General features: G+C 38.2%; 1 protein-coding gene across 1 annotated transcript; it reads right to left on the minus strand.

Moving 5' to 3' along the window:
- Window positions 1-10,274: 10,274 nt before the first annotated feature.
- On the minus strand, window positions 10,275-34,583 carry CAND1 (cullin associated and neddylation dissociated 1). The gene is made up of 15 exons (XM_041411290.1): window positions 34,369-34,583; window positions 29,992-30,135; window positions 22,986-23,140; window positions 21,104-21,227; window positions 20,429-20,685; window positions 20,239-20,344; window positions 19,600-19,745; window positions 18,258-18,550; window positions 17,462-17,603; window positions 15,347-16,840; window positions 14,477-14,572; window positions 12,614-12,783; window positions 12,357-12,521; window positions 12,032-12,139; window positions 10,275-10,961 (listed from the first exon to the last, which is right to left on the minus strand). Exons 1-15 carry the CDS (start codon window positions 34,434-34,436, stop codon window positions 10,737-10,739), a joined length of 3,693 nt encoding a protein of 1,230 aa, XP_041267224.1. The 5' UTR covers window positions 34,437-34,583; the 3' UTR covers window positions 10,275-10,736.
- Between the last annotated feature and the right edge of the window lie 37,506 nt (window positions 34,584-72,089).

Genomic DNA, 72,089 nt, shown 5'->3' on the forward strand with positions numbered 1-72,089 from the left:
GACAGCTTTCTTTCTGCCTCTGCTGCTGCCTGGAGCAGAAAGCAAGCTTCCATCTCCAGCCATTTCTGCTCAGTTACTGCAGTATGGACAGATCATTCAAAACACTCATCACCTGCTTTCCAGTGTTCAGCACCAAGTACAGACATTTATAAGATTTATCAAATTTTTGGGGCTTTTTATTTATTTTTTTTATCCACATATTTGTATTTGTATATTTCAAATAAAATAATTAATGTTTTGATTTTTGTAGAATCCTGTCCCTAAGGGCATCTGATAGAGCAGCATTATTTCAGTACTTGCAGCATGAAGTGCTGCCCAAACCACCTCAAAAGAATTTTTGAGCTGCTGAATCTTCTGTTGGGCTTGCACAGACATCTCCAGGGACAACTTCTGTGCAGTTACCTTCCCCAGCTTTTCTTACAATTACGGTACAAGCTGTGGTTCATTAGCATCACATACACTTGGTTCTAGACTACTAGTTTTCCTCCCTTTGGTCAAGTTTTCCAGAACTGAAACCCCAGTTCTGGAGCATCAAAAAATATTACCACTGGAATTGGGGTCTTGTTGCATATTTTGTTTAGTGTACGGTCAGATTGTAAAACAGTATCTTAAAATTTAATTTAAAAAAAAAAAGAATTAAAAAAAAAAAAAAGTTTTCAGTTGCCAGGGTAACTTAGATTAGAAATACAAATTAAAATCCTCTCTTGTTTAAACTCCAGACCTGCAAAGTAAGCCAGTGTGCTGTTGCCCAAACACCCAAATTTCACCACTTAAGAAGTGAATGCACTCATTCAGGGGAAGGCAATCACTGCGGACACATCCATCTGCTCACCAGAATCCAAACCTAGTTTTGTGAGGTCTCTCATGTTAAGAGCCACCATTCCATCACAGCTGACTGCTGAAAGCCTGCAAGAAGGAAAATCATTAGCAAGGTAGAAAGAAAATACGGAACCATGCTACAAAATCTGCTTTTTCAGCCATGTAACTCAGCTGGGGGGGCCAGGGATTTACTGCACTCCTTGATGCAGTAGCCAGCCATCCAGACTGGACCACCAGCAAACATCTGGCTACAGGAGCATTGCCTGGTGGCCACCCACCTGCACAAACTTTGACAAAATGTACACTACAGAAGTGAACCTCAGAAATAGCTTGCAAAGGATTGAAATAGAACTTTGAAGCAAGCCAGTCTTAACAGAAAGCTTCAGTAGCTTGTCAAGAAAAATAAAATTCACTAGATCCATTTCAAATCCATTCTTCAAATACCTGGAATTTCTTATCTGAAGAAATCTCGCTGGTTCCCCCCATCCCCCCACCCCAATTTAGTTTGGTGTTTGTTAATGAGGTTACAGCGCCATCTCCTGGAAGAATACTACTGGCAGCAGCTGCTCCTGAAATTTTCCATTTCCCTCTGCCCACAGAACCAGCTCACGCAGTAGATTCTGCCAGGGCAGCAACCTGACGCAACTGGATAGGCAAAACAAAAAAAACTACTGACCTTTTTTTTCTTAGTAGATACACTGCAATAATGAGCACTGGGAATGAATGGAGAGGTTGATTTTAGCTTATACTCCACTTTCAAGAGGCAACACAAGATTTATTTTCATACAATCAGCACTGGGAGAGCACCAGCCTGCCCAAACAGATCTGGCCATTCATTGGTTCAAATAAAAATGAAAGGGTTTCTGGCCCAAGAGGTCCATATACCTTTTGGTCAGAGGGTATAAAACCCAAGGTCCAAAAGGCTAATAACACCCCATGATGAAATCAAAATATCTCCAACAAATCTTTTTTTAGATGTGTTTCACTGCTTTACAAAAACACTGAGAAACTATTAGATTAGCACTAAAACTACTTTCACATTAAAAGGGCCATTGTCAGAGTTAATTTTAGCCTTTTAAAAAAATAAAATATAATTAAATGGTTTAACACTTCACATTGGAAAAATACCAAAGAGTTGTCCTTTTAATCAGATTATTGATGAAACTTCTACAAATGCAATGCTGATCATCCAGGGGGAACAGTAACTTCAAAAAATTAAAACACCAAAAGATGGAAAACCCAGGAAGACTCACCCATTTTCAGATATATGTGCACACATATGCACAGATACTTAGTGGAGATTTTAAAGTGTTAGAGAGCCACTTGAACAAACAGAAAACATTATTTAAGAATTACTAGCCAGCAGGTATTTTAATCTTGCAGCTATATGTGATATTAATAGCCTTAGGCACTTTGCTATATTTATGGATCATTCTGAAAACTTTGTTATGAGGCATAAAGCATATACTTTATCAGCCTGGGATTATTACTGGCATTATCAAGAAGAAATAACAGTTGTTTCCAGGACAGAAGAAACAAACCAAAAAAAAAAAAAAAAAATTAGTTACTTAAAACACTTTTCTTTCATTGAAAGGCTTCAGGGCTTGATATTTAAAGCTTTTTATGAAAAATGAAAAAATAAAAAATTATAGTGATTTTTATGATCTAAGCAATGTAATAGAAATCTTAGGCATTGTGGCTCCCTACAGAAAAATCCCAGTGCACTTAAATTTTATTCAAAAACCCTGGTGAAAAGGGTAACTTGGGGCTACAAGAACACCCTATACACAACACATCATCTTGCTTTTGAGCACAAGAATAACCTACAGCACCGTGCTGTATGCACCAGCATAGGACAGTGTATTTACTGGTACAGGCAGGCAGAAACAGCTAGATCTTCCTTTGGCAAAGGCCACTGATGAGCTGTGCAGACAGACTTCACAGCAAACAGCCTCTTCTTCAGCCACACGATCAAGGAGGTCTAAGAACAGATTTCTCAAAGAAGCTTCTGATGTTGTTCTCAGATACTTTACTTTTAATAAACCTATTTCCACTACTTTGTCAAAGAAATAGCTGGTCTTCAAAATGGAGTGTGTTACATATGACATCTTTGTAGTCAAACATACTATTCTGCATGCAGACCTCAGACATTTCCTAGGGCTTCTGTGTTTCTCTAACATCTGCTCGTGTCAGAAATGAATGTTTTTATTGCTATAGGCTGAAATCTGAACAAAACTACAGAAAAGTATTCAAGATTTAAACAAGGCAAGCAAGACTGGGTTTTGTAGTGACATGAAGCAACAAACATTGACAATAAGAGACAATCTGTTTACAATCCTAAAGTGCATGTGTTGGAACATTTCTCTTGTAAACAAACAGTACAGAAGCTCAGAAGCAACATTGTGACATTTAAGGCTAACTCTGCAAATAAATACTTAAATCTTGTATTATAGTTTTTGCCTTTTCAAAGCACTATCCAAAGAGATTGCTCCTTGGTGTATTCCAAGTATTGCTGTACTTTACAACACTGGCAGGTCACTTTCCTCTGGAGGAGAGAAAAAGTCTCCTCCAAAGCTAACTGAAACAAGTCCCAAGTAAGTCTGCAAATAAGTGTATTTTTTGTTTTCAAAAAAAACAGCATAAGCATTCTTGATTTGAAATAATATATATTCACTAGACTATGTTAAAACTCAAATAAAGGAGATGAGCATAGACTAAATGCTCTCCCACATTGTCTTCAGCACTTCTGAAGGTGGGAGGTGGGAAGAAAATCTGACTTGATTCCTGCAGATCTTTCCACTGATCCTGGGAACTATGCATTGTAGTCATTTGCTTTACTTATTAGATGCCATAGCAGCATTTAAGGTTCCTCCTTGGAAATAGATTTACTGGAATTATTAGAAATACTAAATCATAGTTTCAGCTACTAATTGCTGCCAGAGGAATTTTTTAAAATAATAATGAGGTGAATTCTCCAGAAGATCCATGAAGCTAATTTTTAGGACAAACCTTCTCTTCAAATGTAATTGTGCACTTACTAATTACAATTAAAAATATGTGTAAAAAGTAGAGTATTGAATCCTTGCAGCCAACTGGACAGACCTGTAAATGAGCATTACTCTGCTACCTCAAGTAAAACAAAGCTTCCGTACTTCCACTTAAGGACCCATTGAAATATGAACTGAATGATGACATAACTTTTTCTTCACCACATCATCCCCATGTCACAACAGCATATTCTGCTCAGCATTCACACTACACACAGCTGTGGACCCTCACTGCACCTGGGCTTGGAAGCACACTGTGAAATAAGCTCCCAAGTTCCCTTCTTTCTGCAGTACAGAATGTACCTTTCCTAGATGATGTAGCTAAAAGCAAATGAAATGACATCCATACTGCAACAGCAACCCTTGGGGGTTCTTTCCAACAGGTCTGATCCTCTTCTGTGAGTTTCAAGGAGACACTTATTCTCTCAGCTGGGAGGTCTGATCTCGCAGACATGCGGGATATTACCAGGTCTATTTGGCCAGTCATATTAGAATTTGTTTGTTCATGGTTTGTTCCTGCACTTCAGGACAGCAAGCAAAGAATACTTCGACCAAAGAATGCTCATTAAACTCTGCAGTGCTCTTCTTGACCTTCATCTATAGAAGTACCTGAACCTGCCAGTGGACCTTTTATTTTTCCACCCTTCCACGTGCTGACATACAACAAGAAAATCCCAGCCTGTTGCCAAACTGTTTCTGAATTCTTTCCAATCCCTGTGACAAAGACAACTTGGGTAACATGTCAAATATTGTGCTGATAACTAAGCCACGCAGTCTTGCAGCAATAAATGCCTAGTGACACCAGTATTAAGAAAAATAGACCAACAAATATGAAACATTTGCCAAACAGCACTAGAATGCAGATTCACCTTTGTATGGGTTAGCCTGCCTTTGTCCTCATTTTAGTTTCCTGAACCAGCCATGTGCAACCACCTAACAGACCTGAAGTAAGTAATTCATACACAATCAGAAATTTTTACTGTTTCAGAAAATGTTTTGTCTTTACATGGCCCTTGATGAATCAAACTGTTTCAACTTTAATACATGCATTCAAACCATTCAAAACATTTTTCTCCATGTATAAATAACCTCTCAATTTTTCTTGTAGAACCACAGAATGACTGGATACACAAGGCTGAAAGTCACTCAGATGAATTCATATTCAGAAATTAAATACCAACACCACTACAAAATAACACAATTGTGGGGTTTTTTTCTCTTATTTTCAGAAGTTTGGAGTGAAGAACTGCAAAAATGATTTGTCATCTCCCTGGAAAATGACCTACAGCAAAGGTAAGGTCACTGTAAGAACAGAGTATAATCTTCCATGTCAAACAACTTTTTAATCTTTATATTGGCTACCTGGAGATACACATATTCTACCTTTTTATTAGAGTTGAACTTAACCCACTTTATATGCCCAAACTGGTACCAAAAGCAGCAGTTTAGTACTCCATTTTGGCTGCCCCCTGCAAAGGTATTAAAATAAACCACTGCTGTCCATCTGCATCTTTTGTTCCTCACTTCAATTTTGATGATGAGATGGTTTTTGCAAACGAGTCACATTTCAAACCAGAGTCATGGATTTTCAGCCTACAGCATTAGGAGAAACAATAACTCTGTAGAACTCAGTAACTTTAGTATATTCCTCTTTTAAAAGACTCAATTTGATCATTTCCACATTTGGAAAAAAATATGGTAATGTAGTTAAAGACTTTGAAAAGGAGTTGATGATGGGAAATCCAAATTTTTTTCCCCTTCTGTCAATTGTGGCTGACACTTCAAAGTTGCCAGCTGTGAAGATAAAAGAAACTACCATACATTCCATCAGTAAGCAGAACTCAGCTGTTACAATTCAAAACACCTTACCAGCAAGTTGGGCTAGAATAGAATGCTAGCATTCGGCACAGTGTGAGCATTCTGAAACAGTGGGGCAGGAGAAAAACTTCCATGAAGCCACATTCCACGGAATTCTGTGGAACACACAATTTTGTTTTGTCCCTAGATAATGTTAGGTATTTTCACTGCAGAGGGGAATGCTTGGGCTACGAACTCCCTCAAAAACAGCATTCAGTTACATGTAAGCAGGGCATCTCTGCATGAAATGCCTCTGGAAAATGGATACTGCATACAATAAATGAAAACATTCTCTTGCACAATGGAAATAGCGTTGATACAGGAGACAAGCCTGGGCCTTCTAGCAAATAACCTTAGTAAAGGACTGAAGAAAAAAAGTCTTCCAGAAGACTCAATATTACAACAAGAATCCCCAGGAAGGATGGCATACAAAGTAACAGTAATCAGATGTTTAGGAGTCCAGTATTTGTTCAGTTGAAGAGAAGAAAGGCTGAATGCTGCATGGAAACTACAGTCATATAGAACTGGGGCTTTTTAATCGATTAGTAAAAGAGCAGTGGAAAAAAGTAAACGGCATGTTTCTTCCATAGGAATATCTTTACTGCACTGAACCAAGTGACACAGCTTACTTCCTAAAGTCTTCAACAGCTTTATTCAACTTACTCATAATTGTCAAGTGGGAGAAATCCACCTAAGACGGGAAATAATTTCTGCACAATAAAAAAATAAAAATATGACAAAACCAAAGATAAACTCCTTCAGAATACAAGTATTTTCAAAATTTCTACACAGTTTCAACAAAATACTCTTCTTAATAAGAAGAAACTACTCCTTTACATTCTGGGATCACAGGCCACTACTTGCCAGTTACATTTTTTCTTTCCCTTCTGTATTTCCCATTCTTCAAAAATATCAAAGGCAGAACACAGAGAAAATTATTTTAAATTAAAATAATCTCACTTTGGTTTTGTCTTTTTCTCAGCATGACAGTTTAGTTAGCATCTTCCAACCAGTGTCCATATTTTCTCAGAAACATGCTTTTATTTCTTCTGTGGTATGGATGTTCTTTCTGAAGGAAGTATTCTCCTCGTTTAAGATTATGTGGGATTATTAAAGCCTCATGTGGTGGAAACAAATCTAAAGAAGTCTAACGCCATACCAACACAAAATTGCCTGATTCTCACAAAAGGCTCATTTCCAGAAAGCTTCTGTTTCACCAACATTGCTCATGGAAGCTTAATTTACTTCATTACTCTTAAGAACTCCCTCTCCAAACTCAGATACAATGAAAAATTATATGGATACAGATGAAGAAGGTAGATTTAATGTGAGTTATAACCATAGCCAAGAGCTCTTCCAGGGCAAGGAGCAACACTTGCTGCCAGAATTTCTACCTGCTCACGTTCAGTAGTGCAGCACTCAAATCTTCCCATCTCATAGCAAGGAGGAATCAAAGAGGGGAATAAAAAAAAAAGTACTAAACTGACTACTATTTTTCATTTTTTTCAGAATTAATTTTAAGAACAGCAATAACAAAATAGACACTTTATCTGAAGTTTAGAGCAAAAGGGAAATAAAACCCAGAGGCTGCAGGTTTAACTGTTTGGCAGAAACAAATATTATTTTAGTCAGAACGATCAGGACTCACAAAATAAAAACAACCCACACACAACACATCCAAGGCCACATGTTACTTCGCTTTTAAAAGTGGAGGTAATGGAGGAGAAGTACCAGTAAGTGCGAGAACAGTTGCTAAATCCCTACTACTAAGTCCACCAGTGCAGGGTGAACTTGTTCCAAGCCTCATTTCTGAGAATATCTGTTAAGGCAAATACTACAGGAGCAGATATGGATTTTTAACTACTATCTTCAAGTTGATGAAATTTAAATATAATCCTTCATTTGAAGGAAGCAATGCTGTTTACATGGCTATGTGCTGCTTTGTACACCTCATAAAATATATTTGGAAGTAGTACAGCTCTCTTTATTTTGTCAACTGCTGTATTAGATGTCATACTTGGAAGGAAAATGATATAAAAAATAAATGTACATGATTGAAGCGCAGCGTTCTTGAAGTATTCGTAGGTTTCAATTTATAATTTTAGAAAAAAACTCTCTTGTGAGGATGGTGAGTTCTTTCACTGAAAAACAGAGCATGAAGTATTTTTGAGATACAAAAACATTTTAACCCAAGAATCTACAATGTGAGGACTGGCCAACCATTTTTATATTATGCAAAAGCTTGTTAATTGGTCTCAACTGTCTGTGTGCAAAGTGATGAAAAATACTAGAGAAAGTTCTAATTTTACCAAACATCCTAAGAGCAGCCTTTGAGAATGCTGGTTTTGTGAGAGAAATTTCCTATTTCAGTTTCAAATACTTTGCATTTAAAAAACAGCTACAGGTATTCCTGACACTTCTTTAAGAGAATTACACAAACGTAATTGATCTAAAAGTATAAACACACCAGATTTATACAAGTACTTGGATGTACAGAGGGAAAACCAAAGAAAACTATCAATCTAGCGATCCAGTGAAATTGAGTGGAATTTCAACACCTAACATGGTTAGATTTTGCAACATGGATAAATTATCTCAGTAATTCTGGTGCAGTTACAATCTTTATGAGTTAGTCTTCCCACATCACCAAAATAACTAACTGCTATGTGGAGACAACCACAGTCAGAATTTCTGCAATTTACAGGGAAGACTTAGTTCTTATGTTCCCACTGCTTTGTCAGTGGTCAAAGTGAAGATTACTCTTCTGCAAGAAAGCATTCACAATACAATAGAGCTCAACCTTCTCTTCTGTCCTTAAGCTTGTTCCACTGTCAAGTACTGTAAAACAAAGTGAAGATGATCTGCCTCCACCACATCAGCTGTGTGTTATGGTAGCACATAAGAACACAGAGATTTCTCAACTACAAATATTCTGTTCACTTACCATTGTCACCTATTCCCTCTTCCTATGTTAGCCTCATGGTTCATGTTTATCACACCATTCTCACATCTAACTTTTAATCTATAAAACATTTTAATATACTTGGAAAACTTAACGCAAAAAGTTCAAAGATTAGTCTGAAAACTAATTAGTACAACAGATTCTTAATTAGGAGACCAGTATATTGCTGCAATTGAAGTAGATGATTTATACAGTAAGATAACATACACCCAATTCACAGTGATTTTTCTACTGTATGGTTTCTCTGTAGTCATTCCAATCCTTTTCATGACATTTAGATATGTTGGTATGTTTAATCTCATTTATTTCTACTTCTAGAAGACAATTGTTACATTAGTATGAAGACTTTGGAGACAGAGAAAGCTACATTTTCAAAAATTTCTACAGCATTAGAATTGTTACTATTGAATGAGTTCATAGACTTCTTTGTTCAGGTCCTTCTATTAAAATAAAATGTACCAATATCTCCTTTGCTTTTCCCAAGCTGCAAGCATGTAAGGTGAAGATTTTGCCCCCAAGCCCCAATGCTCACAGGAAACTGTCTCTGAGGTCATAAAAATGAATGCTTTTTCAGTCCCGTAGCAGCTTATGCCACGTACCCACGTAACAGGTTTCCAAAATATCAAACTAGCTAAAAAAGACCAGTTAACTAAAAAAATTCAAATTCGTATCTGACTTCAGAAAAAAAAAAAAAAAGACAACTAAGCAGTTGCATTAAACAAGTAATGAGGCAGTGGTCCCTGATAATTTTGTTATTAAATTCCCAAATCCAGTTCATTGTGGGACTGCCAGCTATCCACTTCTGGTCCATTTCTAAATTACCTCATCGTATCCACAGAAGAACATTTTCTTCTGTTTGCTCTCTATCTCTACCCAGCCTTTTGGCCTCCCCTCTTTTCTCTCTCACCAGAATACTGTATGGCACTTGCAGCATTGCAGTCTACTGGTGGTGACATGTTCCAGAACAAAATGATGGTCTGGCAACACTTGCCTAGGTAACACCACATATTAGTGCCTTAATAAAAGCTGTCAGATGAAGACTAGGAGATAGAATCCACTGAAGAAACTTCCTTCATACTTTTATAATAAAAGCAAAGTTGAATGCCGAGTTCAGGAACCACTGAGCAGCTCTTGTTCTCTCTGCTCATTTTACCTCCATCTTGCTTCCTTCTGATCTTACAGTTTGCCAACCTTAATTCCAGTGGATTCAGTCTTTGGGAATGAAAACTGCAGAAATTGTCATGTTTACTGTAAGAATATCTGCAGGGTCGTATTACTGGCATTTAAAAAAGCCAGGTTAAGACAACAAACCTTCATTCATCCCTTCCTGTATGAATGGCCTGTATGTCAAAATACCTGAAAACTGCACTGATACAGTAGAACTTATTTTAACTTGCATTACGAATAAACTGCACATGCTGTTTTACAGACAATATATATTTGTAAACTTGCTCATGCAAAATTAGTGTGCACAACAGGGATATTGGTTTTCTAATCCCCACATCTGTAAAAATGACATTTATGTCTGCTCTTTTTGAACTGTGCCCAAACTCTCATTTTAATATAATAAATCTTACACATAATTCATCTGCCAGCCAAATCAATTTATGAAGCTAAAACAAAAAAGAATAAAAAGTTATACAAAAAACATGGTGCACCTGGACACTTGATTCCCACCTCCCCCCATTTTGTTTACAAGTAGAAAGAATGACTAAAAGAAAAAAAATCATGGTCACAAAATTTCGACATTTTAATCCTAAACATTACAGGGCAAATGGATGTTGGAATTTATTTCCATACACCATGAGTCAACTTTTTAATTCCCAAATGTGGCCAAATCCACTAAAACAAGAGTGGTTAAACTCTGGACTATGGAAATACATTTCTGGAATAAATGCTAGAAAAGCAATTATGGGAAAAGCCAACTGTCTCCATAAAGGTAAATAAAGTGGGACAATGTGTAGATTAGATACTTTTTCTGTTTCTTACTCATAACCTGTCAATTCAGTGCATCATATGGTTCAACATAATGGTCCCCATTAGACAAACATCTAACTAGTGTCCATTGATTCCAAGTTAGTGGATGATGAATCTTTTTGGATACTTTCGAAGATGGCTGCCAGCTCAGGGTTAGAGCTTATCTGTGACTGAAATTCACTCATTAATGGACTCTTCTCTGCTTCTGGAATGGTTAGAAGTGCTGCTACAGCTCTCATAGCAGATCGTTTTAGTTCATCTTGCTTTTCAAACTCCTGTTTCACTGAGTTTGCCTTTACCTATGGAAAAAATGAAAATATGTTTGAAACTTTACTCAACCCTCCCTCTATACCAATCTTAAAAAATGTACCTTGAAAAAAACATATTTCCTCTCAAAATGATCTGTGCTCTTAAACAAACCAACCAAACGGAAAACACCCCCAAACATCTTTTTAGCAAAATTTTTACCAGCAGTTTAAAAACAGACTGAAGCTTCAACACGCCAAGGTAAGCAGAAAAAAGCTGTAAGCTGCCAAGTCAATCACCAAATCAAAGCAACTATAGCAGCCAGCCTTTAAGCTAGTAAGGTCAATAAATGACTTTAAACTGCTATTATCACAGTACTCCCAGCTTCCAGAGGACAGAACTTCTTAAAGAAGATGATCTTCATTAGAATAACTGCTTAACCTTCTGTTGTTATTCTCAAAGATATTTCAGTGCTACAAACACAAATTATAATTAAAGGCAGTCAATTTTCATGATGTGAAATACAGCAGACTAGATAATAGAAAAGCAAGGTAAATCAAGCAATAAATGACTGTCAGAGCATGCAGGTGAATTAAGACCAAGCAGGAATGGAAGGAGACTAACTACAAAGATCCAATAATCCTGTAATATAAATGAAGAAGAGGTGGGGTAAATGACAAAAACTCTAACAAGGCTAGACAAAAAGTCTAACAAAACAAGGACTACTTTACACTGCCTTCATCAGCCAAATGCTTGTCTGAAACAACACCACCATCAGAAGTCAGATAAACTCTCAGTATTCCAGTTTCACTATTTGTAATGAAGTGAGATTTACAAGTTGACCAAATGGCAGCTGAATTTTTAGGGAACAAAAGGAAATGCATCAAAGAAAGAGAGGATTTTTAAAAAGAAGCTTACAAATCTACCTCTCCATCTGTAATTTAAATAAATTTAACACTTGTACAAAGATCCATTCATTTCTAATCTAATTATGCTGCCTACTGCAGCTTATCAACTGTAACTCAGGAAACACTGCAGCAGTACAGAAGTATTCTTTAAACACGAGTTCATTTATATTTCTGTAAGAAAACACAAACCAATGAAGTTAAAGAAGCTGAAATACCTTAGTTGTACATGTAGCACGCAAAGGTTCAACGAGCCTGTCCAATCTCTGCAGCACCGCGCTCGGACAAAGGGTAGACAGTCTCACCAGCATTAAAAAGGTCAGCATCTAGAGTGAGGAAAAAACCCAATTCAACAACAGTTATGTCTTTCACATATATGGAAATACATTTCCCACAATGCTGTGTAACCTTTTGAACAGTCACACTTTAATGAAAATGGCAAATGTAGTGAAGTACTTAAGCATACGAAGTAATATTTTTACCATTTCAGTCTATTCACCAATTGAAATATTTTGATAAAATCACTGCTTTCACAGAGCTAACCTTAATATCATAGTGATCCTTCAGACCATCTTCAACATGGTTTAAGAATTCAAATATATCTAGTCTATCCAAACAGCTATCCAATAGAGTATACATGCACTCAAAAGCTGCTTTCCTTATGTCCAACCCATCATCAACTGTGTGCTTAAATGGTCCCATTTCCACCTGTCAGTGAACAAAAAAGAAAAAGTTAAGTAATACACATTTAAAAGATAACCTACTTACATATTTAGCATTGTTTTTCTCAGTTAACTTACTTCTCTGATTAATTCCTTTCTGACTTTTGTTTCATTGTAAAGATGAGGAAGCACAGTATCTAAGAGGTCCCTTATCAAAGATGGTTTATTGTGGGCAGCTGAATTAAAAGTCACTAGGGCTACTCTCCTGACATTGAGATCTGGGTCCTCCAGAGTTTTCAGAAAATCACCTGCAATCACATACAGAAAGAAAGCAACCTATGAGGATCTTTCACATTTGCAACTTTTAAAATAGTTTTACTTAAACTTTCAAAAATATATACTTAGTGCAGGAGTTATTTTAATGGAACAGACACCTGCTATTTCAGCATGATTACACAAATAAAGGATTATCATAATATGAAAAGTATTAATATAATTGTTATATAGTATTTCATATAATGAAACAGTAGTAGAAGAAACACCATCAAAATAAGCAGCCATCATAATGACATATAAACTATCTTTTCATGTAAATTAATTAAAATTACATTTAGCCTTTCATCTTCTCAATTTATTAAAATGCTCTCAAAATATGCACTAGAAAACCAATTTCAATTTCTCCAGTTCAGGAGTTCCAGAACTCCTCTTAAGGAAACTACCGACATAACTGATTTTTTAACCCTCAAATTGGCATCTACTGAGGATATCTAAATTACTATCAAATTGGCCTACTCAGCACATATTAATATAGCACCACCTCTCCCAGCTCCCCCCACCTTTGGGCATTTTAAAATTAGATTTTTCTATACTTCTATAACACAGCCTTTTTAAAATAAATGACTGCATGAATATATCCTCAATGTTTAGGAAGTTGTCGTAGCAACTTCCATGAGGAATGAACATTTTCTAAGGAGAAAACCAACAAGGTGTAAAAACAAAGTGACTCTTACACCCACCAAAAAGCTGGGTAACGAAACTCAAAATGACTGACATTTTTGAAGTGCTAGATTCTGACAGTTTTTTGATTGAATAATCAATTAATACTTCCAGAAACCAAAGGGGCAAGGCAGCTTCAGTGGGAGGGTGAAAAAACCTACAAGTAGAATTCTTTAATATATTACTTAAAAAAACAAAAAAGCTTAGTGACACACAGTAAACTGGCTTCATTTCCCTATAAATAAAAACCTTGCTCTTTATGAAACTTTACGCTTTTAAGCATAAATCTTTTCCCTCCTATCAGGTTAAGAAGCATAGATGATTTTTTTTACAGATCTTTAGACCTGTAATTAACCAAGGATAGAACATTCATAACATCTTAAAAAATCTACAATACTTTGTTACACGAATGAGAAAATAAAAAAAGCCACAGCATTGCAAAGGCCTTTGTCATACTGATTTTACACTGAAAGCTCTGATTACCTTATTCCTGTATAAAAATACACCCAAATTCCAAATGCTTTCAGAACACAAGCATTACAGAATCATGACAACCTATATTTACAATTCAAAACCTGGTAATACTCAGAATAACTCTCACACGCATACATGTCTTAAGTGACTGAATGTCAAATATTTGCAAGACCACACTTCTTGGTAAATATAGTACATCTTACTAAATCAAACTGATATAATTTGGCAAAAACACGGGAAATCAGCTTTTGGATCCCATCCTACTAAAAACATTAGTTTCTTGTATTGCCCATCACAAAGTCAATACACAGAATTTTTAATTACAAATTTTTTACTGCTCAGAATTAAAATAAATTAGTGTTAATAGAAATAATTGGCTACTACAGAAATATCTTGTAACTCTTCCAACAGTTATCATTAGCAGCTAATTCTAGTATCTTCAAAATATTTATTTCTGGTAACACAAAAAATTTTAAATTTAATTCTCTTGCCTGAAAACATAGAAGCTGTCAGCTTAAGAGGAGTACTTACCTATGCAGTTCTTCAAGAGTGGGTCTATGGGTTGAGGATGATCAGAAATAGTGAACTTAACAGCAGTAACCACTGAACTTCGAGCATATGAGGACCCTAATATGAAACAAAAGTGTGAACACGCAAGATTAAAAAAGAACAACAGAATCTAAATCATGCTCAATCCCACTCATTCCTCTTAGACTTCTAATACTCTTAAGAACAGCAAACAAGAAATGCTATTTATTGCTAGCAATGCAATACGTAACTCAAATAAACCTACGGACAGAACATTTTAAACAGGGAAAAATACCATAACATTGTAATAAGCATATAATGTTATCTCCTGTAGAAAATTTGTGCAATAAGACTATTAAAAACAGATTATTTATGATCATATATCGGCCTACAAAAAAATTCTTCCCTTTACAGCAGAAGCACCTGAAGAAAATACATGAACACAGTTCTTGATATGAGACTAGTTCATTAATTATGCACAAAAATCTTTCCTAATTCTTAAAAACTTCAGAATCCTTATCTGAAATTTAGGAATATAGTAATTTACACCAAAAGGTCAAAATCTTGCAACTGGTTTGTTAATTTGTCCCTTAGTCGCCCATGCTCCTTCCCCTTCAAGTTTATAGGTCTGTCTTAAACATAAAACATAACACTGTTAACAAATACAATGTCTGAAAGCAGAACACAAGTAATTCTTGTTGTGTATGACTAACAACTTCTAGTAAACGCAAAAAACCTTAACCTTCCATTGCTGGGGAGGGGAGCAAAACTTCAAGACACAGCATTTAAGCAAGAAATTTGAAAAACTAGATCCATTTATTAACAGGTATCATAAAGCCATCTGCTCCAACAGACACATGCACTACTTCTCACCTGATGCCAAGTATCCCTTGAGTCGTGGAAGCAGAGTCTCTGGGTCTATCAACGTAAGCTTGCCCAAGCATTCAGCAACAACATTCCTTGTGCCCTCTTCTGCACATTCACAGTGTTTCAAGAGTAAGGCCCAGATGTTCTCAACATATGGTTTGAGACCAATCACTGACGCAGAGCTAATTATTTCTTTCAAGGAATGCAGAAGAAGGTATTGCCTCTTAGGCTGACTGGTTATTTCTTGTAGGACAAATGGCAGATACTCGGGAAGATTGCCAACACTAATACTGCCTAAGGCGTATGATGCCGCTGACTTGACTTCTTCACTAGGAGAAGAGAACGCTTCCAGTATTACAGACTTCAGCTCGATTTGTCCACTTAAGTCAATGTGATGCCCGACTTCCCCAAGAGAAAGCAAAGCCAAAAGACGAATGGAATCTGTGGACCTTGAGTTCTTAACGTCTTGAATGAACTGACCTACAACAGCTGGTCCTTCCTTAGGGCAGGCTCGAGTAAGGGCAGCGACACATTTGGCAATGGAATAGTAAGACTGCTTGTGAGTAAGTGCTGTGCTCTGTGAGTACACTGGACCCGTTAACATGCGCAGTAAATCCATATAGCCTAAATTGTTTGTACCAGTCACAACCAAAGCTTGGAAAAATTCTAGCATGGCACTAAGTGCTCCACCCTGAAGAAGGGGTGATCTCACCAGCCCAATAAGTTCATTGAGAATGGAGCCACTAATCTTTGACAGGGAAGAAGGATATACTTTAGCCAGTGTTGTCAGAAAACTGATGGCCATCTGTGATACGTGCATGTCACTTTCGCTAATAAGAGGTGGAAGCTCATCCAGGACTGCATCAATCATGGCAGCTGTCAAGCTGTCACTGTAATTCTTAATTAAAATATCTAGCGCAGAAAGAGTGCCCAGCTTCAAAGCTCGCTGGTTCTTTCTCAAAAAAGAAGCAAGAATAGGAACTCCTTCCCCAAGGATTGGTCTCAAATCTATCTTCAAAGGAGAACCAGCAATCAATGTCATTGCCTTCACAGTAGTTAACCGAGTGATCTCATTCTTCAGTCTCTCTAGAAAGATCTGAAGTGTACTAGGCAGGTCTGTGCCTAGACTGTCACCAAGGCTACAAATTATTTGACCCATGCAAGATATTGCCCTTTCTTTCACCTCCTGATCAATGTCAGCAGCCTTTAATCTCTTGATTGTACAAGTAAACAAATCTTTGATGTAAGGAGTAGCATCAAAGGAAGAAGGCTGGTCTAAAGGACGAATAACCTTTACAAGTTGTTGGGTAACCAAAAGTGCCTCTGATGTTATCTTGTAAAATGGGTCGCCAACACAAGCTACAACTGGAGGTACCAACGCTTGAACATGAGGATGAAAGACTTGGGGAGAATGATTGCAGAGGATCACATACAAACAGGACAAAGCATCTATCTTCAGATTAGAAGAACTTGATTTGTCATTCAGTGAAAAGATTATTCCTGGAAGAAACCAAAAAAAAAGTATTTTTAGGGCAGGTATTTATAGAGTCTGCTAGAAGACTTTTAAATTTCCAAAGGAAGGCAGCTATACTGAATTAATGCGTTCTGGTTCCCCATCTTTCTGAATGCTTCCAAAGCCCTTTGATCACTTTATTCAACAAATTAGCTTTTAAGCTTCCTCCATCAAAAGACATGGGTCATTCAATGGTCTATGACATATTTTCTTAATTATAAGGAAATTCTGAATCTTTAACATTTCCAATATTACTTTTCACCATTACTTCAAATTTCAACATTTTAAGTTTTAAAAGCTAAACTACGGAAAATATTTTTCTCTGTTCAGATGGAAAAGGAGTCAATTTGATTTTGTAATTAAGAATCAAATTAACTTTTTTTTTATAAAGAAAAAACCTTTAATCTTCTCAAGATTAATGGAAATATATGACTAAAATATTTATATGGATACACATAATAGCTGATTATTTTGCCATTTTCTTTCAACAGAAGCCACACTTCAAAGCTTTTGCAAAAAGCACAATCGGGACTTCAATATTTTGATGTTTCAGAACTTCCCATACCATTTATTAGTAAGGATTTAAGTTAATGCTGTGTTTCTCATACCTGGTACAAGTACAGGAACATGCTGTGTTAGGGCTCCAGGTAACACATTTACTAGCTCAGTCAGCATGTTAAAGCAGCACTGACGAGTCTTAACACTTTTCTCCTTCATCTGTTTGTGCAAGGCTTTAACTATGTTGGGAACCTGTAATCATCACACATCTGTTAATTGATTCAATAGCTGACATTTCTTTCATTATTGATCTCTGGGGAGATATAAAGAAATATGTGCATCCTAACCCCCTGATTTCTCTACAGAACTAGAGAAGTTGTAGAAACACTGGGAAATGAAGATTCAAAATAATTGCTTTAAAAAAAAAAAGTGATTTAGCTTTGAAAGGTTAATTGCATTAATAAAACTGTAGAGAGCAACACTTGAAAAGCCACCTAAATAATTCACTTAGATGAAGTTTCTTAGCATTATTCTTTTCTGCAAATAAAATATGCTGCAGCAGATCAAGTTTTATCTTGATCATTAGTGCTTATATCTGAATACAGAACGCACAAAGTAACTTTTGCTTTGGCAATGTGGCTAAATGACATAGGACATGCAACTTTCACAGGTGAGTAAACAACTGAAATTAAATAAGCACATTTGTACAAGGCCATTTCAGTTTCTAAGACTGCTGCATTTTTTGGGCCAGTTTACCCAGCTTGATCACTGTGTTAACACTACAGGAATAAACTGTAAATCGTGTATGAAGAAAGCATGATAAAGCATATTGCATGAACTATCCTTACAAACAGGGAGCAATTTTAACATGTCTTCTCAAAGATAACAAAAATCTTTACAAATAACCTGGCTCTGAAGCATTGTCAAAGGTGTCTCTCCTTGTTCCATTGCATCAGGATCACAAAGCCAACTTTGCACAGGTCGAGTTTGTTTTAAAAGAGAAAGATACGCATGAAAAACATCTGCTTTAACGTTCTCTTCACGTTCTTTGAATCTGGCTATCAAAGCAGGAGATACAGTTTTGTAGAATTCTGGAAGCATTTCGTGTCGTGTGCTAACCACAGCATCCAGACATTTAGCAGCTGCACGCCTCACTTTCCAGCTCATGTCATCATCATCACTATATTCATCATCGCTCCCTTGAAAAAATAAATTATGTATGTTCAAGTCTAGACAAGCAAAGCATCAAGTTTTATTTTAAACAATTAAAAAGAACACACTCTTTAAACAATTAAAAACTTGGGTTTTTTGCATAAGACACACAAAGAAATAGGTTCAGAATTACATTAAAAACCATATATATAAAAAGCCTTCTAAACAGCCTAACTTGTAATTCTCAGCCATTTTTTTTCACGTTAGTCTTCCACACATATTAATTTAAACTGCAAACAGGAAAAGGAGCTCCCCATCAGATTTCCAGCCTGACTACTGATTTAAAGCATATTCTTCTTTATTCATGACAACAAAGCAACAGTGAATATTAGCCGATCAAGATTCAAAAAATTATTCTGTCTGCTTATTTCCAGAGGTAAATCAAACTATACAGCATCCCCCCAAAAAATAAAAAGAATAAAATAAGCAATATAGATTTTTCAGGTCTTAAGGCAACAACTATGCAGCTCACTCCTTCCTTAAGTAATGAGAATTTTATGCCCTCAACTCAAATTACTTGCGTGTCCAAGTTTTCACAAAGCTTCTATCTGGCAATGCTTGCCACCATATTAACAATAAAATACCTTATGCCTTTCAGTGTGAAACACTTCTATCCTACAGAAAAATACTGAGTCATTTTCAATCTATTCTGATTTTATGCATTAGGTACCAACATATTATAGTGGAAAGTAGTGAGAAGCCTCTCCTATGCTGTATATATATTTTCAATTCATTAACTTATGTTCTCACTTTATTTATATCATGCTACTCGCTTCTGCCTTTTTCCACCTTTCAGGTATTTTAAAATATTGGTCTTGTATTTTATGTTCCCTCTCAAAATTACTGATCTCCAGCCTATCCTTTTATTCCAGGAAGTGAGTTCATTAGCCATGTTTAAAAAAGGTACAAAATTTGAATGAAAGTACACATTCATTCAAATGCTGGTACTCAGGAGTATTACGACCCATACCAATTTTCCCAGATGGGTGCAGGATCAAAAGCTCATCCTCTCCCCCAAATCAAAAAGAGAACATACCTTGATCATCATCATCACCACCATCAGCATCCATAGCATTTTCATCTTCATCTTCATCATCATAATTGTAATTAGGATCATAAGTAAGATATTTAAGACAAATGTTTATAATAGTAGATACATGAGGATAAACTTCTTTAGGACACCTGTGTAATATAAAAATACAATCACTACCAAATTACTCTGAAGTACCAAAATATTCTTAAAAGATTTCATATTGCACACTGTATTTTGGAGAGAGTAGCCAAGACAACATCAAGGCATCTCTCTGAACTACAGAAATTCAAAGGGAAGGTCAGAAACGGTAATGCCACTTTATAACAGGATCTGCTAGACTGCAAGATGCAAAGGACTCAGATATGCCTTTGGATACCAATTTTTTATCACCACTATTGGACACAAATATTATTAGATTGTTTCCCACCTTTTGTTTGCACAAGTAGCAATGGCATAGTAGAAAGCTTGTACAGACATAACACACTGCTAAAGAGTTAAGTTACAAGATAGCTACAGGAACTGTTCCAGCTGAAAGCTTGCAAGTATTTTGTATGAGGGAGGCTGTCTCTTGACAGCTTACAACCAAATGACACACTATTAGATCTTAAGAAAGCCTGAAATAGGTACCTATGAATGACTTACCTTCTAACAAAAGATTCAAAGGCTTGAATGCAGTACTCTCGTAGTTCATCATCATCTACATTACAAAACTTTACAACCAAAGGAATTATTTTCTCAAGATATTCACCTATTAAGAGAAAAAAATTAGCTAAGTAATTACTCTCACAGAAAAACTTCAAAGTAAAAGATAATTTATATATATTTTTCTTACCTATTCTATGACCTGCTTGCCTACTGATAGCGGCAATACACTGTATATAGGTCCTAGTTGTTGACATGGAATCATTTTTAGACAGCTCTGTCAACAGATGTTCAATGAGGTCAACAAAAACCATATTGCCACAACTCATAACCAGGTGACCAAGAGCAATGATGGTTCTTTTCCTCACAGCAAGTCTTGGGCTGGTCAGCTGGGGGAGCAGACAGGTCAGAATTGAAGGATGGAAGTTAACAAGCAGTCCTCCTTGCCTTAAAACAGACAAAACACAAACTCAAAACCAATTGAATCTAGATAACTTTGTTCATATACTGTAAAACAATCCTTCAAATATTCCCCAAACATCACAAAGATTCCAATCAAATGTTTAAAATTTCAGGTTTTAGAACTTGTTAAAAGAAGAAATGAGTTTAAAATGTAACTTCAAAACAATGAACATTAAAGTAAGCTTAAAGCTACAGTTCTCAGAAAATTAAATAGTAATTGATCAATCAATTATCTTCAATACATTCATGTATTTTTTCTAAATTAAGTTTCATCTACATGTAATATCACCATATTATTTCATATGACTTGGAATCATTTAATTTTAACATCTGGAAAACTGAAGTTCAAGCTTTAAGTAGTATTTATGAGCATTCACCAGCATATTAAAAGAGGGATGTTTACCTGCTCAGCATATCAGCCATGATATCCAGTGCCTCCAGCTGAACAGACACATCTTCCTGCTTGGCTATAGCACTAGTGAGACGCCCTGTGATCTTTTTGCAAACATTAGCTGCTAATGCAGAACCTGAAAGTACAACAAAAACTCAGCATTTCCATAATATTTTAAAAACACAGCTTTTAACACCAGAGATGATGTCTGTCATATGGAAAGCAACCCCATCTACATAAAGAAGCTTTTTCCAACCAACAAAACAAGCTTAAACAGCCACTCTGCTAAGGTCATGTAGGCTCTGCATTAGAGCTGAAAAGATTATCTATGTACAAACATACTAAGCAGGAGGGATTCTTGTCCCAGAAAGTACACACAACAGAACACTGCTTTTGGAAGGGCAAGTGATGGAAAGTGAAAGCCACAACTCTAGAGCAATAAATGAAAACACTATAAGTAAAAATGAAGGTATATACTGTATGGTAAGGAAAAACACAGAAGTAGACAGAGCTACTTCTAATGGCAAAAAAAAAGCAAAATTATTTTGCCCAAGAAGCTACTTAAAAATTAAGTACTTGAAATACTACTGGAACATTTGAGAAAGGGAGGAAAATTTATATCCAAAGTATTTTAAAATACAAGTAAAAATGTCTTTATAACAACTTCATAGCTCACCCTTCCTCTAATTGTCTAACATTGTTTCAAGTAACTATGAAAGGAACTCCTATCATGGTTAGTACTCATCTTCACCTGCATGAAATTCTTTGAGTCACATTTTGCGAATTTCAATGTGAAATTAATACCATTCCAACCTATGGTAAATCTAGTTTATATATATATTATGGCTCATTCTTAACTACAACTAAAATTGAAATATAACAAGTGGACAGTCTAATGTGTTACCATGGAGGCTAAAAAAAAAAAGAGAACAATCTGTGTTTGAGCTGGGAGCTAGAAATAACATGTTGTTTATTTTTATATTAGGGACGTTAACTATATTGAAAGACTTGCCTACATTTTCGTTTGAGCTTTACCTCCACTCAAAAATCTTTTGTTTTATGTAAGCAAACAAAAGAGTAAAAGCTTAAAACACCTTACTTAAAATTAGTTATTTATGTAAAGCTTATGCATCTCACTGCTGCTTGACAGAAGCAAGACTTACATGTCAATTTTCAAAAAGGATATTAAAACCAGAGCTTTTTCTTTTTAAATTCAAGAGACCTCAGTCTCTAAAAATGTAATTTCCAAAACCTTTTTAATCACTCTCTAGTCTCATTCATATCCTACAATATGATATCTGAAAAGCACTAGAGTAAAAAAGTAATGCTATTAACTGATGAGCTGTTCAACATTTGTGTCTCTTCTAGAGGAAAGACTGCCTTCATTTAAACCTGCAGGTAAGACTTTCACTAATTTAAGAGGCAACTGTCAGAAACACAAGGTACTTCCCAAAACAATTCCTAGAAAGTGAGACAAGAAATCAGATGGTTAAAGAAAAATACAGGAGCTGTAGTCAATTTTAAAGCGCATTATCAACCAAAGACCAAGATGATATTTAGTTATTACTACAGCCTAGATGTGCTCCACCAGGCAATTATTAAAATAGAAGCTTTTAAAACTTGTTATACTAAAGTTCATATTCTCTGAGCTTGTTTTGCACATGAATGCAATCCTTCAGTAAAAAAAAAAAAAGTTCTTAAACAAGTAAAATTTGGCAATATAATCAGAGAAGGAGAAACTGAAAGGGTATTTGTGCCATGTTTTCACCCTAACTGAAACTAGTTCCAGTGCTAAATTTACTGAATCCTCTTCGCTAAAACCCCCAGCTTTTTAAATTTTTTTGAATTAGTAAATTATACAACTACATAAAGTATTTAGTACAAAAGGACTTACCACTGGAAGCTGGAGGAAGTTCTCCAATCACAGTTTTAAGACCAATGCTTGAAATGTCACGTAACTGTTCTTTATCTGAAAGCATGTTTGTACACAGGGTATCTACAATGGTCTCCACTTGATACTCCTTCACTTTACTCACCAGAGGTCCCAGGCTATACAAACAAGAGAAGAGCATTAAATTGGCAACAATATTATTTCAGTATTTTGCATTCAAGTCATAAACTTCAGGTTGATTTTGGTAGCAAGACAAAGCAGAATTTTAAAAACTGAAAACCCTCATCTGGTTGGACTGTTAACTTATCTACTCCATAAATCTAGTAACAAAACACTCATTTAGTACGTTTCTTATTTGGAGCTGGAAATTCATTTTGTATGGCTGCTCTGCTTCACCCTCAAAACCACAGTCCCTCTTACTTCTCAGTTCACAACAAGATTTATAACAAAAATTAACCTAGCCAGAGCCATCAGTTTACATGCCTGACCATCAGTGTCTGCGTAATTCACAGACAAGTAAACAATATTCTTAATTATGCATCTTTGTTCTATACAACATTTGGCATGGCTCTACACAGTTAAACAAACCCAAAACACATCTTCCATCCCCAAACCTCTATGTACCCCATTGCTCATACCCTTTTTTCCCCACATCCAAGGACTCACAAGGGCAAGACCTAACTATTATAAAAAAACTGCCCAGCAGAAGCAAAAAGCAGAAAGCAAGAGCAAACAGGAGGAGGACATAGACAAGCAAGCCCTTGCACTGAAGCACTATGTGTGACTTACTGCACGATAGTAACCAGAGTAATGTTCAAAGTTTTGGCATTAGGGGTCTGTCACCATGTTAGGCAAACCTGGAGCTTCTCTTTCGATGGCCACGCTCACAACGCCTTATGTGCCATGAACCCAGAACAGGGCTTGCACTTGAGGCACAACACTTAGATTAACACCCAGGAATACGCGATTCCCAAGGCAATCGCATCTAGCACTTTACATGCTTTCCTTCACAAACTATAACCTGCTTGGTTTCTTTCTCTCCTTACCCACTCATATGGGTACTTATGTGGCATAACACCTGCTGAAAACACGCGGTGGGCGGGAGCAGGGGAAGGGTGGGCGGAGAGGCAGCAAAGGCAAAACAGACACAGAAGTATCACTTGCAACTAACTCCATCTTGTTAATGCACAGAACTTGGATTAGTCAAACTAGTGCACAAACTGATCTGAAACTGATACCTTATGATCACGTCAACGCCACAAATTCAGAAAGATTGCAATTTATTCAATTTGTGGAGTATTTAGTGGAGATTTACATATAACCTTAAAATAAATACAGAAGAACAACTTTGGGGTTACATTTTCAGAAAGTACAGCATACAGATAATCTCAAGAGAACTCTTAGTTGAGATACTGACTGGTATCTAATCAAAGGCATAAAAAGAAGCCCTTTAAATACACAGAAATAAAGACATAATGGATGGTTTCTCTCTTGCTTCAGCAGCTCCTGCAGAAATGAACAGTTCTGACAGAGACCCCTTCCTTAAAAGCAGTCAGACCTCATGCCCTAACCTGACACTGCCCTTTAATTTAGGGAAAGGGCACTGTACTGGATTCTTTAGATTTGATTAAACTATCTCTACAGCCATTAAATCCCTGAGAGTAGGGAGGGGTTTAGAGGACTATATTCACAATCTAATCTGGTCATTTTACTGCTTCAATTATATTAAATTAATAATGATTAAAATAATTTCTGAACACTAATACGGGTAAAGAATTTTTGCCTCTAACTTAAAAACTCCTGATAAATCTGTACACAAACAGATCTGCTAACACAAATTATTTGTACACAAATAATCTGCTAACACAGATTATTACCAATAATTATCTCTGAGCCACAAATACATCAAGCTATCCCTGGCTGCAGTTGAAACATTTTCTCCAGTTGCTGAAAAAGCTCACGGCTTTCTTCACAACTTGATTTGACTCCAGTCAAGCTTTTCCTTCACCGTGATTCACTGACACATCTATATATAGAGTTTCCCTTCATACACACCACTGTCAGTCAGTGGCTACTCACAGCACTGTTGCATGCATCTGCTCTTGGTGCATAGTAAATTGCTTTGCAAGCAACACAAGCACAAATCAACTCAAACAGAAACTTACAGAATTCCAAGGTACAATGACTCCATAGTAGTCCAGAGAAATTAAATTCCCTGTGCGTTTCACTCAACAGACTGCAGTACACAATGTTAAAAACCCCTTGTTTTAAACCTGAACTGCTGAAAAACTACTGAATTCTTTTGATTTAAATATGCTTATTTTTCAAATGCAACCTATAAGTCATTAAAATAATCACAGTAAAGGCCAGTCAATCAGATTCATCTCAGCTAAGAATCGGAAACAGTTTTTTGCTAATGTTTTAAAAATGACCAAACCACTGGAATGATATTAACACACACCGTAAATTACAGTTTCTGGGAAGTATTAAGCCATATATTATCAGAATCAGCATCTTTAGTCCTATTTATTCAACCTATTAGTTCAGCGAAGCAGACATAACAATTGTGAAGTAAATTTTACAAAATATTATCTCAAGCTTTTCTGGCCTTCAAAATCAGTAAATATCACTCATAGACCTTATTATTAGTTGGGACAAATAAGAGAACTAATAATTACAAACCAGAAATTGAAAATAAACTATAACCTTCTTGTATCAAATCAGTTTCGACTACAAAGCTTTTGCACTTAAGCATGCATTTTACACACTTGAAGGCCATTTTGGATAGTCTTAAGTGCTCTTCGATTTTTTTCCCTTTCACTAGCCAATAATTTGCGTCTAGGTTCTCTTAAAGTAAAAGCTCATCCAGCTGCCTATGGAAATAAACAGCAACACACTGTCTCCTTTAAGTTATACACATTTGGAAATAAAGGTGTTCATAGCATAGCTCCATATTAGGAAGCTGAACACCAACATATAATCAATTACAATCTCCAACTGGCATATTTTAACAGCTATGGAATAAGCACATTTATTTACAAGGAAGAATTAAAATTCACAAATTAAAAAAAAAGAAAACACATTATTCAAATCACTAGCATAGCATGATGTGCAGTAGTGTATTACCAAAGCATATAAAATGCTTTAAAGCTGCTGAACTGGATCAGCCACACAGCAGCCAATACATGCATCATCCTGTTCACACCAATGACTCAGACTCAAGAGCGTCAGGGAGAGCTCCCTACATTGAACTACTGCCCAGAGAAGTCACTCTGATAAATGCAGAGAAACTACAGTGCCACAGGGAGGAATCACTGAAAGCGCTTTATCCCACCTTTTTTTTTTTTTCATTCAAGGTAGATTTGAGTATGTTTGGCTTCTTACTGATTTCAGGAAAGATTTCACAGTGTGAACCAATAAAAATTTCTATGTGTAGGTTTAAATGGCAGAATATCAAAGTGTTCAAAATGAGAAACATGCATCCTTAAGCTGCAACACTGAACACATTAAACATTTAATGCGCAATTTGGACCAAGAGAGCACTACAAAGGTTATCAGCAATGAGGAAAAAGCAATACCAACACAATTGTTGACAAACCACAGTGCCTGACTACACCTGATGCACATAATCTTAATCAAGCCACAGGTAGTGTAACTACTGCTGCCATAAGGTGCACAGGATATCATGCTGGACTACACTTACAGCTATAAACTAAGGATAAGCTGTAAGAACAGCCTTTTCCACACTGGCTGATGGTAAAACAGCCTATGACTATCAAGTAAACCATAAACCATTCGTTCAAAAAAAATGGGAGACAACAAAAATACATTTAATATTTTACATGCAGTTAAGACAAACAAGATAAACAACCTGTTGTTACAGACACAGGTTTCTACTATCTACATATCTACTGCCTGCAGTAAGAAGCTTAACAAATAAAACTCAGTTCCCTTCCGTAGGGTCAAAGATTACAGCAGGCCAGCTTTTACTTCAAGACTACTAACGCAGCTCATCAATCTTCATTTTTATTCAGAAATGAACTGGACAACCATTTTGCAAGGTACACCCAAATACCAATGAACCCAAAAACTGACTTCTGCTGCTTTTGCATGGTTTATCCTGCCCCAAACCAGCACAATGTAATTGAAAGGAGCAAGTACAAAATCACCAGTGTGCTTTGTGAAGATAATAACAAAAAAGTTCGTCAACATTTTAACCAATAGAGCTCCTCTTACTCAAGTGTGAAAGCGAGCAGCAGATAGGCAAAACCAGCAACACTGCTGACTTGTTGCTACACTTTCCTAAAAATAAATACTGCTTTACAGTTGCTCTGAGTTGTTTCAAATCAGACGTGTTCAGTGACCTCGAGAATCAAATCTTCAAAGAGTGACTCTTATGCAAGAGTTTTATTCAGAGAATTTCAATTGGTCTACCTGTAGAGGAAGTTCCCATAACAAGCTCCAACACTTTTCTCCCTTCCTCAAGGAAATATCTATCTCAAGCACAGACTGAAAAGTACATTGGGCTGTCTTAAATCCTCTTTCTATGAGAGAGGGAATTGATACTTTAATGGGTCATCAAGGGCCTGATGAAAGTTACTGCTAACAGTCTCTAAAGTTCACCACGGCATTTAAATTAAGAGAGATCTAAAGACAGTTTATGCTTTCCTCAGCTGGAAGTGCCAAGAAATCCTTAACAGAAATACACAAGAGCACAAAATATTTAAAATTAAAAAAGCCAAGAAAAATATGCTGTCTGAAATTAACTTCCCAATGAATCAGGCTTACACCTAGTGTTGTGGTAGATGGAAGATTTCAGATCAGCTTGAACAGTCTTAAAAACCTACAGCTTAATAGTGTTCAGCCTCTCCCATCCTTCACCCCCGCCAATGCTTCTACCAACAGGTAAACTGCAGGAGGAAAGCAATAAGCCAGAAGAAAACTAATTGCCTAAACCAGTCTGTCACAAAACCAGGTAAGAAGCAGTGTGAGAAAGAGAACAAGGAGTACAAGAACAGCAAAAAGGCAGCAGCAGCAGCATTAGGCTTGAAACTGTCATGAACTGTATTTTGAGTACAAGCTGCTTCAAGAAGAGAATACTAAAAGAGTGGTGGTTTGTTTTTTGGGTTTTTTTTTAATTCAGAGCATAGGTGCAAGTGATTAGGACACCAAAAAAAAACCAAAACAAAACAAAACAAAAAAAAAAAGAAAAAACAAAAAAAGCACAACTTGATGTGATCCAGAATGTACACATGTCCACCTTCTACACAGATGTTCATAATTCACCTGAAAACTTTTCCATTATGTTTCTTGTCCCATTAAAGTAAATTTAACACTGCTCCTTAACATTATTTGGAATTCTCAAAAACACTCCAAAGTTGAAAGAGATTTAGTTACATTAGTTAAATCCAAGAGTTTTATCAATATATCAAAGTAAATTTAAAACCTGAAGAACTGTTAATAGAACAGGATGTGCAGACACACAGGAAGTCATGTATTTTCTCATTCCCTTCCCTTTGCAATCTTTCTTTAATGATATAGTAAGCATTACTGGTACTTTAGACCCTAAATTCTAACACTGCCATTAAAAATGGTGATATGTCTCTATGTGCATTAATCTAAACTTCAGGACAACTTTAGGACGTACATTAGAAATGAGTATGCTAAAATGTAACTTTTCCATAAAATCCTACTGCACACAAAGACAATTCTAAGCCTGAGCCAAGTTTCACAACAATATGCTCTTCTGATTGAGTACAAGCAATCTGTTTCAAAAGCATGAAAACATGAGCAACAGACATTCCAGAAGTTTCAATTAAAAAGAAACCGGGTATTCTGTGTTGGTACGAAAAGGAGACAGGTAAAACACATTTTAATAACACTGCATTCCTGGTGACAGTAGGGGAAAAGTAGTGACAGCTATAGTACTAATATACTTAATATTGCTAATATCTGGCTTGAAATTTGATATTCCTACACCAATTTGTCTGTGTAAGGTTTTGGTTACCATCAGTCACAATGCTTCAGCAGCTGAAGCAAACACTGCTTCTAAGTACATAAGCAGAGGTATACACAGGCTTTTTCTGCTCTGCTTCTCCGACAGGGCAAACTACAAAGAGTAACAAGCTAAAACAAACTTGGCTAGTCACAATGTGAAACTTCTCAAGCTCTTGTATACCAAGTTTACTCCAATCCATACCTCATGTAATATAAGGAGTGTATATGCAGTATTAAAAAAAAAAAACACCTGAGCTCACAAACAAGAAACATTCTCAGGAACACTATATGCCTCCTAAAAGAGGCCCTCTTTAAAGCACACAAAAATCAGAATGGCCAAGAACAAAAAGTCTTAAGAAATGCAGCACCTCTTCAAAGGGTGCCCTGGAAAAGTCACACCATATGTAAAGCTCAATAAAGTGAGGAACAGAGGGCAGTGAAGCAACAGAAGTCTCTGAAACACAGGTAAATGCACCCTGATCCCATAAAACATTTACAGCTCCTGTAAAGCTTGTAAAACCATTAACACAGTATTCTGAATGTTAGTGAAGAGGTGAACTCCATGTTTGATAACCGAGGCCATATCTTTACCATTTCATGTTTTCATGTCTGCTTGAAAACAACTCTAATATCACAATTCTTCCCCTGCACATCATCTAAGGTCTCACCATCAAGTATCAGTGTGGCAACTACCACTGAATTATAAGCTTTGGTATCTATTTAGCAATCAAGAATTATCACCAAAGAACAAGTGTGTCACTCAAATACTTCCAGCAAGTACTGCACGTGCTATTTGGTGCCTGAAACCCCAAATATTAATGCCCAATGTCACCAAAATACAGTTTTTTTATATTACAACACTTAAGGCAGGTAGCCTACAAGAATAAGGGTTCCTTTGGGGACATCAGTTTCAAAATTATTTTGTGTAGCAGTGGTTGTTTGAGTCTTCAAGAGTGCTTTATATTGTTCAGCCATGATACAATTCTTTACATCATAGAAAAAGAGTACCTACCATTTGACAGCTAAGTTTTGCACCTCACCATTTTTATCTTCCAGTAATTTCAAAATCATCTTCACCACCTTTCTTTCACTGTCATCATCCAGCTTGATAGAATCTTTCTGTAGTTCTGTCATCAAGTCATTAGTAGCCATAAACCTGCCAAAAGATGTGAGATAATTATTGCTAAAGGGATATGGGTTATTCAAAGTGCTCGGCATTCAAGGTTCTCAGTTTCCACAATCTGTTATCAAACAAATCACTTTTAGCATTGAGTTACTGTTGTCTGTTTTGTGATGCAAGTAGCATGTATAAAACAGAAAGGAAGAAAAACTGTATTTGAAAATTATAATAACTGAGCTACATCATCACCTTTCTCTTATGAGAACAGCTACATATTTTACTTCCAGCATGTACATTATATTCCACATGATCTCCCCAAAGGAAAACTGACACTTTCACAGATTTTAAGTAGTCCTTTCATAAGCTATGCTGATGTTGGAAAAAACAAGCTTTCTTTTAAACTCTGTTAAAAAAATTGATCTCTGCTCTAAGTTCATTTTAAAACAAGTTTTAAGCAAGAAGAAAATTATAGTTTCTCAAACCTTCTCCCATAAAATTCACAAAAGCCAAACTTTAATTAATGAAGGGAGAAATGAAAGTTAAGCTTATGTTCCATGTGTTTTTCATTTTCTTGCCTTGTACAGACTAGGTTGTTTACTGCTCAGAAAACAGAGCTGATCACATTTATCCAGCCCTCAATGCAGGGTGCCACATTAAAGAACAAAATTAATTCTTGAGAGATCAAGCAAATAAAATCATCTTTCATGTAAAGTAATTTACTATTTAATAACAGTCAATATCCACCAACAGAAGAACATACTGAAAAATTACATTCCAAAAATATTCCCTTTATGCCTTCTGTTTCTTTTCCTTCTGAAGTCTGTTTCACAATCCATTTTTCTTTTGTAAGTGCCCTCTCTTCTCAGAAGCAGCAATACAGATGTATTACTCAATTACAAATCCCACGGGCTTCGGTACTGACACCAACCCCCATGCAAAACTCCAAACAAGGGTTTGTAGTTAAACAGCTAAGGGTGACATTTGGATTTCAGGCACATCAGTCTCAAGCAGACATCACTTCAGCTCAGGTCATGCTTGGAAGGTAATCTCTGCAGCTTGACATGCCAGACACTGCTTTTTATTGAAAATAAAAGCCAAGACTCTGCATAATCTTAATATGCATCACAAATGCCAGATGCCTAACCTCACATAGTGGACCTCAACTTGTCCTGTCTTTTAATAATTCCAGTCTAATGGTCTCAAGGTGTTTCCAAGGTAAGACTTCAGCCCTTTTTCACTCACTCCAACAGTCCCACTGAAGCAAGCCTGCGGTCTGACAGGAACCAGATGTGCACCAAAACAGGGTGTGGATGCAAAGTATCAGCTTTTAAGCACGGTAATGAAAAAGGCTACTTGGTAAGTAAAGGTAACAGATAGGACCTAATTTAAGGACATACATGAACACTCAAAAACTGTCTCCAAGTTACTGCTGCATTTACGTCCTTTTCTTAAAAACTGAATAGCCTCCTCTCACTTCTTTGGCCAATAGCTCCTATTTACGAGCCTTAAAGGGTCACGTCCACTCAACTTGTCAGTTCCTAAAGCAAGCAGAGCATGCACATCCTCAGTGCACCAGCAGCCTCTGCACTCAACTACACCAGGGTTCTCCTGGTAGACTGAAACATGCAAACCAACCCAAACAATACAATGGGGTGGGGAGACCAGACAGCTTTAGTATTGTATATTTAGTATACAGCAGCTGGTATTTAGAAAAGTAGTTTTAAGTCATTTCAATGTGACTTTTAGTCACAACTCCCCCTGCCTGCACATCAAACTTTACCTGGTGCAAAGCAGGCAGCATGTCAGCAGCTCCTCACAGCCTGTACTCAGAGCAGTCATTCTCCTGCTGCAGTGAGGACACTCCTTCTCCCACACTGAACTTCTCCCAGACTCTAAGCTGCCACCTTACCTGACTGCCCATCTTAGAACTTAAGCCCAAGCTTCCATGTGGACAATACAATCACAAGTATGAACATCTTCCGAGAAGTACATATTGCAGCTCTGCATCAGACAGGTCAGTTTCTCCAAAAAAATGAGCATTACTTTTTACAGTAGACTGCTTACTTGAATGGTTGTTTTACCTGATATCAACAGGATTACTACACTGTCCCTATTCAAACAGATGTGATCTAAGAACAAATGCACTTACAATTACTGAAACTAAATTCCATTCTGTCCATTATGCAAGTACACAATACATATAAAGTTTCATAAAATGTTACTCCATAACAGCCAGTTGGTAAAGGTCTATCATCACTCTTTTTTCTATGATTTGTAACATTAGATTTTAATCTATGTTAAGACTTCTTTTTTTAAATATTTGAGAATTTCAAAGTCGTTCAAAGCTACTGGAACAGAATTTCTGAAGTGCGCTCTACTAAAGGAACTACACAAGAAGTTTCAACACAGCTGGGAGGAAAAAAGTGTTTGCCACAATTGCACTGGACAGGTATAACCTACCCCTTCTATACAGTAAGTTTTTAACTCATAAAAATCAGTATTTATCACAAATCCACTGGAACTTACTGTCTTTCCCATAAGTACAAAATGGAAATTTCACTTAATCACAGAAATAAGTTAGTATGAAAACAGTAAAAATCTTGTTACATTTAGAGGAAAAAATGTATTGGTCTAGTTTCAGAACAATTTAAAGAAATCGGGCAATTTTAGTTTGTCTCTTTTTAGACTAATCAGTATTTTACTTCCAAAATTTCTAGTCTGAACTCTCCAGGTAATATAAAGCCACTAAAATTTGAACGAAATTGTCACAAAAAACCCATATCAAACTTGTGTCCAGTACTAAAACACTCTGTCAAAACCTAACAAGATTATTCAAAACCCAGCTCTATATATTATAACTTCTGTTTTCCTTTAGATTTGAATACCTTGAGACTTGTTTGTTTGGCATCTACTTTAATAACAAAGTAAGCACTGTGATGCTTCAGCAAAGCAACAAAAAACAAGTGTATTTTATGCCTTTTCCCTGTCTGTTTTGGTATGTTCTCATAGACAAGCAAAACCTTCAAACTTGAATTTCTGGTTGCACTCAATACCAAAACAATGTAATTCTTTTTAACCTAATGCTTTACCAGAGGTAAGGTGTAACTGTATTATCTCTGCTGTTTTTTAACAGTTTACTTGTATTATTTCATTTTCTGATATTTTACAATTCATCTGCTATTAATTTATTACAAAGCAAGCAAATGGTCCAATGAAAAGTAGTGCCCCTGTGACAGATCCTGAACTCAAAATTAAATCCAGTCCCAGTAACATTTAACCAGCATTTGGTACTGCCCTCTGGATGCACAGGGGCAATACCAAACTACATGAGCAGCACAAAACCCCACTGTCTAAAAGACACAGCATCTGAAAGGATGTGAGCTGAGGATCACAGAATCATTTGGGTTGGAAGGGATCACTGCAGATCATCCAGTCCAACCCTCTGCAAAGACAGGTGACACAGGAACATGTCCAGGTGGGGTGTGAAAGTCTCCAGAGAGGGAGACTCCATGACCTCCCTGGGCAGCCTGTTCCAGTGCTCTGCCACCCTCAGTGTAACAAAGCTCTTCCTCATGTTGAGATAAAACTTATTGTGGTTTAATTTATGGCCATTCCTCTGAGTCCTGTCACTGGGCAGCACTCAAAAGAGTCTGCCACCATCCTCTCGGCACCCACGTTTAAAGGAACTATATGCATTAATGAGGTCTCCTCTCTTCTCTAGAGTAAACACACCCAGCTCCCTCAGTTTCTCCTCATAAAGGGGACGCTCCAGTCCCTTAATCATTCTGGCCCTCAACTGCACCCTCTTGAGTCTGCCGTGCTGGCTACCCCTTCCTGCTTCTATCCGTAGAATCACAGGATCCATGTTTTTTGGAGTTGGGAAGCGACGAGGGAGGTCACCTCATCCGACCTCTGCTGCTCAAGGCCGGGTCAGCGACAGCTGGTTGCTCAGGGCTTCCTCCCTTCGGCTTCTGAGCATCCGCGAGCTCAGGAATTCAGACCTCCACCCTCGCCAGTCAGCAAGCCTGGCGGCCGCTCGCCTTCGCCCTGCTGCTGGAGATCTCTGCCCACGATGCGTGGAGGCCGCGGCGGTGCGGGCACCGCCGCGCCCCGTCCTTCAGGGGCAGCGAGGAGGGGGGATGCCCTCACGGGAACTTTCTTCCCGGGCTAGCAGCGGCAGATTCGCGCCCAGCCCCGCAGGCGGCCGCAGGGGCAGCGCGGGCGCGGGGCCGGCGGGGGGCGCGGAGGGGCGGCGGCGGCGGATCTCACCTGAAGTCCTTGTCGCTGGATGTCATTTTCTCCAGCAGGTTGGAGATGTGGTACGAGGCGCTCGCCATGTTGACGGACCCGGCCGGGACGCGGGGGGGAGGGAGAGGAGGACAGCAGAAGGCGGCGGCGGCGTCTTCCCGGTCTCGCCGGCTCCACTTCGCCCGCGGCTGCAGGGGCCGGGCCGGGCCGGGCCGGGCGGGCCGGGCCGCACCTCCGCCTGCTGCCGCCGGAAGGGAGGCGGGAGGGGCGGGGAGGCGCGCGCGGCCGCTCGCGCTCGGCGCCGGGTCGAAGGCCGGCGCTGTTGATTGGGTCCACGGGCGGGCGGGAGGCGCGTGCGGCCCTGTGACACCACGTGACGTCAGAGCGTACGTGGCGCAGAGCGTGCGCGGGAAGTTCAGGCGCCGCGGGAGAGTGGCGGGAAGAGGGAAGGGGGGAACCTGTGAGGCCGGCCAGGACTGCGTGTCCCAGCGTGCATCGCGCTCGCGCCCAACCGGAGCCGTTAGCGGTGCACGCCGGGACGTGTAGTTTGGAGTGCGGCGGGTGCCCCGCGCCGCGGTGGCCGCTGGGATGCGGAGCCTCGTTGTGGCGCGGCGGCGGCGGCGGCGGCGAGGGCGTTGCTGAGGGAGGGCGGCTGGGGCGGGGCTGGGGAGCGGCCCCGGCGCTGTCGGTGTGTCAGTACCGGGGGCGTTCGGCAGCGCCGGGGCCGCTTCGCCGTGCTCTGCGTGGCCATTACAAGCCCGCGACATACCCTGATGTTTCAGAGGCCTCGCCTCCTGTTCCAGGCCCCCTCAGAGATGTACAGTGGCTCTCGTCGTAGCTGAGCACGCTCAGAATGTCAGATGAGAGCTAAAAATACTGTGAAAAATAATGTGCTGTGAAAAATAATTTTCTTGGTGGATAATGGCGTGCTTCCATTGGTTGTGGTTTGCTGAAAGCAGTTTGAAAAGGTGAATGCTTTCAGAGGCCTCGGAAGCCAAAGGACCTTTCGGAGAATGGGGCTTTTTTGTGTACACCATTAGTGTTCATGTCAGTCTCATTACTTTCCTGGGCCTAATTTGTGATTTGTGTAAGCACAATAAATGATACAGAGCATTAGAACTGGGAAAATACTTGCACATTACATCTTCCTCACAGTTCTTACTAAAATAATAAAATAAAATAAATAGCCTTAATCCTCAGGTACATGTGTGTACAGCAAAAGTGTAAAGTGGCTTTTGAGCTTGTTATTAAAAATAAAAGACGAACCATAAAGAAAATTTCTTCAGGCATTCATTACTGCAGCTTGCAGGCAGCCTTGCACAGCAGCTGATGGCAAACGTGCTCTTTACTCAGATGGCACACTGTGTCACCGCCGTGGCCTGTCACCCTGCCCCATGCACAGACAGCTGTCTGGGAAGATGCTCATGCTGTTAATTTTCTGGCAGCTGTGCTATTTTCAAATAGGCCGTCCACTTCTTTGAATTTGCAATACTTAGTTTAGTGGTTACCTTTTAGAGAGGGAAATTCTTTACTTCACTTTGCTTGAATGGTTGTGTTGGATATTTAATGAAGCCAGCTGGAACAATACAGATGAAGATAGACTCAATCTTGACTTGGTTGTGACAGCTGAAAATGGTTTGTGATGATATTGTAGACACACAGGAAAACTCTGTAGCTCCTCTTCAAAGTACTGAGGCATGAAAAATTGAAGTACAAATGTGTGACATTTGCCACGCTGATTTGTATTTTGCCATGGTAAGGTTGGCACTATTCTGAAACGTCTTGGTGACTGTGACTTTTGAGCCTCTTACAACTTGTTTCTGGGACATTAGTGTCCCATAGTTGTCACATAGTGCAGGAAAAAAATGTTCTAACCTGGTCTTTATTTACATTCACAACTTTGGTACTACCTGGGGCTTGGGTGATAGCAGGGTGGGGAAAGGTCATCTGTTCCAAAAACATTCTGCCCACACGGTTACCACGATGCATTAAACTGCAGAAGCATGCTAAAACCAGGCAGACAAAAGACAACCCTTCGTGGCAGTTAGGATTGTTTTGTTGTTTGCTCTTGTAGAGTAAAGCATTGCCAGTGGTCCCTGTGAACCACTGTTGGGATTTACCTTTTTAAATACTTACCATTTTCAATTGGACACTAAACCAAGTTATTTCCCTCTTTGGGAATCCTACATGCATCTACTTATAATAAGAGATTGTACAAGAGGAAAAAAGATCAGAACAATTCTGCTCTGGGCTGCTAGACAACCTTGAACACTTCTAAAATTTTTCTTGAATCCTCTGAGATCATCCTACCCTTGCTAGTTCCCATACCACAGTCGCCTTATCCTGCCACTGCTCAAACCCAATTAATGCCAGAAACACAGGCCATCGCAGAGGAAGAAAGTATTTTTTTGTTCAAGTACATTTATTACGATTGGGATTCAGCTATAGGAGATGTAATGCTCCAAAGGAAGTTAAACACAGAGAGAAACTAATTGAGTTGAGATTTTTTCCAGCTGATAGCAAACAGCTTCACAGAAGGAGTGGTACTCCTGCTCTGTTCCCTGTAGACATGCATATTAGATGCTCTTCAGTTTATTCACAAAGATAGCTGAAAGCTTAATTAAATGCTGGAACCTGAAAGGGTTTATCTTGCTTTACACTTGCAAATACATTCCCCAAATGTTGAAGAAGAGGGAGTTAGAGATGCATTTGCAGCCCTAGAATTTGAACCCTCTCCATTTTGCAGTTTTGCTTCGGATGGGAGCTGTGAGGCCACTGATGGACAGAGGGTATCGGGAATGTGCTGCACCTCAGTCTCAATCCCAGTGTGGAAGGAGTTATACCACACGGCTCTACTCAGCTTAAAGGGAATCCTTTTGGATGACAAGTTAAAAGCTGGTTATCATTTTTTACAGCTGGTTTTGGGGGAATAAAAGGAAAATTGCTGCTCTAATTCAAAAGCTGCTCACTGCTGCAAGCAGATATTTGAACCAGAGAACCTTAGTTATGGTTTATCACTTAGATACATGGCTGACTTTGAACATATGAACTCATAATTTTCACAAAGATACCTGGAAATAGAGTTTTACAAATTTATTGACTGGTTTTATTAACAAGCCACAGATAGTTTCAAAGAAGTGATCTAGATTTAAACATGAAAGAAATAAAAAGGAATGGTATGGCAGTATTTAACTTAAGGCAAACAGTTTTTAAAACCTACACTGGAACGGTCTCATACGTAAATGTGTGTTCCAAGACATTAAGGTTATTATTGTATTGCATTGTAGAAAGTGTCACGTTTCAAGACATGAAGGTGAGTTAACTGTAGAACTTTAATCTTGGCTTGGAATCTTAATCCTAACTATACCGGGGTCGATCTTTTTTCCCCCCCTTACTTTCTGTTTTCCTTATTTTTCAAGTTAGATGGCATTTCGTAGCAAATGATAGTAATTTCCAAAGTAGGAGACAACTAAATAAATCATTGGCTGCCTTTGACCTCATAAGCTAAAGTTTTCGTTACGGTTTTCTTTCTTCCTAAAACAGAAAATTTGTTGATGTGCAAGTAAGAGTGCCAAAGCATCTTTCCAAATGGTGCTAATCTGCTGATTTTCACTTAAGATGCTTTCATTTATGGGCAATTGAAGGTACTGTTGGCTTTATTTAGGAGCTATCTCTACTGACTTACCAAAAAGAATTAACAATATCTACAGCTGTGAACTACCTTCCTAACCCAGATAATCCACTTCTGAAAAGCAAAGCAAAGCAAAACAAAGTGTTTGAGTATCTGATTCCATCAGCTTTAAAAAGAGAAAGACAGGAAAACTGCTAAAAAGAATGTATTCATCTGGGTAAGTAATGGAGTGAAACAACTGTCACATGAGCTCAAATTATCTCTCTAAAAGACAGAGTTCCAATAGCACCCTCATAATAAGATTAAGTTTCAGGAAACATAATATCTTAAAGGAAAAAAATATAACAGTGTTTTAGTTAAAAGGTTAAAAAACCGTAAAACCTCTACAATAAAACTAAAAGAAATTTCCCTTCTTATTCCTTAACATTGCACAGCTTTTTGCAGCATATGTGGTCATTTACAAATACGTACCACAACCACCCAAAAATTAAAATGATCAGTCTTTCAAATGAAATCTGATTTGAAATACGACCCAGAAATTTAGATTCAAATATTTTTGTCATTGTATTATTTTCATGCCAAATGAACTTGGTTTACAGAGCAAAATGGTTTTTCTCCCTCAGTAACTCTCCTGAAAATCAGTCCAGGTTGTTCTTCTTTTTGCCTGACTGTTTGCATTTTCATGCCTTCTCACAACTTGAAATTCCTTCAGAGCCAATTATGTTTCCCTTTATGTCAGCATACCCAAATTTGTTCATATAATGATCTCAGCAATGCTTGTACTTGAGACACTTGTCTTCAATAAACTTAAAAGCACTTGTTTAATTGGAACTTCTGTTATTGAACAATATTCTCTGTATTTCAGAAGTTGTAAAAATACCAATTAAGTGTTTGCAGTATTTAGGCTTATTAGAATCAGAGGTAGCTGTACTATGGATTTTCTTTATTCTGGACCCCACATTTCAAGAAAGCCTTGACCATACCTGCAATTTAGAGATTTCAATGTTAGTACATTGGCTAATTACAATATGAGTCAGTGTTTGTCAAAGTGGACATAAGGGCTAATCTGGTTTTTTTCCTGACACAACAACTGAATTCTGTTGATTCTTGCCTTAGTAATGCTTCACTTTCGGCCACAGAATGTTCTATCTCCAGCACTTATGAGACTCAGTAACTGCAAAGTTGAAAAAATACAATTATTCTGCCGTGGCCGTGCATCAATGTGAACAGCTAAAATTTAATTGGAATTAGTGAATCGAGGGAATGGAGTGTAACTTTGCAGAGTCTGATTTTTTGTAGCAAAACTGACTCATTTGGAGGATTGTCCAAGGTAAAGTGACTCAGTGAGTACTCTTGGAGCAGGTGATGCCTATTGTCAGTTTACCATCACTTGAACAAGAAACACGGTCCACTGCCTGTCAAGATGTGTCCCTGTTGGCTGCCACAAACTGACTCATGTTTTGATCTTTTCCATACTCTGTGAATGTTCTGCTGAAGGGCTTTATTAGTCTTCAACTCATATGTTGAAGCTGAATGGCTCTTAAAATATGATGTATGCTTTTCTTTTAAATTTGCTACTTGAGAAATAAATTCATAGTAATTACTTCATATACACTGTCATCTACATTTCCAGAGCAGAACCTAAAAATATCCCCTGGCTTCCATATGCTCTGCAGGAGGCACTTCTCCAGGCATCCCTGTGTAATTGACTGCAGTTTTTAGACCTCCCGTGTAGTACCTGTAGCCCTCAGGTCCTCCTGAGCAGGAACATGCTTGCTGGTCTTTATTAGAGACTCTTCTGGGACTGAGAACTCTGTTCAATCAGATCAAAATTTCTTTGATTTATTTTTTTAGGGTTTTTTTTAGTGAAGTATTTTTGATACATAGTAAGTGTTTATTATGCACAAAACCTTGTCAGAGGAGTACTAAATTCAAGTACTGATTAGAGCTTGTCTGTTTATTTTCCTCTTCCTACTTAGTTTTGCAACGAGAGCAAGGGTGACAGTACCATGCACAGGAACAGACTAGAAAGCTGCAGTAGGATTGCTTGTGCTGTTTGTACTGACAGAACTGCCATTTCTCCCTTCAAAATCTTTAAGTGCTTTGAATTGAAACCTTCCAAAGGTGACAAGTCAAGGTCCAACCCCCAGAACTTACGAATCTGCTAATATGTGAAAAAGCTCCAGTAATTTCCTGTCCACATTAAGGTTTTACCTAAACTTAGCAAACTCATTGCTCATTTATGCCAAGACCTTTATTCCACTTTTCCCAGAAGGCAGGACTACTGCAGGGGCTGGGGTCTCTGGGGTCTTTCCATTTTCTGGCTGTCTTGCATGGAGGTGGTGGCACCAAATTTGGGATGACCAACAACTGGTCTCTTCAGCTCTGCTCTGAAGGTCTTTGTGGGTGTCAGCTACCATTTGAACAGAAACAAGAATTAACTTACATTGCAGAAAAGTCCCACCATAACCTGTTGAACTCTGGGGCTTAGCGTCTTTGAAGATTATTTTGTTCAGTTGTCTAAATCATTAACCACGCGTTTGTTTGCTAAAATTAGTTAACACAGAGTCATAAGTTTACACGCATATATTATTAGCCTATTCATATAATTCTTGGATTAGTAACCTAGATAGCAAGGTATAGTCTAAGTTTAGGAGATCTATGCTATGGCATGTGTTTGAACATGTCAGAACCACCACTAGAATTTTTAAACCCTCTGGCTTTGTAAAAATTCTCTTCATAATAAATATGTATTAAATTGAGGACTGCCAAGTATGGTGGCTTACTTGTGAATTTATATGTCTGATAGGCAAATATGAAACAAGGTATCAAAAGAAGCAAGAATACAAGTCAAGAATCTCATATATCTCATGTGCATTATTCAAGCAAAAGGAGGCTCCCAAACAAAAACATCTACAATTAGTTGCAATGCTTTTGAAATCATTACATGCCAGGAAGAAAAACATATATCAATTTTTACCAATCAAATTTAAACAACATGTTTAAATTTCAAAACAGTCTTAAAAAATGCCTTCCAATATTTTGTTATCTCTTTGGGCGGTTAATGATGCCAGTAGCTCTCACTGAGAGGTCTGGTATTTTTTAATAACTTCCATCACAAAAGTCAACCCACATGCTTCAGTCTGATGCTGAGGATGTTATTTCCAAAACAAAAATAGTTCTCCAAAACTTCTTAGTCTTTTCATTTATTAGAAATTGAGTCATATTACTTATGTCAGAAACATCTCCTGCCTGTCACAGTCCAGGTGACTTACATGACTTTTAATTTTTTTTTACCACTTTGTGGTACTGGCAGTGTAAGGATGTCATTTTATCTCTGTATTTGGCTACAATGGTACTAGATCTGGGCTTTCTTCTACTATCATCTTATAGAGGCCAAAATTAGTCATTTTTCTAAGATTTTTTGCATTACTAGCCAGTGCTTCAGAGAGACTGGAACAAATATATTTTAGAAGCAATGTCATTTGGAAGGATGAGATACAGAGAGACAATTGTCTGCTCACATATTGCAAGATGAAGATGATTTTGTCTCCCAACGATTTGTAAGAATGTCCTTGAAGTCTATTGCTGCAGTATTTCTGGAGGCAGTGCTTTCTGTAACAATAGAAATAAATAAGCTTCTTTCTTTGTTTTCCCTTACCTGATGTCATCATTTACGCCAGCATGTAGTCAGTGTGAAAAAGCTGCTCTGATGGCATTTTGTAGTAACTTTGCCCTGCTGTGAATAGTGACACCCTGTGCAGATGTGATGGGCACGGATGGAAGGAAGGTGCAGTTTTGCAGCCTTATTTTCCATCAGGAGGTCATCAAAGAGTGCCCAGATAGAACTACTGTCAGATCTAGTGTCCCTCAACTCTCTCTTGAATCCTATTCTGGTCCAGAGAGCCAGATGGAAAAACACCTGCTGTATTCTGCCAATCTTGTGTGTGGCCAAGTTTTTTTTCTTGTCAGATACAGATTTATTCCAGGAATAAACCACATAATCTCATTGTTCTCAGGTCCTTGATATGTGTTGCTTTCATTCTTGTCCACTCTGCTTTTCTATATGGTCTTTACCAGGGTCATTCTGAGAACCCATCAAAGGCTGAGAGCAGTGTGAGATTTGTGTTATGTTAAATTTACACAGCATGAGCAGCTGGGGCTGAAAGAGAATTTTCATTACCCCTCAGTATTGTATAGTCTGAGGCATCTATCTGAGAACCTATGATACCATCCTGAAGGAATAGTTTGTACATGCTTCAAGGTTGGCTTGTAAATACTTTATTTCGGCTTGTAGATATTTTATTTCCATTGAAAGATCCCATATTAGTTCAATGTTCACGAGCAAGACATTAATAGAAGAACGCTAGAAGAAGAATACTTACAGGAGTAATTTTTTTTCTCTTCATAACTATTTGTCCACAACTGCAAATTTGTCCACAAAGGATGCAAAGGTTTTTTTGTTTCAAGAAGCCAACTCCAAAATTATATTTCCTTGAGATGATTCATCTGGTGGTGCAGTGCTGCCCCTGCAAGGCAGTCAGAGGAGGTTGGCAGTGGTCCATGGTATTTCAGGCTTCAGTGAAGCGTGGAACATGGTTGGCTTGTGTGAGCCATCTTGGTTGATTCAAGGCTGGTTTGAACACAACGAAGCACTTCAGCACATTGCTGAATTTTAAACCAGAGTGGTGTCTTATGGCTTCACATCTGCTTATGCACTGTGTTGGGAGAAAGATGTTACTGTGTATGGCAGGTGTATTAATCAGGGAGAAAATCTTTATCACTATATAAGTTCTGAGGCCCAGGCCCTTCTTTAGTTCCTGTATTTAAATCATGTTCTTCAGATGTCAGGGACAAAATAGATTTTGTGATTTCCTTAATGAGTACCCAGCTTGTCAAAGTTCTTAGCTCAAGTTAGCACTTTACAACATGAATCCCATTTTCAGCATCAAGCAGGATAAAACCCTGACACACTTGCAAAACCAAGTGAAGTCTGAGATAGCAAAAACATTTCCAGAACTGTGGAAAGTAATCAAAGGCAGCATTAAATCTACTTGATTCTCTTCCATTGCCAACCACCTGGGTGTCCAGATAGATAATTCAGAACAAATGTGTTCCTTTGAGTGACTGGAAAAAGTGGAATGAAAATCCATTTTCACATCAATTTCTAAACACTGACCAAATGAACAATTATGATGCTGAACCATGTTCTAATCTAGGGAGGTGTAGAATCCTGTCTGTCTGTCTGTCTGTCTATCTATCTATCTATCTATCTATCTCACTCTATCTATCTATCTATCTATCTATCTATCTATCTATCTCTTTCAAGATAAAGCACTGGGTCATGTATGATCCACTGTTGGAAGACGGAAGGCAAAATAACTACATGCCACAATTGTCTCTACATTTCCCACCAACTAAAATATTTCCTGTAAAATTGTCCTGTTTGAGGTTTCTGCCTTAAGATAACTTTTGCACCTGCTGTTCAAAGATTAACTTGCATCTGTTGAAAAGAAACTGCCATTTGGGATCAAATATGTTATCAAATGACATTTTTTATTTATTTGTGCAGCTAAGGCTACTGAATTAGAAAATCTTGCTCTTCATTTTGAGCTTCACTGTGGATCTTCATCATAAAATATTTTTGAGACAGTGAAAACACCAAAGCACTCAGTTTTATAGCAGAAAACAAAAGAAAAAAGGACATAATTTCTTCCTGGATTTCTCTACAGTAATATATCTGTACTATTAATATTTCAGTTGCATAAGTAATTGTATACACATCCAAAAACCACTCAGGTACCCCAGAAAGTTACAGGTTTTCATTATTAATTACTTGATTCTTTCACTGTCATCTCTGGTAAGTACTTTCCTCCATGCCATCCTCACACCTTTGAATTACTTTGTTGTTAAAGTAATCTTTACGCCAAGCACCAATTCAGTGTCCTTCTTGATGTGTGCAGAATATGGCATAAGAGCAACAAGAAAGTAAGAGCAGTGTCTGCTTCTTAAAAAAATAAGCTTTATTGGAGATAAATGGAGATGTTCCCAACATACAGTCTTTAAGAATTTTTGCAGAAAGCTCATAATGTGGTTACTCCTCATGTAAAATAAAATTCCTCCAGAAAAGTTATTTGATGACAGCTATTGTTCTTTATCTTTGCACAGGTCTTTGGGCAGTTACTCTAGAATAACTTCTTTATGTACACAAGCTCAGCAATAATCAACATTATTAAACTAGAGTTATCTACATTCACTGTTTTTAAAACAAAAATGCTGAATAGTCAGTGCTTGACAAAGAAGCAGAGGAGTAAGGGCTGAAAATACACCACTGTTTTTAACCAACTGGTATGAATTGCTCACTCCCTCCGTGTTGCCCCCTGAATGTTGCTTTCTCTTTTGGCGAGATCGTTTACTCAAGCTGCCTCTGTTGGCACATACAGTTTGTGGCCCATAGAGTCAAGTAAACCCCAGATTTTCATCCTTTTTCCTGTCAGGGATTGAAATTCCTGTGTAAACAGAATCAGGTGATGATACAAAATGGAAGCTAGTAATTCCATTTTCTGTGCTCTTAGATCTTGTAGTGTTGGTGTGCATTCATAGTTACTTCCAACTGAAATCTATCTCATGCCTATTTATTTTGTTTACCAACAGTTCCCAGGACAAACTAGTGTAAGAGGTTTAAAATGTATTTACCATTGTCCACATCTCATCTTAAGAGTTATCATAATTTATGCTCAATATAAATGCCTAAAGAGCAAGACTGTATTTCTAGGAATTGGAGCAAAATAGGGCTTCAGCAAAAAAAAAGATTATCTGGCTGGGTTATCCAGTGGTATAAGACTGTCCAGGGTTTTAGCAGTGATTAAGGAATGCAAATGAAGTACAAAAGAAATGCATGTTGTCCTAAGTGCTGAATGGTATCAAGAACTAATGGAGCAATCAGCCCCTTTTATCCAAAGAGTCATTTTACAGTAGAGGGAGAAAAATGTGGTAATCACAACCTATAATGTGATGATGGAAGATACAGTGAGAGTGATAGTCCTTTAAAGTTCATATTACATTTTTCACTAAAGATCAACAAGTTCAACAGTAGCTGAAGTCAGATTTCTATAGGCAGTTATTGTTTCAGCTGTCATTACCTCTTCACTACTTGCCATCCATGAAAGTTTTCAAGCAGCAGATCCAGTCTTTGGCTTAGCTGTGCTCAACTGATGCACCAAAACACACTCAGAAAGGAAATACTGCAAGATTATTTGATACACAGTGACTTAAACGTGAGGAAGAATTAAAGGAAATAATAAAAACAGTGTGCACTGAATCACAAAAAGGAAATACTTTCTTTTTGCTAATAGGGCTACATAAAAGTAAAAACAAAGCAGTGGACGTGCTTCAGGTCCAATTGATGCTGACAGAATTAAGGTTCCTGATATTTAAGATTGAGTCACACTGTGTGGCAGTCATGGTAGGTTTTCTCTTGGCTATAAAAAACCCTTGTGATTCCAATAATAAAACCAGTTTCACTCAAATTCTGCAGCTTAATTCTTTTCCCTTCAAACCAAACCCGAGGAGCTGATGGCACAGAAGATATGGGAATTATATACCACATCAGTGCAGAATGATCTAATTTGCTCTGATGCAAAAGTCCTAAAGAAATATGCTGCTGAGGCGATCCAATCAGGCAGGGTTTCTTCTTTTCCTGTTCTAGTTTGGAAAGCAAAAAAACTGATCTGAAAACTAAAGCTATGCCCTCCAGAGAGTCACCTTATCACAAAATCAGTCACACATGAAATGCAAAAATCTTTCAGGGAAAATAGACATCAAATCCAGCCTGGTGGTGTTATCGTCATTTTAGAACTTCAGTAATGATATTCCAGAGAAATTTATAATGAACCCACAAAAAGAAAGAAGTCTGGAAAATTCACTTTCATTTCATACATGAATTAAAAAAACAGCTCCCAGACTGAGATAGTTCTCTCTAATCATAGTAAGCAAACCTACGCCTAAAGAACTGTCAAAAAAATCTTGCTAACATAAGTAGAGTGTACCAGAATGTCTTCAGAGTTTATTTAGCCAAATGCAAAGGTACTGAAGTGTGATGTCTTTTTCTGCTACTAATAATACAACCAAGTATGATCTAGAAAGCTCAGTGTGCTCACCGTTGTTCTCTTTTGTATCTAAGGTGGCAGTTGAAATCCTGAAATAAGTGAAGACAGTGAATTTTGTTGCCATATCTGCTCTGAGGGATTTGGTCAGAGTTCCTGGTAAACTAGTATTAGTCATCATGCAAAATGTTTTGTGATAAATTGTTGCCCTCTTAATCCTCAGAGAAAGAAATAATATAGACTGAAGCAGGCTGGAAGAACAAAATTCTCACTAGTTCTGTAGGTTGTTCCCCTTTGGGCAACAGATTTACATTGAGGAATTGAGCCAGGAACAGTAAAAGAAATCTTGTAACGCTTCCACCTACATCTTCTAGTACCAGCCTTATGCTTAGCCAAACTTGGTCAATTTTGTTTCAAAATTCTTCATAAAAGGCATTTTCAGGTCTGCATCGAACCACTAAATGACAGCTAGAAAAATAACTAACAGCTACTAAGGAAGTTAAAGTAACTTTTTTTTTTTTTTCCACTGAAGAAAACACATTTCAGATTTGCATTCTACTCATTCTCTCTCAGTAGTAATTTATTCTTTAGTCTTGTGCAACAGGTCATTAACCTGCTTAACAACCCTAAATTTAGATGATTTCCCTTTAGAGAACTGTAGTGAAAATACCAAATCTTTCTTCCACTTCATTTTCTTTGATAGTTTATAGGAATGCATGTACTGGGATTTTTCTTTCACAGTGGCAAACAGTAGTTTAGCTCTTAACTACGTGGGATCCAGATTTGGGATCGTATGTCTGTGTAGAGTCTTTTTATCTGCTGAGTCTGATTATATTCAGATCAATATTATCTAATGGCTGTTATCATCAGTAGGATATTTCAAGGGTATTTCAACTTCCACCACCACTTGACAGTAGGCAGAAGGTATCACTGCAAAGTTATTAGGCCATCTTGATCTTTTTTTTCCTAATCACAGTCAAGATGAAAATCCTTGAGAGGATAATTTAAATTTTTCATACACATCCACCATATTTTACCTGCACCAATAGCCACATGGCTGTTTAAAACACAAATCACATGAAGAAAGCAGAAGCTAGAGCTATTCCTGAAAGCATAGTGACAGTTCAAACCCCCTCCTGGGTTTTGCCTCTCTCTCACTGGAATTGGTGGACAGAAGTTGCTATTCTAAAGTTATGTTTAGATTTCCTATGCTTCCTTTGATGTGTTCAGTCTTGTTCTCACCCATATTGATGTTCTTTTCCAATGCATAACCTGGAGGCAAAGGCCAAAAGCTCTCTAGCTTAGAAGCAAATGTGTTACTTGTTTTTCTTGAAGAATTATAAAACCCCATCATGTCTCTGCCAGAGATGTTCACTGAGAGAGATGCCAGCCAATATGTTGTTCCAGGATTAATTAAAGAGTTTGTCTGCCAGACATTCTTTAAGTCTGCTATTTCTAGTTTTATTTTTACTTTTTGGCATGTAATAGTATTTCCATACTTATTAAATCCTGACTGATAATTACATGCAAAAGAGCAATTAGCAGCAGACAATTTAGTGGCAAAGAATTTATAATTTGAACTGTTTACCATTCAGAGATGACTGAAAGTGATATCAACTGCATCAAATGAAATTTCATCAGTGATATTGTTCCAGTGGAAGTTCCACCTGGGGTGCTCTCTATTTCTTCAGTCTATCTTTACTTTAAGCATAAAATCGAACCTGTAAGTAGACAGTTACTGGAATATCCTGCAGAGTATCAGGTGTTTCCTAAAATCAAAACCTCATTTCATTGTTCAGCACTGTGTGTGTTGAGGGACCTGTCCATGTGTTACCTCCTGTTCTTATTAGAAAGCCCGAGTGTCACAACTTAGCATAAATGAAATTTCCTAGTTAAAGAATCCCTCACTGAGTGATTGAGATCTACAGAGGTTTCCCCTGCTTGTTTTCTATACTTATTTTAATAGAAGCTTTACTTTTTTGTCTGCGGGAGCATAGATTCTGTGTTCCAAAAATAATAGTGCCATTTCGAGCACAATCACTAGGCCAGCAAATGCAGAACCCTTATCAATCAGTTCATATCTGAAAAAAGGAAAAGATTTGATGATTAGTAAAAAAATCTCATTCTGAATGGGATGCTAAGGGCAAGGATTTGAACACCTCTCTGATCATGAGCTAAGCAGGAGCCAAAATGTCTCACCATTTTGACAGCCCTTTGAGCTTGAAGTGTTTCAGTCCATTTATGTATGGGCAAGAATATGCACAGGCATTACCATTTTTATAGGAATAATTATCAACTGTCTCTGGCTCTTCTGATTCATGTCAGAGAAAAGATCTGAAAATAATATGGATAACCAAAAATAAGAAGAATGTCTGGAAAAGAGAAGACATCCCCTCCCCTCAGACTTCGAGGCTTGATTTCTTTCTAGTATTTGCATGCTTTACTCTGTTGCTCTTTTTCCTGAAGTAACACTGCGCTCCAATTTATACTGCAGTTATCCAAGATTGCTTCTGTGTAAACCTTGCTTTCAATTGCCCCTTTTATGGTCAACCATCCCATAAGAAACTGCATAGAAAACTCAGTACATTTATGATTCATCGCCTCAAAGGAATCTGGGACCAGTTTATTAAGCAATACTAAGAAAGAAAAAGCTGAGATGAGGACCCAAGTTCACAGATTCCTTTAAGATAGACAGGTAGCAGAGTATAGTTGTGCCAGTTTTAATGCCCTTGCACCTCTAAGAAGCCATTATGATGGGTTGTCCCTGGCTGGATGCTGGGTGCCCACCAAAGCCATTCTATCATGTCCTTTCTCAGCTGGGCAGGGGAGAGAAAATGTTGGGAAAGTCTGTTTGGTTGAGATAAGAGCAGGGAGAGATCACTCAGCAGTTACTGTGACAGGCGATACAGACGAAACTTGAAGACATCAGTCTAATTTGTTACCAATCAAATTCAGGTAGGATAATGATAAATAAAACCTAGTCTTAAAATACTTCCACACCTCCCCCTCCCTTTTCCCCAGACTGAAGTTTACTCACACATTTTCCATTCCTCCCCTGAAGCAGCACAGCGGAAAGGGGAACGGGGGCTGTGGTCAGTTCCCTGCATGTTGTCTCTGCTGCTTTTTCCTTCTCGGGGGGAGGACACCTTACACTCTTCCTCTACTCCAGTGTGGGTCTTCCCCACGTGAGACAGTCTTCCACAGCCTTCTCCAATATGAGTCCTTCCCACAGGCTGCAGTTCTTCACAAACAGCTCAAGCATGGGTCCCTTCCAGGGGTACTGTCCTTGACAAACAGATTCCTCCAGCACTGGTCTCCCATAGGATTACAAGACCTGCCAGCAAGCCTCTCTCCATGGGGCCACAGGTCCTGCCAGGGCCCAGCTCCAGTATGGGCTTCCCACAGGGTCACAGCCTCCTTCCAGCATCTTCCTGCTCCTGCATGGAGTCCTCCATCCTCCATGGGCTGCAGGTGGATCTCTGCATCCCTGTGGACCTCCATGGGTGGCAGGGGGACAGCCTGTCTCACCATAGTCTGCACTACGAGTTGCAGAGGAATCTCTGCTCCAGCACCTGGAGCACCTCCTGCCCCTACTGCACTAATCTTGGTGTCTGCAGAGCTGTTGCTCTCACATATTGTCACTCCTGTCTTCCAGCTGCATCTGTGCAGGTTTTTTTCCCTCTTCCTAAATCTGTTATCCCAGAGGCACTTGGCACTGTCACTGATGGGCTCAGCCTTGACCAGCAGAGTGTCCATCCTGGAGCTGTCTGGCATTGTCTGTTGGACATGGTGGCAGCTTCTCACACAAGTCACCCCTGTAGCCCCTTGGCTACCAAATCCTTGCCACACAAACCCAACACAGTCATGCAGATCTTAACTCTCTGTGTTGACCTGGAGACTTGCAGTGGCAATAGCGCCCTTTCAAATACTAGTTTAAGGCTCATACAAAAGGGAGTCTGCTATCTACTGGTGAATGTTTCCTTCCTGATTCACCTGCTATGTGTTTCCAACCAAGTATTGACCTAATCAAAACTCATTTAGCTTGTGAGAGCTCATGTGACTGCAAACTGGCAGGTATGATTTGGAATATTTCAGAACTCAGCAGAAGAAAACATATCCACTTCAGATTGCAAACATTCAACCCTGAGCACGCATTTTGATTCATTACAAAAAGAAACACTGGTGCTCTTAATAGGAAAGCAAAAAGGATCAGTTTTGAGGCTGTGTTATTTTTTAGATTTATTTGCATGTGTAAGTAATGTGTAACTTCTTCGATCTAACTGACATAACAGGAAACTCTTGTTTGCTTTACAGTTGAAGGGTAAGTGTAATGAAAAGCATCCTTCAGTATCTATCATGAATATACACAACTGTGGCTTCATAATGACCTTTCAAGCCAAAATCAGAGAGCCTGGGAAAGCTTTGGTATGGATATACTTGTTGCATCAAAGTCTTTGAGGCCATTGCCTCCATTGTACTTACCAGCAGTTTTAAAGCACCATAAGAGTTTGTAGCCTCCACATCTATTGCAGAACGATAACTGCATTATATTTGCTTTCATTCCTCTGAAATCAATGTTCACTTTCACTTTGCTAACCCTAAGTCAAAACAGATAAATCCAGCAAACTATTAAGACAATATTGTTTTTAAAACAAAGGGTGTGTTTCTTTAATAAAACAAGAGACAGCCATGCAATAAGACATTAAAACATTTACACCTACAAAGAGGCAAGTAAGCATAGTTAGCCAGGCAATATTACTTAATTATATTGTAATAGAGTCTGCTGCTTTACTGGGTGGAGGGTTCTTTATGGAGGAGATCCTCACCCATAAAAAAACAATTCCATTTGCGTATACAAAAACGGCACAAAACTTTTCAAAATAACAAAGGATTATTCAGGCATTGAGTTGTTGTAACCTCTCTGTCCTAGTCTGGGAAAAAAAACCGGTCTTGATGGTAGATTGCAGGAGTCCATCTGGTCGGGAGGGGTGTGATGTGTGTACCAGTCCTTTCCCCCTTTAGTGGGGAGATGTCTGTCTTTCCACAGAGCCCATTCTTGCCTGCCTGGCTGCCTGGCATTAATAACAGGGAACAGAATCCATTCAGTGATTGATACCAGCTTATGCTAAACAATTTTCCCTCCTGTTTCCAGTAAACATGGCTGTTCAAATAGATTATAGTGTCTCAGAGCGTTCACATCCCCTCCAATCCCCCTCCCCGCTTCCCCCCTTCCGCCTTAGATGTCCTTTAGCTGCTCTTTTGTGATGGTAATGAAGCTAAACAGCATTTCAAAGAGGGCTTTGATTAGCATGATAACCGTGTAGTGGTTTGATGGGCAGCATGGAATGGTTGTCTAGCCTTCCAGCACCAACAGCTTCGAAGAGAAGTTATACAATTTGTTAAAATGCATGCGTGGATGTAGATATGAATGTATGTGTGTTTGCATTCACATAAATGAGGTATCAATAAAACCTGACAAGGTCCATTCATTGATACTCCCTGTTGGAACAGCGTTTTCTTGATGCACAGGCTAATTGCAGCAATTTGCCAAAACTTGCCTGGGTAATCCATATGCATTTAAAGCGGGAACAGGACGTGGAACTGCGGTAGAGCTCGGTAATTACTCATCATGTGCAGCATCACCACACTGCTGCTTCTCAAGCCACTGGGCATTGCTAGAAATTGGACTTCTGGAAATGGCATACAGCAGAAAGACTGAAGAAAACTCTGTGTCTCAAGACCTAGGTAGCAGTGTCAACATGCACACCGACGGCTGAAATTAAAATGCCGTGGTACCACTAATAGAGTCTCCCAAATCAGCTCATTTATGTTAAGAGTTTATGCTGAGAGAATGCCCTTTGTCCCTTGTGATATTTATTCCTTTTTCTGAAAATTAAGTGCAAGACAAAAGTTTATTCCTGGACTGTTGTTATCTGACATGCATTGTGGTTCTAAAGGGTTAGAGCCACACAATGGGATGGGGCGAGTAGAAGCCCATTGGTTGTTTCACAGTAGTTAGACTTTATGGGATATTGCTGACTCCTTTGGTTTCATTTGTTTTTGAGTTTCAACTTTCAGCCTCCCCATCGTAATTATTTGGAGCATGACCATGAAAAACTGCCTTATTTGAAATAATGTTTCCTCTGGATTTCTTTTTTACAATGTTTGTATGCATTTTGGCAGCCCTTCAGGATGTTATATGTTAAGCAAGTAGATGACAAGTGACATCTCGCTAGTCTGCAAATACTTAAATTCCAGAATATGAAGAAACTTCATGTTATTTATAATAGCAACATCGATCTGCAATCCAAACAGAAAGTAAGAGAAGGTACATTGCAGAGGCAACAGATGAATTCAGCAGCATCATGAAGCTGATCACTATGACAAAAAGCTGACTGTCACCTCTGTAAGTGTACTCAGAACTGGCAGCTATGGTTACTAAAGAATATCAAAAAGCCTTACAAAGAGGTTTATCTGCTTTAACTCTAGAAATACAAACAGCATGAATCCAATATACACTTTGCTATAATATGTATGGGTTTAGGCAAATACTGACAAAAATACTCAAATCAAGCCAACAAAACCCAAGGAGTTATTGGAATAGGAAGGATGAAAACCATGAGTAGCCTGATGCTGCTGTGTAAATTTTGGATGTGGATGGCCCTGTGTTAACAGCTGGATGATCATGGGGGACTGAGTGCCTTCTGTGGGAAGGGGCTGGGACTCGTGGCTGACAGCAGGATGAAACATGAGTCAACACCATGCTGTGTGTGGTGGGGATGGCTGGGAGCATGCCCAGCTGTTTCAGTAGGAGCAGCATGGCCAAGAGATTATCACCCTTTGTTGAGGACTCCCCATGTGTGGAGACACGAGGCCTGACTGCATTTCAGGAGGCTGATTTATTATCTTATGATATATATTATATTAAAATACTACATTAAAACTATGCTAAAAGAACAGAGAGAAAAGATCATCAGAAGGCTTGAAAGAACAGGAATAGAATAGAACAACAAAATCTTGTGACTCTCAGAGTCCGATGCAGCTGCATCTGTGATGGGTTCTTAATTAGAAACAACCAACATGCACCAATCACAGATGCACCTGTTGCATTCCACAGCAGCAGATAGTAATTGTTTACATTTCTTTCCTGAGGCTTTCAGCTCCTCAGGAGGGGAAAAATCCTGGCAAAAGGATTTTTCGTAAAATATCATAGCTACAACCCTTCTCTCAGTGCTCATTAGAGCGCGCTGGAATTCTGCATCCAGTTTTGGGCCCTGCAGTACAAGAAGGACATAATAAACTGGAGTGAATTCAGTGCTGAGCTACTCTTGATGGTCAAATCTGGGGCACTTGCCCTTAAAGGAGATACTGAGGAACCAGGGAATGAATCTTCAGTTTGGGAAAGGGATGACTCTGGGGGAACATGACAGCAGTACCAACTAACTAATACTAGCTAGCACCTATCAAAGAGCACTTCTGCCTTACTGAGAAGCTGGAACCAGTTCTTGGCAGCAAGACAAAGGACAATGGCCATGAAGAGCTGAATGGCAGATATGACTGGGTATAAAGGAACATATTTTGCTGATGAAACTAAAAAAAATACTGGAACAAGGAGGTTGTGCACTTTCTACCCATGAAGGTTTTCAATGCCTAGCTAGATAAAGCCCTGAACAACTGAATCTGACCTCATGGTTGACTCTGTTTTGAGCAGGAGGCTGGACTACAGCCATTTTGAGGTCCCTTCCAGCCTGAGTTACCCAGGGATCCTGTGTTTCACACAACTCATAGCAAAGCTGTACAACTTTGCTGCAATATGCTGCAGACACTGTGGGTGTCAATGTAGGTTTCAGACATTGGCCAGGGTCACCAAAGGGAAATGCACTGATGTTTTGGTTCTGAACCCCAAACAAACACATGGAGACTGGGAAATGTTCAGAGGGAATACTACTGTAGGCTTGCTATTAACTCATATTCTTCCTTGTGCAGCTGCTTATGGCCGCTGTCTGAGTTGGGGACTGACTGTCCATTTCCCAAACCAGTACTGCTCTTTTTGTCTTTTTATTTCTATAAAACACATCATCAGCATGATCTACTATTTCAAACCTAAAATTTTGCAGAGCTTTTAATTACAGGGAAGTGGAGCTTTTAGAACGTCATCACTACCCTTGGAAGGAATAGTAAAATAATGAGGCTTTTCAGACTACATTTTTTTCCAGTCAATTTTCATAATGACAGTATTTGGGGGGAAATTGAAGATTGTAGCATATTACCAAAAAGTACCAGAAATGTTGTAGAGAGATCTATTTTTATTTAATTTTTTTTTTATTTTATTTTTTCAGAAGTTCAACAAGTTCATTGCAATCTGCCTTTCAAGGTCATCCATCTGAATCAATGATCTTAGCTCCACCAGTTCTGATTTTTTGAATAAAATTGTAATTACCATCCTTTTAAGCACCAGCTGCTCTATTGAAACATGATACTGGTGGTGTACTCAGTCCTGGTGGAAAAATATCTGTGAGCTGCTCTTCACTGAAGCCTCAGAGCTGATTGCAAGAAGCATTTATAGTCACAGAATTAAAGGGGCCACAACCAGATCCTTTATGGATACAGTTCCTTCTCCTTTTGTGCCTTACCCTGTTCAAACATGCATTTGAACTTCCACTGTACTTGTTCCTTATAGAATAAGGAGAAAAGGGAAAGTTCAATATCATGCAGTGGAATGTGCAAAGGAAAAATCTTATGAGCTTGTCCACATGATGAGTCATATGAGGGCAATGCACAGAAACAGGAACATTTTGGGGAAATGTTTCTCTGCCATTCTTTAGCAGCACCTATTTTTTAGCAGTGTGTACCATCTTTATCAACAGGCAACCAAGGTTAACAATTTAAGAGGAAGGCTATAATCTACGTACAGTAGGATACTGTACTAAAGAAGAAATCAGTGATGAAAAGAGAAGCAGAAGTGCTTTTCTAGCAGGATTTGCAGGAGAATTGAAAGACTGATTGGCACAGGAAGTGGCATGGGAAAATAAAAGCAAGAGGTAGAATTTGTCTTGGCAGGAAAGTGATGTTCTACTATTAGAAATGCCTGCAGGCCAAAAAGAAAAAAAATCCTGTGCTGAGATTTAAAAAGGATTTTCCAACTGCTTTAAAGCTCAGATCCTACACTAAATATCTTCCTAAAGCACATAGAATTTGAGAAGTGCTGAAGATTTTGGTCATATTCAGAGAAGCCAGAGACCAGGGAGTATTTCTCCTCTCAGACTCAGATAGTGACAGTTTCTGTGCAGACAGGCAGGATGCAAGGAGAAGCCAGGCACTGTGATGCAGCTGCCAACTGCTGCATCCCTGCCTTCCCTCCTTTCCACTGAAAGATTTTTTCTTTACATGTTATATAGTAGTGTATTTTCCTTTTTTCTCCTAGTTTTATAAGAAATGAGGGGGGTGGTAGTTTAGCAACATGTCTGGACAGTAGCTCCTGCCAGGTCAGGGTGCTGCCAGAGGGCACTTGGGCCTGAGGACGCCGGGGAGGGAATTTGCCTCGTCAGGCACAAAATCTGAAGCATTGCAGTACTGCTGACTGATTAGGCATTGCTATATTTTTGTCTATTAATTACATGGCCTTTTCTCTTTCCAAAGCCAGGAAAATGTCCACGCTGTCAGAAGTCTTTACCTACGAGGACACTCATCCCTCTGCAGTGTGCTATCAGGAATCAGAGTGCCTGGCAAGCCCCTGCTCTCTGTAAGTCTTTCTCTTACACAACAGACCTTGAGCAGTATTCCTTTGCTCAGTGCTCCTGACCATTAACTCATAAGGCCCCAGTTCAAGAGGGCCTAATGCACATAATGACATATCTCTTTTTCTAAAGATTGCACATAGCATGCAACCATTACCCCTAAATTTGGCCTGAAGAAGTATTTCTTCCCGAGTCAGAGATAAGTAAATATCTGCAATGAAAAGGCAGCACACAAGGAATAGTGAAGGAACACAATACTAAGTTTTTTCTTATTTATTTAACAGAACTAAATACAGAAAAGGAGAAGAGCTATGCCAAGAGCATATTAAAAATACCAGTACAATTGAATGGACATAACAAGATTACTTCATTTGTGACATCCCTGTCTATCCCTGATTGCAGATATTTAGCATGGGAATTATATTTTACTGCTTTTGTGTACAGCAGCTTTTGCCTGAGTTGTTCTTCATCTCATGCTGGATCTTTAGACAGTGCTGAAGGACAGGTGATAATAACTGGTAACAAGTATGGAGGGCTCTTGTAATCATTACCATATTTCTGAAAAGTAAGGAGGGGAAAATCAGAATGACCACATGTATTAATAAAAAAGACTTGCTGACTAGAGAGCTCAAATTATTTCATTTAAGGTATGAAAGATTGAGACTATATCTTTCTTTTAGAGATGCTCATTTTGTGAATTCTTTGATATTTGCTCTTGCTTTAAACAGTATATTCTTTTATCTTGATAATTGAGGTTGAATGGAGAGTCTTTTATTTTGAGATATGTAACTCGTCACATCTCCAGATGGAGCCACTGCAAATAGTCTGAGCACTTCCAGTTCCTACTTCTCACTGTGCCAGTCTTCTGCTAGCCAACACAAGGTCATTTTGTCTTAATATTTCATTGAATAGGTGTATTAGTAATACATCAAAGATGATGCCTTAATGAAATGCAGCAGCTGGATATAGTCACAGCATTTGAAAGCAATGTCAGAAAAAAAAGGTTTACTCTGCATGGAAAGGGAAGGCTGAAGATATTTGGTCTCCCGGAAGCTGGAGGCTCCAGCTCTGCAGTGGGTGAAGTAGACAATATACATTTGGTGTTATATGAATTTTAGAGCTGGTGATAGACATGTAATCTCAGTCACTTGGCAGAGATTCACAGAGCAGGCAGAGGCTGCTGCAACCAAGTAAGCTTCCATATGCTGCCTTGTCTCAAAATTAATCTGGAAAGCAGTCAGAAAATACTTTGTCATACCATGGCTTCAAATTCTTGTATTCGTAGCCAAATGTCCTGCTGGGGTTTGAGACCAGCATCAAACACGTGGTACTTGCCTTTCTCACCTGGGCTGAGAGCACTCAACTCATCCTCTACAGGGCAAGGGGTGGTCTTCAGGGGTTGGCAGTCCTTGGCCACTAGTGACTAGTGGCTGGTGTTGGAAGCAGAGTTCAAGGTGAAGAATCTGCACAGACCACTACCTGTGCTCCAGGCTATCCGTGTTTTCTCAGAACACAAAGGTACAGACAAATAAAGACTCCAAATTGTCAGTGGGTGTTTCATTAACTTCTCCTATCTGTGTGATATTTTCTTCTTATGAGGATATTGTTTGTTTGCAGGTGACCATTGCTTTTCTTTTTCCTCTGTGAGATTATCATAGAGAAACAAAAAAGGGGTCCCTGTCAGCTTTTTTGACAAATAAAAGGAGCACTGTACTTTGTTTCTCCTTGAACAGATTTCATGCTTTTTTTACACTTTGTTCCTCCGATCATTTGATATCTGAATGTGTTTATCTCTGAAAGAAGCTCACCCAGAGATCTTGAAAAACTCCTTTTCTCTAGAGGACAGTGATACAGTTTATACATTACTTACAGATGCAATAAACAAAGCCTTTTCTCAACTGCAGTCTCTTAAGGTTACAGAACAATTGCTCAGGCTGTTGGCTCAATTTGCTGTTTGATCATTTAGTTGATAAGGTGAATCCTGACTCAGTCAGATTTTCTGTGGTGGATCAATCAAGTGATGGAAGCTGAATATTGCATTTTCTCACCTTATGATAATCAGGAAAAGCATCAGCATCAGTAGACATCTATTTTGGCAGGTAGCTAAAGCTCTAAATGTGATTTTTATCAGCACCTAATATCCATTAAAAAGTGCATTTTGGAATGATAGCAATTATGCTCACTCTGCTGTTGTGTGAATAGCTGTGTGAAGTGGACAGACCCAGGGATTACCCCAGTGTGCTTCTTATCAGTCACCCACTAGGTCAGTGTGTTTTACTGGTAAATAATTTTGCATGAGATTGCCTACTAATGACTAACAGGTGGAACACTCTCAACTAATAACAGAAATGTGTAGTAGAAGTGATCTACCCTGGGAATTATTTTCTTACTTTTTCCTTTTAAAAGTAATTTTATTTCACCTGACTTAATTCATTCCTTATCAGTAAGTGCCAATAAGAAAATAACATTTGGAGGAACATAATGGCAAAGCAAAAAAGACCCAAACAAACAAACAAACAAAAACAAAAAAAAAAAAAAGGAGAAAAAAAAAAGGCTAAATATGAAATATATCCCAGCATAAGGCAATAGCTGGCACAGTAATGACATGAGACCATTTCAAAGTCCTCTTCAACTGATCAGAACTGAATGGTAATCAAATGGAAAATGTCTTCCATTTTAATAAACAAATATTTCCCTTAATATAGAATGTGCTATTAATTACTGAAAATGCTACTGAAGCTGTGCTTTAAATTCACTGTGTACTACACAACTTGACTTTTGGAGAATATATTTTAACACGCTTGCCTAGTTTACACATTATTCATTCCTTCCTTGAAAAAGTGTGCAAATGGCCAAGAAGTCCATACAACACCCACCCTTTGCTTAACTTTTCACATTTTATTTTGAAATATCTTAAATCCTCTGGATTCCAGGCCCCTCTGAAAAAAAAAAAAAAAAAAAAAAAAAAGTTGTATTTTAAAAATATACTAAAACAAAACATAAAATTTTTTGAAGCATTTTAATTAATTGTAATAATTGAAAAATGAGTGGTTTCTTTAGTTTTTGTGAGTATAGAGAGAATTTTTAGTGGCAAAGTAAATAATAATTGATTTTAAATATCTTAACTGAAAATGAAGTAATCCAAACAAATATACCATTCACTCCTTTGCCTATATGCATCCTAATGAAGTTTAATTAGATGTAATTACCTGTCATTTCACTTCTTCTGCATTCTGAAATGTAGCATTATATAAACCAGCTTGCTTTTTCATAGAGGATTCAATTTCAGGAAATAAAAGATGTGTTTATATAGTCTGAATTTCTGGATAAAGGTTTTTGAACTACTGAACACTTAAAAAGCCTCTTAACTTCTTCCTTAGTAGATATTGCACCTTTGTTCTCTGTAAATTCTAATCTGAATGATTGTTACCTGCTATTAAATTTATCCAAGATGGAATTGTTGCCTGTAGATTTTCCACATTGTATCTCAAAGTTACCAAAGTTAATACTCCTCACAACTTCATACATATAATTTTTTTTTCTTTTTTGCCTATACAATCAATTTACTTATATGTATTTTTATTAGGAAATTCCTATTAGTTTAAAGGCAAGAAATGGCAGTATTTAGTTAAAGGAGAAGTACTACTACTTCAAAACAAAAGTTATTATTCTGTTTTGAGGCTGAATTAAAAACTCCATTTTGTACGCCCACTCTTCTGTTGTAATTATGTTCCAGCAAAACCTTACCCAAATCTGCAGAAGACTGGTAGTTCCTTTTATGAACTTTAGTACTTAAAACGGAAAAAAATATCAGCTCATCATTTTTAGGCCTTTGTGGAATTCTCTGAACTACATGGAAACGAACTCTCTTATCTGCTCAGAGACTGATGTGAGAAAAAGTAATATCACCTCTGAATATATTACCAGGATAAAACAGCTGCTTTCCAATAGAGGGAGAAAAGGATGATGGTGGCCATAATATCCACATGCCTGTAAAGCTCTGTGTTTTGCTGATATCTTTATTTCCGCACCATGCAGAAAGATGAATCTTCCAGTTTCTAAAAAAGTGATGCTGTGAAGTTGCTGAGAACTGGATTTGGCACGATTTTTTCCCATCATTCTCTTAAATAAGTCCCAAAGTCTTATGTTTGCTTGTTAGGCTTATCAATACAGACTGCTTCCTTTTCCGCTCTGGCTGCTTTCCTCGATATTGGCTGGCTTCAAAGGACGGGGCAGAGGAAGAAACATGCTAACAATGCTCACACTTTCTGTGAATCTCTTTCATTTATTGTAGCCTTTAGCTCACACGATTTCAGCTTTGAGGCATTTGCTTGTACAGCCGTCTCGTCACCGACAGTTTCTCCAGCTGCCCCAAATCCTTTCCAGCTCTGCTCTATTTTAAGGACCTGGCTGCGCCACATCTTCTGGGTGAAGAGACAGAAACAAAAATAAGTGTTTATTTGCCAATGTCTTCTGGATTTAAAACAACTCAGCAGCTAACCCCTGCTGGGAAATAGTTGCCACATTCATTTACTTCAGAAAGACCAAGCACCTTTTCTGTATCAGGGACTTCAAGCGTTTCATTAATAACTGCTTCAGTACTTGTGCACTTAATGCTTTTTATGCAGAAGACACTGTGGATATTGTACATTAATTAATAAACCTGATTGTAGGTGTCTATACCTGGATGTTGACATGTGGGTTTGAAGAGCTTGTTACAGGCAGTGGAAATCTAGACAATGCAGAACACTGCAGCTGGCTCACACAGGGAGACTCAGAGGGGATGCCCATACAGAAATATTTTGTGCTATCTGAGCTGTAACTGAGGTATTCGCACCATGATGGCAGACATGAGACAGAACCTCCGGGAGGTCCACATCCTCCCAGAGCAGGCACTGCATTCTCCAAGAAGACTGAAAATAGGCAGTCAAGGAGCTTGTGAAACATGCAGATTTAGAGCGCCCTGAGTGCATGCACTGGAATACAATCCGGCCTCAAGGCAACTGAGCATACACAGGGCATGGGCAAATGTACACAGACAGGGCACTGGCTAATGCAAGCTAGAGCTGTCCCTAAGGCAAGTTGGTCCTAAATATTTATTGGGACTGATAAGCCACTTTTGACTGTCGGGGTTTTTTTGGTTTGGTTTTTTTTGTTTTTTTTTTTTTTGCCATTTGACTCCTCAGACCCTGTATCAAGTATAGATTGCAGGATCCAAAGACTGGACTATTATGCTTCAGTGAATCTTATAATAGAAAGCACCACACTGCCTAACTTGTCTGATGGTTAGAAAAAAACACAAATGTAATACTAATCTGTACTGCCCAATATATTTAAAATACTGTATCCTAAATTAAAACTCATTAGAAAATACATATTGAATACCTTAAAAACCACGTTTGACAATATATTTACATTTCTCTTTCACACAACGCACTGTCAGAGAAATTAAGTAAGAAATATCAGCAAGGCTCATGTTGTAACAAAACTAAGATTTCTAGCCATATTGACACCACACTGGCTTTCCTGGAGTTAATCTGCTGAGGAGTACAAGAATCTATTGTGCAGAAACACACAGAAGCTGTTCAGATCTGGAAATGTGTAGCTGCATTGGCATGGCACTGCCCCCAGCATTTATGCTCTACAAACACATCTGAACTTCTCTGAGCCTTGAACTGCTAGCTCTGTATAGTGCCAGACTATGGCATGGGGACCTGCTGGCTCAGGTTCGCTCAAACTCAGGTGCTTCAATACACACCAGAAATCATAATTTCGTTATACAGCAAAAATTTGGCCTTGTCTAAGAATAAACAGGTAAAAAAATTAAAATATGAGCTATCCTTCTTTTCTTCAGCTCATCTTAGAGGGATTCTAATAATACATATATTCAAGATAGATTTGATAGATTCAAGCAATCAAGATAGGTTGCTCTAGAGCCAAACTATAAACTTTTACATATTCTCTGGCTGATTAAGCCATTCTTAGCCACAAATATTTGCTGCCAGTCTAATATCTGGAGACACAAAAGACTGATTGACTCACATTCACATTAAACTATACAATGTATGTCACCAGTGTTTTTAATAAAATTTCTTTGCTGCATCCAGTTTCATCTTCTGTTGTTAACTGATGTAGTACTTATTCCAGGAGAGCTTTATTTCTCAGCGAAGACACATGGTTTTTAAAATTCCTTACATTGTGTAGCAGACTTAACCGATGTGGTCCATTTATTCCCACTTCAGCACATTATCTCCAGTATGCAGATTGAATTATTACCTCTTCTCCAATGGAACAGCACATTATGCTCCACAGAAAACCCAAAACTTGTAGTCTGTGTTCCCACAAAGTGTTCTTCCATGATGTCTGGGTGTATCTAATGACACTTATTTCACTAACTGGTCATTTGTATTGTTCTAATAGTATTAAAAGTATATGCTAACATTAAAACTTTATTGAACTGGTTCCCAAAGGACATTAGAGTCTGAGGGTGAAACTCAATCCCATGCAGATCATTTGCCAGCCAAAGGAACACATATTTTACATGTGATTTATTGATGCATGGCCCAGCTGTTCAGCGTCTGCCTAGGAGATTTTCATTCTGGCTGCATGAACTCTGGGTAAGACCTTGCTGCTGTCTCACAGGAGTCTTATAAATTTTAAATAGTACTATTTAAGTGTGTTAAGTGTATAAAGCACATGGCATTTATGTGAGAATCACTTTGTCCAGCCCTAAAGTAGAAACCACTTCTGACATAAAATACAACTGCTATTTAGTGCCTCTAAAATGCTGTAGAAATGTGAAGATATATTCAATATTTCTATGACACTACTACACTATGAAAGCAGTATAGCAGACAAGAAGAAAACAAATATCCTTTTTAATATTAATACTGTTATTCTAATTGGTAGTAAATATAAAGTTCCTTCCAAACCCTTGGTGTGAGCTGTTTTCCTAAGTGAATCAGAAGAAAGACTTAACAGCTATTGAATCATCAGCTGTGTTTTCAATAGCATATGGGGTTTCTCCCTTAAGTACCAATGCAGCCCAATCCTGCTTAGGTTGTGATAGCTGATTAGATCACAGCTTGGGGCATACACAGTAATTGCTATTAACTTAATTATTTTACCTTCTATAAACATGCTACTGCACTTCCACTATTCTGTCTTCCAGTGTTCCATTCTTATATTTCCAGTTAGATGACAAAATCTTCCAAAAGCTAACCAGCATCAAAAATTCTTTCAGATTTTTTTTTTTTTTTTTTTTTAATGGAGGCAGAGAAGTGTTGGTTAACATATGGCTACCCTTTAGGTTAATGCTTTTGTTTTGATGATGTTGCTAAAAGGGCTCAGAGGAACTTTTTCCAGTGTTTCCACTTAGTGCAACTACTGTCTTGGGAATTGTGTAGCTTTATTTTTCAATAAAAGTTTTGATTTTATATTAGTCATATTGTTGCACCTATTCAGTTAGAAGATTAAAGCGTATTTTGCAGAAGTGACTAAGAGTTTAGAAAAAGTGGATCTTGCCTGAGCTATATATAGCTCTCCAGCTACCTGTTTTTTCTGCCTATCCACCTGCTATTTAGTGTTTTCTTTGTCTTTGGGAGGGCTTTTACTGGCTTCTCTCTTTTGACCTAACAAAAGCTCAAGGGAGAAAAGGTTAGAAGAACTTCCTGCTTTTGAACACATGGTAAATTGGAAACCATTAAGAGTGCAAGGCACATTAAACCCAAATATGTTGAGACCCTAATTTTTGGTGGTAAGGTATGAGAACAGGTTGCCCAGAGGTTGTGGTTGTACTTCATAGCAGAAACTGAGAGGGATAGAAGCTGAAAGTAATTACCTGTCCCTGCTATTTGCTTGCACTGTAGTGTGCCACTGGGATATCCTGATTATGGGGCTGCTTCTTGCAGAGCTGAGTCACCATCAAAGCCTGGACAGTGGTGTGAGTCCCTAAACTGCAGGAGCAATGATCTGCAATGATGAACCACATGTGGGACCAGGCTTTCTCTTCTATATAGGCATAAATTTATGAGGAAGATCCAGCTTTGTCCAGGGTAAGACCATCCCCTTTTTCCTCTTGAATTTATCCTACAGGCATGGGCCTGAATGGAAAGGGAAGCTTCATTAAGACTAAATAATTTATTGAGACTTGAGTTTGTGTGTTGAGACACTAGAATAGGTTGCCCAGAGAAACTGTGGATGCCCCATTGTTGGAAGTGGTGCCCATCACAGGGCAGGGTAGGATACAGACAATTTTATTCATGTGGAAGACTTTAGCTAGTTTTACATTACGAGAGAAACTGCTGTTCTTACTCAAAGTTCATTGAAGAAACAGCTCTGGGCACATGTGCAATCTCTATCAACTAATTTTACACCTGGGTAGCTAATGGAGACCACCACACATTTTGTCTTTTAAAGGCAGGGAATCATGATGAGGTGGCCATTGTGAGTATTTGGGATCTTTAGACTTTTTTATTACTCTCCAATGAGCATTCCCTGAGTGCAGGCCCATGTCCTGAGAGTCTGGCCTGTTCCTCCACGTGATTACATATGAAAATGTCAGAAGTGCTTCTGAATACCTTCACCAGCAAAATTAGGCTAAAAGTCACATTATCTTTTAAGCTGTGTATACACATGCACACGAGCACACACACTCACAAACGCACTTCCGTGCCTCCTCCTTACGAAATCCACTTTACGAGCATGATCTAGCCTTTTAAATCCATGCAGAGCCTCATGAGTCACTTTGTACTTGTCAACATTTTCTAGCTTGTTGTTGACCAGTGATACCAAATCTTCCTCCGTATCAATGTCAGATATAAAAAAAAGCCCTCATTTTTTTTTTTCCCTCTGGGATATCTGCATATTCAAGAAGGATTTTATTAGCCTATTTTGGGCTCTCATTTTTACTCCTCTTTTCGACCATTATTTTGAACAATCCTGCCTTTCTTATGCTTATTCCAGTGGAGAGATAAAAATATTTTATCTTAAGTATATTCCAGCAAAAGCAGAGTGAACATTAGCTGTCTCTAAGGGTTAACCCATTACTGAAAAGTGTGCCTGATAAAATGAAAGTGTGGCTCTCAGCCAACAGAGACCAGTATATTCTGAGCATTCATTTTCTGCCTTAGGAATGGCAAATCCTGTTGCTGGTATCAGATGTGATACAGCTTCTGAAAGAAGTAACCTCAGAGGCAAATTCATGCTTTGCTTTTCAGAGAACTGTCCACTAACAGTGTACATGAATTAAGGGCATGCCTTACTTACAAAGTTATTGTTGTATCTGGCATTGCAGATTGTAACTGAGAAACAAAAAGAAGCCATAAACAACTATAAAATAAATCAAACTTCATTTTCAAAATATCATGTGATATGTCTAGTAATGTAAAAATTTTAAGAGGTATTTATTAAGTGCTCCTTGACATATTTTTACTCCAAATTTCAGCCATATTTTCTTCCATTCTGAGTACTAAAATCAGTAATTCAGTATTCAGATGCCATGATGGAGTTGTTAATCCAAAAGCACTGCCATAATCTCAGTGTGGATCAGTAAAGAACTCCAGTTAAGCTGTCTGCAAGTGAAGCCGTCATCGAACAATGTATGATTTAAGAATAACTAAACAGCAAAGTACATATTCCACACTGTTTTTTCCTTACAGACTCATTTTGCTTTATAATCCCTATTGCATAATTCCCTATCTGCAAACTCTAATTCAGCAGCTTTGTATTTAATTTACATTGTGTTTGATTTACACTGTGCTTAATTTACATCTACACAAGAGCAAGGAACAGAAGTCAGGCTTTGACAAATCCAGGACATATTAAACCTAGTCAAATTCTTTCCAAAGGAAAAAAAGTAGAGCCCCAGTGCTAATATTTCTTTGATGTACTGGAATTTATTGAAGTTTATGTTGCTCATCTACTACAGTCACAGAGGTCTACAAGGAGGCTTTTGGGAGGCCTTCAGTTTCTTCTGACAGACTGTGAAGAGAATGAAACACACCTCCTGGGCATGGTGAAACACCTGTGTGCTTTCTGCCTGCTTCACCCACTCAAGCTGAATAAAGCCTTCACCAGTGCCCCCAGTGCACCTACCCAGTTGTCCTGGGCACCAGAGCCAAGCCTATGGAGAAGGGAAGGTTTTGTGCAATAAGAGAAGGAAAACGAAAGTAGCCTTTCCCAGGTTTCTCTGGCCCCTTCTGCTCCTTCTCCTCCCTTCTCAGCTCCTCAGGTGCCTTTGCCAGCCCTCAGGCAGCTGTTAGCAACAAGAACACTGCTCCCTGCAGCAGGCGAGGCAGAATGGATTAGAGGTAGACAGGGTGGGAAGCACATCCTTGGAGAGAAGGATGGGAGGAGGGAGGACTAGAAAAAGTGGAAACATTCCTAAACGCCCTTGAATTCTTTAGCACTCTGCAATAGTAATTCTCTTACTTTTCAAAGTTAGTTACCATACTTATTGAGAGACAGCTTTTATTAATCTACATGCTTTTGCACTTCCTGTTAAAAGACATAAAATTTGTTTTCCATATGAAACGGAAATGGAAATATGTTCAACTATTGCAGGACAAGCTCACACAAGAATATAGCAGGCTCTGAAACACCTCAACTCTATACTCCTGACATTGCAGTCGATTGTTTATTAAGGAGAAGGTAGATATATTTTAAAGAACTTATATTTAAAAGGAAGTATTTTCTTTGTTTTAAGGAAAACTCATGTTAAAACACAGTTAAAGAGAACGTATAAATTTATCTATCTTTCATAGAATTAAATTATATCTGTAGAAGAGGTCTAATATGTAAAATATGCTTGTTTTGACATTTATGAAATGCACTGACTAATAATTTTCAAGATTTTCTGATGGATGTTTCCTATTGTTTCCTATTGTTCAAGCTATGCAGAAGGAATATCTTTCCTGCCATTTTACAAAGTGCAAAATTATTTCCCAGTGATTGTTCTACATTTGCTCCATCTCCCTAACATTTTCTGGCAGGGAGGAAAACATGTCAACAGTTCATGTAGATCATGCGAGAAAGATTTCCCAGTGTGATTATGTACTCTTGGTATTTCAGCAGTCTGTGGACAAGAATCCTCTATATTCATGCACTGACATAGACAAATTATCATTCTTATTGCCTTCAAGCTGTTCAATGACATTATATACTGATCCACAAACAGTAGTAATCACTTTGGCTTTATAATTCATCGTTCATTAGAACTTTAATACAGCTTGTTTTTCTTTCTCAGAAACCAGACTTTGCAAGTTTGACCTGGGGATGAAATACTCTGAAAGAAACTTTACTACAGTATAGAAATCAAACCTTCTGAACTAAAGTTCCAGCAACAACAGTTTTCCAAGATGTTTTGCATCTTATTTTTTAATTTATTTCATTATGTATTTCAATAGTTATACTACTTTTTACAGAACTTCTGGATACCTGAGTTTTCTTTGCAGTTTATTAGGGCTCCAAAGTGGTCAGAAGTCCCAGATGGGTCTGTCTTCATTTTGTCTTGAAAGTGAACATCCAAATGCATGAAAATGAGTTTGGCTTTTCAATGTAGCATTTTGTTTGAGCAGAAGCTGTAAAAATTTTTTCAAATATCAAGCTGTTGGCTAAGACATAATGTTAGTGCAAGGGTTTGTGAATAGTTTCCCTGTGAAATACCTTTTTGTAAGGTGAGACTTTTTCTTCAGGCTTGCTTTTGGTCCAGCAAAGACTTCCTGGGCTGTAAGGAAACCTTTGCAATCTCCTCTGGACCCTAGAAGTCTTTGCTTTAGTAGCCTCCAAGGCCTGGATCCCTTAGGGACCTGCTTCCAAAGCCCACAAAGTTCCAGTGGGTATATGCAGGCTTAGCTGGTTCCCTTACATCCTCGTTCTTGATGCCCCTCTTGAAGCCCCTCCTCCAGTGAGTATTTAATTGCCTTTAGGAAAAGGGAAACTCATCTGCCTGCAAAGGGAGCAGCACACACTGAAACCGATGTGCTGCTGGCAGGATATGGTGAGCAGAGCCTTCCTTGCCACCCTCGTGCACTATGTTAAAGGAGAGGCCACTGGTGTGAGCAAAGTAAAACAAGTGTCATCCCTCATATCTTGAAACAAGTCCAGTAGCATGGTCATTGTATGAGAACAATTGGAATCACAAATTTACAATATAGGCATTTACTTTTTGCCAGCTGTCTTTTATTTGAAACTAAAATCCACAACTTGTATAGACTACCACAAACAAAAACAATGCATGTAGAAAAGAAGACGGAATAAAAGGGGTACTCCAAACCCTTACCATACTGAACTTCCTTTATGATGCTTGATTTATTTACTTTTGTCGTTTAGTTTTTGCTTCCATGCAATTACAGTTGCTGTGTGAACTAGCAGTTGTCACTAGTGCTTTTAGAGCAGCACCTTAAAGATTCACTGTTTCAGTTGGGGTAAAGCATATCCAAGAACTTCAGCTTTTTACAGTGAGCTTGTGTGCTCTGTTTTTAAACATGGGCAGCAATGTACTTTGGAACATTCTATATTTAAATTTCAGCAGTGATTATTTACTCACTGACCACAAATGCTCCATAAATGTCTTCGTACAGTACCTGCTATGCAAGAGTTGGACTGAGATGTTCAAACTTGAAAATTGATGTCCAAATATCACTGGCAGAGGTGTGATGGGGAGAGGCAGTTGGAACACAGTAATTCCCTTATTCTCAGTGCATACTTTTCTGTCGGTTTTGATCCTGTATGAAACAAATCTGTGCTACTAATTACTGTCATATGATCCTGGTGTTAGCTGCTACTCCAGGGTGGTTCACTTACCTGGCAGCTCTGGGCTAGATTTGGTAACGTCAGCATGTGCCCGGTTCAGTAAGGGCTGACACAGCCAGCAATCTCACCGAGGTGCTTGACCTTCCTTCTACAGTAGGAACATTACTGTTGTCTCACTCTGTTAATAATAACTTCCACTGACTCAGCCTTTTTTTTACCTCGGAGGTGTGAGGGAGCTTCAAGTCTTCCCTGTTCAGACCCTAAAGAAGCATCTTGCTGGATTGTGAGGAACAACAAGATGACATGTTAGCAGACCAGGATCATCTACATGGTGGCTGCTTCTTGCTGCTGCCCCTGTGAATTTTATGTTTTAGAGCAAAAATCGTAGGAGTATCATGACTTATTTGAGTGTTTACATGAACACAAGCACAGATCTGCACTCAGCGTAGTTTGAATTAAAAGACTGCTGTCCAAGTAAATGGCATGTACTACCTATGAGCACTGGGAGGTTTCTTGGAAGATATTCCAGATCTTGTCAGGCCAGCTTTAGATAAGGTCTGGGTGTGAAAGCAATGACCCCACCAGCTACAGGCTCTGGCAGCCCCAGGAGGTGAATCAGGAGTGGCAGCGCTGTGCCCCAGTCTGGACTTCTGCCTGTTGGGACCTGCAGAACAGCGCTTTAAGAAGGAAGACAGCAGTGGGTGAAAGGCTGGGAGAAATGCTCCCTTAGATCATTCCTTCCTTAGGAACCCTTGTTTGGGGAAGTGTAATACAGGATTTCTTTCAGAGGCCTCAGAGGCTATGGTTTTGGTAAAGCTAAACTGGGATATCCTCCCTGAGAAAACATCAGTGTAAATATCCATTTTAAGCCACTAGAGTAGATTGAAACATTGCATTTGAATTACTTATAATAGCTAATTTGTTGATCTCCACAAAAGGTTAGCTGCAATTTCAAAGCTAGTTCTATTAGATTTTATATAATGAGACACTTTATTACATTATAGTAGAGCAGATCCCGTTGTTTGTGTGTTGTTTCAAGTGCTTTACTTTGCTGTTGAGACCTTGCCATCACAGTCTTGGTGTCTGTAATCTGCTCTGTGGGTCAAAAATGGGCATCAAAGGACTACTTTTGTTTGGTTTGGTTTTTTGGGTTTTTTTTTTTTTTTTTTTTGAGTCTTCATTGTTACAAAGGCTTTGATAAAGTTTCTGGTATTTTTGTACAGGAAACTTGTAGGAGACAAAGCAATAATAGGCTGAAAAATAAAAAGCTCTTTCCCAAGTAGCATAATATCACTCTAAACTCAGGCTGTATCACAGTGAAAATTACTAGCTAGGGTCTTTTATTAAAATATTTTCTGTCAATCTGCTTATTACATTATACGAGAAAAGGTTAAAAGTGACTTGTTTGCATTGTCTGCCATAGAGGTGCCATTTTCTCTGACAGACACCTGTTACTCAATTATCATTATCTCACATTTCTTAATTTTCTAGTCCAACTCTTAATAAGGTCTCCAGCATGGAAGGCTCTGTTCAGCAGCAGGCTGGGAAACATTCTCCTGCTCTTTCGCAGAGAGAACTTCCAGGACTTGGTCTCCATTAAAAGAAATGGTCAAGTTTGTGATCCAACAGTTCATGATTTTCAAAAACATGCTGCTATTTTAATGTTCGTGGTATTTTCCCCCTAAATATTTAGACTGTGTCATGGCAACAGCTGCTTTTAGTTCTAAATTTGTTTTCCCATCCTTCATTTAAGAAAAAATGGCAGTTTCAATTTATTCCTCTTAAACGTAAAATTCAGACTTTTAAACTTTTATTAACTATAAACAGCTATACCAATGGTTTCTGATCTGCTTTGGATTCTCTATGCAAATGGAAATTACTATATTGATTGCTATTCATTATGAAGAGGCACCTAAACTGTAATATAAAGGCAAATATAAAGTATGTACAGTACGTGTTGTAGGTTTTTTGGAAGGGGGATGACAAGTAGAGGGTAAGTAGCAAAATTAGTATTCCCAGTACATATTTAAAAATCAAGAAGTAAGCTAAAAATAATTGTATCATAACAGGGGCAATCAATGGTCCAATTTTTTCCAGTGCATGAGTGCAAAGCGGATTGAATAACTGAATGTACAAATTCTTGATATTAACAGCTGAACATGTTATTGCCCAAGACAGGGCTAAGGAAAAGGACATTAAAGATCCTTAAATGTAACTATTAACAAATGCACCACAATTTGTTGCTACTACTGTCATTGTTGCTAGTATATTTGAAGAGTGCTGGAAGTAAAATGTAGTGGATTCCACAATAGGTACTTCCCGAGTGCATTTGGATGATTTCTTGCCATGGTTAAAATAAGAAGAGACTTAATTCTGATGAAGAAATCCTACATTCCTTTTTAGAGTAGTCTGATCAGCAAGTAAATCAGTCAAACAAATTTAATGAAAAAAGTGCATGCAAGTCTTTTGCCTACATAAGCAATACACAGGACCTTAATGGGTATTCTTTTAAAAAATAAACTGTTCTACTCAAATTCTGATTACCAACTGATTATTATAAACATTTATTCAACTTGCATATATTTATAAGGGATTAGGACAATTTACAGATATAAAAAGGTGCAATGACTTAATATAAAAGAGTGTTTTGACCTTTTTTAAAAACTTTTTAAGTCTGAGAAAACCCTACTACTCTACTACCTAGTAGTACTGAGACTTTACAGTTAAGTTGAAATATGCTGCTAATTTTAGGTCTGAAGTGCCACTGCTTTATGCAGGATGGCTAAGGCAAGGTAGGTACTAATGGCTGATGGAGAGCAACAAGATTTATAATTGGATTGTGCTTATTATCAAGAAACTACACCTTGCCACAGGAGGAACTTACATAACAGACATACAAATATTTCATACCAGTTTATACCACACCTTCCCTTATTTGTTTCAAAGTGAGAATATGAATCTATATATGCCATGGTGTGTACTGATTTGCACAGAGCCTGCTGGATGGCTTGATTCAGGAAAGATCCTTTCACTCCCTGAGTGGAAGTAACCATATCATTAAAGTTACAGTTTGTCATATGTGCATCCTCCTCTGAATCAGGGCTGCTAGCATTGAATAGGACTAGGAATTGATACTGAGCACTATGTCATCTTTGTAGAAAATTCATGATAAATTACTTATTATGCCTCTCTAATCTTAATGTTTTTTTCAATGTTTTAAAAAAATTCTGTAAGAGTTTTTTCCTGTTGGAAAGTATAATTGCAGGTTTTTTTTCCTTTTGTGATGCAAGGCTTACAAACACATTCTTTAAGATCATTACATTATCTCAAGTACCTTTAAAAAAGCTTCCCTCTGATCAGCTCAATGTTCTGTGTATTGTAGGAGATACAGATAATAGAGTTATTCACATAAATTTGCATTAATGATGCTGAATTTCCTTAAAAGATTAAATTTAATCTAATTTCCAAAAATGAAAAAGCGTGACCAATATTTTTCTGATAGGCACACTAGCTGAG

The sequence above is a fragment of the Onychostruthus taczanowskii genome, unplaced genomic scaffold (genome assembly GCF_017590055.1).
Source record: "Onychostruthus taczanowskii isolate IOZ18803 unplaced genomic scaffold, ASM1759005v1 scaffold35, whole genome shotgun sequence".
Taxonomy (NCBI): Eukaryota; Metazoa; Chordata; class Aves; order Passeriformes; family Passeridae; genus Onychostruthus; species Onychostruthus taczanowskii.

Coding starts and splice junctions, on each gene's coding strand:
- CAND1 (XM_041411290.1), bottom strand. CDS start 34,436: ATGGCGAGCGCCTCGTACCACATCTCCAACCTGCTGGAGAAAATGACA. Junction 16,841..17,461: donor TGTTCCTGTACTTGTACCAG/GTATGAGAAACA, acceptor GGTTTCTTCCAG/GAATAATCTTTTCACTGAAT. Junction 10,962..12,031: donor GTGCTACATGTACAACTAAG/GTATTTCAGCTT, acceptor TTTTTTCCATAG/GTAAAGGCAAACTCAGTGAA.